The following is a 72,089-nucleotide window of genomic DNA, read 5'->3' as shown; positions in this document are numbered from 1 at the left end:
ATTTTCGTACCAGTCATTTGCATTTGTCTGCTATCATTTGAACTGGCTTTTCATCTCGAATAATTTAATAACAATAGTATAAAAATTGTGAATAAAATAGATAATATTATCAGGCCTTATGTGATGTTATTATTTTTCAAACTGGAACGGCAAAAATATCCTCATCACCCAAAAACATGGCTCTGTCCAAAAATACTCAACTTAATTGATCGAATCACTTTTTTAGCTTTTAAATGAAATTAAAATTCGACTGGCGCAAAAAATATTTCAGCACAATTTTTGAAGAAATTTGAAATGTAAAAAGCGGCAAGTGTAAAGAGACAAATTAATTAAATTCATATAAAGTGCAAAATCATAAAACGATACTTAATCATAAGAAAATAAAATAAAAATAAATAAAAATGTGTAACTGGCATATAAAAGTTAAATGGCAGACTGGTCAGAAATTGATTGGATGTGCCCGAAGTTCGATGCAAGAAATTTAATTCCTCTGAGTGGTGAGGAGCAAAGAGCAACATATTATTATTAAAAACAAATTTGTTATTATAATCAATTTATATAATTATATTTTTATTTATTCATTTTTTTTAATGCACTGTGTGTATGCATTTAAATGTATGTGTGTAGACCTGTGCTTCTTGCCTTCTTTTATTTCTTTGTATTCTAGTTACAAAAATAGAGTTGTTGTTGTTTTAGCAAGAATTTTTGCAATCTGTTATAAAATCATTACAAAATAGAATAGCAATGATAAACAAATAAAAGTTTAAAACGTGTAACTGATGGAAAAACCAACAACATGAGCATCATAAACAGCGTTCTATATATATGTATACATCAAGTGTTGAATGTGAAACACATGCTAACAAATATTTTAAAATGTGTCCACGTGCAACAGTTGAGCGTGTGTTGAATGAATATTTGTGTTACTACGATAAGAAAGTGGCCCTCGTGCCGATTGTAGCCGACAACTGGACTCCATTGAATTATTTCCTCTCTCGCAAACATTTAACCCATACTGCGAACGAACGATAACATTCCACGATATTTTTACGGTGTGTGCTTGTGTGTTTGTTTGTGTGTGTGTGTGTGCTTGTGTGTGTGTGTGTGTTTGTCCGTATAAATACGTAAGTAGTTGTGTGTGTTTGTGTATATGTGTGTGTGTGTCTGTGCGCGTCTCCGTATGAACATGTTTTTAGTTGTGTTTGTCTGTGTTTGCAGGTTTGCAGGTTTGTTATGTAAAAGTCTATATGTGAGCATGTACGTGAATGAATATGTGCGTGATAAAAATATATATGCGTGAATGGGTGAGATCTTGTGAGATCTTGATTTCTCTGTAAGGTCTGAAAAGTATTGTACAAACTGAGAACGCACACAACTTGTCTGTTTTGTGTTTCTCTGTTTTAAAAATCACAGTAGGTTAGTAAATTTTTTATTGTATTTCAAAAATTCTGTTTCATCGCAGCATTCAGAGAATTCTTTCTTTTTAATGATTGGTTTAGTTAGGTTTGGACTAATTCAACCAAAATATGCACACATATCATGAAGGTAAAATTTGTTGCTAATCGTAATTAATGTTTGGAAATCAAATGTAATTGTGTAATCAGCTAAGAAAAATCATTGAATAAACCATTTAATAACGCCGAGCTAGTTGTGCCTATTTAACCGAAGTTCTGTTGAAATAATTTTCCAGCCATTCAACTGTCAGTTAGATCAATCCATAGTTTGGAAGAGTTGAAAAGTTGACGAAGATGATAGAAACATGAAGAGATTGCATAGCACACCAAAGCAGATGAAATTTCGAACTTCATTGTGTTTGCGACGTTAAAAAAAACCAATTGCTGGTTTTCTTTTCTAATATTTTCATTATTTATTGAAAGTACATTTCAGTTGATTCATAAAAAAATAAAACGTAAACATTTTTAATTTCAGAGAGACTTTAAAAGTTGTTGACAGACACGTAATGAGGAAAATTAATTCCTGTCCAAATTTTATTTTCCATCAGAGAATGTATAAAATAAATAAAAAGACAAAAAAAAATGTTTGTCTAACAGGCGAGGGAACGTGATTGATGAAGGCCGCCTTGAGTACTGTAAAGCAATTAAAATTGTTAAAGGTGGGCAGGTTCACTTGTGCGCAAGCATTCAACAGTGTACGTACTATGATGACAGTTCTCTTTGTTTTTCTTTAGTTATTTTAATTACATAGCATCTTTTTATAGTGAGAATGTTTTGAAATTAAAAAGTTTACGTAGATGAAATATTTTGCGATCGAGGTTGTTTTATTATTGTCATTATTGATTTTGTGTTTAATCAAAAAGTGTTTAACATCAATGAAATCATTCCTTAAAAATAATTTATCATTATAAAAAAAGATGTGCAGTATTTTAGTATAAAATTATAATTTTTGATGATTTCAAATTTTGAATTACATTTTCATTTGACATTTTCAGTGTTTTATTAAATATTTTTCAAATTAGCGAAACATTTCCTTTTCAACGAAATATTAATTTCCGTACCAACAAATTATTGAATTTTTTAAAATTCCTGCTACAAAATCTTCTGGTTGAACACGTTATGTTTAAATTATTTTAATTTTTATTTATATAATCTTATAGTTTTTAACTTTTAAAAATTTTCCAAAATAAAATAATATTAAATGTAATTGCTAGCTAACAAATGAATATTTTGTGTTTAACTAAGCTGTTAGAAAAATGACACGTTTTAAAACCTAAAGTAACATTGCTGTTGTTTGTTTGAGAACTTTAAATACTCTCAACCAATCTATAGTCAAGAATGGTGTCACATCACATTGCCCTTAACATGAAAATTCTAAAAGAAATACGGTTTATCCTATCAGCTATAGAACTGTAAAACAGTTGTTCAAAATTGTTGATTCGGTTGCTCCTGACTACCTGCGGCAGGCAATGCATCTTACGAACTGATGAGATTGCATTGTTCTTATGAAAGAATCACTTCCTTTAATTCTGGGCAATAACATTTGTCAATAAAATGTGGTTTATTTTTTGGAAAAAATGTTGTAAATGTTGTTTTAATGGAACATGGCTGAGGTACTACGGCCAGAAAGTCCATTGGTACGACTTGTAAGAATTGTGCCTAGCTTAGTTTTATTACATTAGAAAAATATTCTATTCCCTGTTAACAATTTAGTTTTAAACATTTAATTTGAAAACCAGAATTTGGCAGTAATTTAACAGTTTTTTTATGTGAACAAATCGTTAGTAAATCGTTCGATGATACCTCTTAGTATATTTTAAACAATTCAATACCAGCCACGTTTTTACTAAGCTATCCATTGTATCATTTAACTCAAAAAACACCAAAATGCGTTTGAAAATACGTAACCGTTTTATCCGTTTTATACTAACTCGATTATTAAAAACAAACTTATAATATTCGAAAAATGAAAAACGCAACTTCAAATCTATTCAATAAAACCAAAAAATTGCCAGAACTAACCGATAGGAATAATTATCTTTTCGTAAGGTGACTTGCAGTGGACGAGTAAGGCAATGATGGTAATGTGGACGGCCAGTTGAGTCCAGATGGTTATTGAGTTGGTCATTTCTTCTATACTGTTCACAGAACTTGTTCAATCAGTTGGGATTGTTGTCACTTAGATTTTTTTAAAGTTCTAATTTGTAGTTTTCTCAGTTCTGGACGATGACGTTGTGACTGTTGAGTGACAGAATGACAAACATTTTAATTAACTGATGTTTGATGGAGCTGTTATCACTTAAGGTGTGAGGTAACTTTGTGGAGTCGTCAATGAGTCATCAATTAAAGCGTACCATCATTACTGACAATTCTGACAAGTTATTGTTGTAGTCGACTTCATCAGATTTGTTTTGATTGCTTTGTTGTATCTGTTGTTACTGCAATTTTCATGTTTGTTGATGTTGTTGACATTAATAATATATAAAATAAAATTTAATTATGTTGATGAAACATTACAATAATTATTAAAAGCAAATCAAATTTATAGCGTGAAACAGAGTGAAGAAAGCATTGGCAGGAAGAGAATGCTCGTCACATGAAAAGCAGAACTTGTCCCTACCATAGATGGGCGATGACTAATAAAAATATCGTAATCACATGACCAGCCTCATGGTAACATTGCATTCTAAACGATGCCATAAAATGAGCGCTAAATCAATAAATATGTAACAACCTTTGGTGCAGCAGTCTTCGTGTCGGTCATCATCTTGCTCCATCCGAGACGAGCTCGCAAACGTAATTCATGCTATAACAACGCCGGTAATATTCTTATGACAACAATATACATAAACGTGGGTTAAAATTTTGCATCTATTAGCATATATTTCAATGAATAAATTTAGGCTATTTAGGTGCATGTAGAAATATTTAAGAATATTTTAGTTTATTTACGAGCAAACGTGTTTTACATGAAAAATAATCTTGCTGTCCTCAACATTGCCCAAAATGTTCATTGAAATTTTCATTAAGGAATAAATATGTTGCGTGCACAGATGTGTTGTACACTAAGATGCAAGATGACGTTGAGAGGAGGATGCACGCACGCCATGCACGTTCCTAATTATCTGTTTCCTGCTTTGTAATCAGCATTTTATTTCTATATGGACACATTTGTTTGCGGAATATAAACAATCACTTGAACATTAGTGCATCAATTTTTGCAATTTATATATATTTACATTCTTATGTTTATATGGCTACTACAACCTTTTAACTTTAATCATTCAATTAAAACAAATGAATGTTTGCTTGTGAGTTATTTAATTATTTACCCAACAAACCAATGTACGTATATATATTTGTGTGTGTGTGCGTGTGTGTGGAGCTGAAAAAAATAATAGAATGATGACCAAACATGAATGTCTAAGGACACAGGCGGCACAGACTCATATGGACACGCGTGTTTACTGTGCACATATGCATACACATTTTATACACATCTCGCCATAATATATTCAGTGACATACATATTATTTGCATAGAACTCTCATATAGCGCGAACGCATGCTTACTTAACAGAGCGTATAACGGACCGATATGCCGGCATCCTCTTCCAAGCCCACCATACATTACGTATTACTAATATGCAACGTACAAACATCACATTGAATGCATTAATGCCTATACATCCGAATTATATAGCATACGCACATTTTATATGCTTATATGCGGCATGTGCTTACGGACTTTTGTCATTGTACGTACGTTTGTACGGTTTACGTACGTTCGATTCTGTTCGCGTTTTCAATTACAGTCTTATCTTAACATGATTCAAATCTCGTTCGCTTGGGCCGTCCCAACATTTGTGCTCATATTTTATGTTTGTTCAAACACATATCTATATGATTCCGTAACAAGTTTGATTCCGTTGGAGTGAATTATAAAGGGCTTATTCAGTTGAATTGTTAAAACTTACTCGTCTTTTCCATACAAACATTAAAAGGTTAGGTAGGGCAGTGACACCAGCAAGCTTCTGCTGATACTGACTTACTCCAAACCTATAGAAATAGTAAGTATTACCCTCTTGATGGTAATATAAAATAAATCGCATGCGAACGACATTGCTCAGTGATTCTTCAAGTTAACTGTCTCAATCAGACATTCATAAGCCTCGTGGTATCTATTTATAAATTGTGGCTCACATTTTCTCAATTATAAAGTTTTAAAAGATAGACTGCATTTATTATTTTATTGTATTTTACTATTTATTATATGTTTGTAATTTGAGTTGGACTGAATTATGTGGAGCGCAATATGCACCCCGACATAATAGTGCCAAAATATGACGCCAGAATGTTTTTAGCTCTTTGGATATCTTTGGTATACAAGATGGCACGTCATAGACGTTGATTGTTTTAGTTTTAGTAATAAAATTATAACGGCCGTTGCAAGTTCATCAGCACTCGAAGGCGCGTTAAAAATTAAACATAATATTTGCACGTCATGTTCAAACGAGTTTCTCCATTTTTCTTTATGTTGCTAATAATATTTACTGATAAATTTTTATTCGCTCATTTTTATGGCTTACGGTCACCTTGTAAAGTTGATTAAAAAGTTTTGCTTAAATGGTGTAATAAACAATCTAAAAATATATTTTATATTTGAATGGAAAGCTGGTAAACAAGAGGTTAGAAGAGGCACCGAAAGAAGGAAGATATTATAAAATTTAAACGTTAAACTTGATTAGTATATGGCTTAATTTTTTATCTTATCAGTTTTATAAAATGACGATTGTAAAGGATAGTAATGATGATGCATCTGAAGATGTTCTTCATGATAGTGAGAATGATGATGAAGAGAGCCATGATGCTACTGATAAGGACGTTGCTTTATTTTGAGTTCGAACTCATTTTATTGGCGTCTGATAGTATCGATGTTCGGCTTTCTTCGTGGTGCTTGCTACTCCATATAACCTCCTCCACGCCATATAACCTCCCTCTATCGCACTGCCTTCCTCTGCAGTACCAACATTATTGGCTTCGCACCGGTGACAAGAACTCATTCACATTACTACTACCAATGTTTTTAATTAATAAGAGTGACATTTGTTAAATTATTATTACGTGTCATAAATCCATAATTGAATTAAGACTTGAGAAATAAAAAAGTATATTTAAACAATAGAATTATTAACACTTCATTCACATTTTTGTGCATGACTTACATCTATTAGTTTTAAGTTATACAAACAGTCAATTTGGTGCTTGCATCATATGTTAGAAGTTTTAGACAGCGTTGTATGCCAGAATGAATAATAATGCTGACAGAACTATTTGAAATCGGTTTAAACTCGCAAAATATGCGCAATTGAAATAAAACACTTCCGTCCAAGTTTTTAGATGTATTTTTATTTTATTAAATATTTGAAATCGATCGCTTTGGTTGCCAGGTTGCAGAGACATGAACCGCAACAAAGCAATGTCTACCGGGGACCGTTTGTAGCACATCTTTGGGGCATAACTTTTCAGTTGCTGGTGGAGGAAATGTTTGAATTAGCAATGAAAATGCAGACAATTGTATAATGCAACGATGTCAAACAGACAATCCTATCGGGCTGTTTTTGTTATCAGATAGTTAAGGATCTCTAAAATTCTGTGAGTTCAACAAAGAAAAGTTAAAAAATAATAAAATAATAGAATCTTAATATTGCAATGTTTATAAGTTATTGATCATCGGCTGACTAAATTATTTATTTTTCTTACAGAATCCACTCCAATTTATTTACAAGTAATTTTTCATCAAGCAGTTTACGTTTCTTTATAAGTTACAAAATGTTTACGATGTCTCTCTAAAGTACGCTGTGTGCTTGCTTCGTATTAACTTATTTTTTAAATAATCAAGATGACGGTGCAATTAGCATCTGTTAAAAAATGTTGCAACTTTTCTGTATACGTTATAAAGGTTTAAACATTTTAAACATATAAACATCATGAACGTATAAATGAAATGACATAAACAATACAAAGAAAAAGAATTTAAATTCACTGAACCCAAACAACATTCCCTTCGTAATAATAAATAAACAACGCACTCAAATAAGACATCTTTGCATCGAGGCACATCTTCCAATTTATTCTCAACCAGATAAATTCAACCACCGGCTACTTAGACTCGGCTTTGGCAAATGGAAAAAATAGACATTAAATTTCTTATTATAAACATATATAATATTTAGATGTTTTTTTATGATGTTTGAATTTATTTCTCTTTGCCATTTAACAGCCGTAAAAGTAAAAAAAAAGATTTGAATCATCTAAGGAAACTTAATGCTCTATCGAAAGTGCCCGCCAGTATGCGCAATAAAAAAAACACGGTGCATTCAATTACGTCAAAGAACGAACAACAAAAGCGAACATGGTATTTAAGAATTTCGAAACTTTTACCGAGCAAGTTCTGTCACATGGACTCAGATTTCACTGAAACGAAATACATCGTCAGCATTTTTAACATTCATCTAATTGCAAATTGTCTAAAAATTAATTATTCATATCATATGTAATGTCGTGAGCAGTTTTACCACATTTAATTGTAACGAAATATTATCATTATTGCAATTTTTATAAATAATAACAATATTATTATTCATTATATTATTATTATATTATTATTACCACCATCATCCTCATCATCGTCGTCGTCATCATCATCCTCAAGAAAATCATTATCAATAAAAACATTATTATTATCATTATTATTATTATTGAAATTGTTATTATTATGTTGTCTTGCTGTTGCGGTAGATATTTTCGAGGCAGAAAGGGTCTTATAATGCACCACAGATCCTGTAAAATGTTCAATTCTCGACAAACTTAACATCTTAAAAACTCTGGGACGCAACAACAACAATTACAACAACGAAATAAGAAATCTGAGCAAACAAATTAGATCAACACTTCGTGGGGCGAAGTTGGCAAAGGGTGACGATCAATTAAATATATCTAGTCAACTGTCAAAGAATTTCTGGAGAACATGCAGAAAAACGTTCTCGCCAACCACATCGCTACCTCCATTATTCGACGTCGAAAAGGGTAGTAGCCACTTTGGCAACGTAATGAAGTCGAAGGATAATGAAGAGTTTAATATTCCTGAGTGGATTCCATCCTTGCCAGCTCCGTCCTTCAGTAGTAATGTTAACCCGCCAACTTATGAGGAGATTTCATCTATCATTCGCAAAATTCGATCCAGGGCCTCTCCATGCCCTTTGGATCAGATATCGATAATAATGTTCAAAAGATGTCCTATCCTCAAAACCTATCTCCATAGACTACTCTTAAAATGTTGGGCCTCATCTACGATTCCAAGTTGCTGGAGAAAGGGCCTAACTATCTTGATTTATAAAAAGGGTGACGCCAGCGACCCGGGAAATTTTAGGCCCATAACGTTACAACCCGTTCTATATATAGTCCTAGCTACATTTATAAAAAATAGATTATACCAATTTCTTCAAAAAAATAAATTTATCAACACAAACATCCAAAAAGGATTTTATCCTGAAGTCGATGGCTTGACGGAGCATACACAGATGCTAAATCATTTGTTAAAAGAAGCCAGAAAAAACCAGCGAACGATTATAGTGGCTTTGCTGGATTTGAAAAATGCTTTCGGTGAAGTCAGCCATTTTCTAATCGACTCGATACTATTATTTCACCATGTACCTCAACAATTTAAATCAATTATAATGTCGATATACTCAGATTATGCAATAACCATTTCAATTAACAACAAATTAACATCAACAATACCGTTCGAGAAAGGTGTCCTCCAGGGTGATCCGTGCTCTCCGCTACTCTTCAATTTATGTTTCAATCCGCTAACGAAAATCCTTGAAACCAAAGAGTACACTAACTGTGGTTATTTCTGGGGCCCAACTTCAGGACTGAAAGCCAAATCTTGGCTCCAATTTGCTGACGACTCAGCGATTATCGCCCACAGTTCTGAAGGCGCCCAGAAACTAATCGATTTGAATTACGCGTGGTGCAATTGGTCAAAAATGAAAATGAGAATCGACAAATACAACTCATTTGGCATGAGGAAAAAAGAGGGGACCTACGAACAATTTTCTCCGAGATTGACAATTGATGATGAAGTCATTCCAAACATAGAAATTGGAAGTAGTTTTGTCTACTTAGGTAGATTGTATGATTTTGAAGGTAAGGATACAAGCGCCAAAAAGGAAATTAGCTCAAAATTGACCAAATTGCTGGAGACCACCTCTGGTCTGGACATCAAACCGCAACAGAAACTAAAAATACTACGATACTTCATTCCAACACAAATTCAATTTGAACTCCGCAACTATTATTTCTCGCCAACATGGATATCGTCCAACCTAGATAACCTGATCGTAAGTAAAGTCAGGGAGTGGCTCTCGATGCCGATCAGCGGATGTGTAGCGGAGATGCTTTCACTACCAATGAAACTCGGGGGTAATAACATCATGTCACTAAGACACACTGCAGAAAAAACAAAAGTGAAAGTTCGCAGCTATTTAAAGAACAGCGATAATGAAAAAATTAAATGCTTATGGCACGAAACCTCTTCAAACTTTGTCAAACCTGACAGTTCGCTGAAAGAAACAGGCTCATTAAAGCAGTCTCTCAAACTCCTTGATGAATCCCGAGTGAAGTCATGTCTCAACCACATCATTGAACTTCAATCTCAAGGTACAGTGCTCAGGTCAATTGGCGAACTTATTACTCCGGCACGGATAACTTGTTGGTCGAAAATTGTTGACAACATGTTACATTACAGATTTGTGAGGAAATACATAATTCAACAACTGCCCACAAATTCAAATCTGGCCAAATGGGGCAAAACGACAACTCCCTTGTGCCCACTGTGTAACGTTCGACAAACAAAAAAGCATGTAGTTTCAAACTGTGGTTCAACATCGGCTCTGAAGAGATACACAGATAGACATAATAAAGTACTGGCGTTGATGATGGACGAGCTGAAGTTACAGGTTCCAAACGATTGCTGTTTGTTTGCAGATTTGGAAAGGGAAGGCATTCGTCCAATGTCACTCTTATTCAACACGCTACGACCAGACATTGCCATTTGAGGGGCAACAAGATTGAAATATTGGAACTGACGATATGCCATGAAACTAATCTAATTTCATCGAAACAATATAAACAACAAAAATATAAAAATTTAAATGCATATCTAAATAAAGAATATAAAGATTGTTCTATAATAATTAATACATTTGAATTGTCGCCAATTGGTTTATGTAATAATTTTAATCTATCGATATTTAAATTTACATGGTCAATACCGTTTAACTTTAAATTAATAAACAGTGTTATTAGCTCGTCATATGGAATTTATTGTGGCAGAAACATTGCCTAATGCTATTTTAAATATAACTTACACCCATGCACTTGCCATTGGCAATGAGGATGGGTGGATCGTACATTTGATTATTTTTATTCTATTCATTTTAACATTTTAGTTACAATTTATCATCTTAATATCTTATAGTTTCATTGTGTCGATTGGATAAATAAAATATGTTCACATTGTTGACGTAGTTGTTGCTGTTAATATAGTCCTTCCTTTGTGTGTCAGCACGCAGTTCATCTTCTCCTTTCTAGAGCCCTCAAAATGACCATCATCTGAGTGTTCTTGAAGAAATCAACCTCCATCTCGTACTCAGAATTTGGCACGACGAAGTACTGCTGCGTGAAGTCGTTTGGGTTCTGGTCGTTGAAGTTTTCGATGTTATGATTGGCATACCAGGCCTTGGCGTTGCAACGGAAAATAATTTTTTGAGTTTCAAATAATGAGCTTTCTTTCAAATTTGGATAGATATCATGATAAAAATAACTCCCAATTACTTACTCTGTATTTCTTCTTCTGCATATCTGCGACCTGAATCAGAATTACGGTCGGTTAGTCATATAGAAACGGTTGTATATAGAATATAGTGCATTATATATAGAAACAGATGAATAATTCGTGAGTTTGAGAATGGTTTTTTCAGAAAAAAAAGAAAGGAAAGAAATAAATTTGGATAGGTACTGTCAATCAGACAAACATATTTGTTACTTACCAAAATTTTTAACGGTTAACATAAAATTAAACATAACACATCTCAACAGTGCAAAATATTCGACTGAGTACGTAAAAATATAATTGCAAATTAACATCAATTCATGAAAAGGTAGTGAGTTATTGAAACAAAAATTTGAATAAATAATATAATATTAAAATAGCCACCTTGTCTTTGTGTTTCACGTTCGGAACTTTAACTCCATCAGATGTCTAACAAATTTTAAAATTATTTTGAATGCCGGAAAAATTTTTCTCATCAAACATCAACCAAATTTTGATTGTATAAGTTGAATAAACTTGACACCGAAAAATGTTTTGAAAGTTACAGCGTTGTCTTCCAATTTTACTGGATTTTAATCTATCACAAACTCCAAATAACATTTTATAACAAATAAACTTTTTTTGAACTTTAGAAATGCTACTCGAAACATGACATGAAACAAATCATGTGCAGAAGTTCAACAAATTTTACTCGTGGGGTTGGCTTCTCATTGATCGTAATCGTAGCTAAATCAACCTGTAAAGTTTAAAAAATATTTTCAAAAATACCTGAACATTTTTGCATTTTAACATTGCTAAAAAAAACTATCCGATATTATTTGAAGATCATAGTCAAATTTTGAACTAAAAAATTAAAACCATTTCAATAACAGTTCTTTCAATTATGGTTAAATAACTGCACAGAAGTTGTAAAGAATTTGAGAAAAAATGTCGAAAAATGAAAGCCTCCTGCCTGGTAAGACTTATTTAGAATTATGGTTAGACGTGAAAACTTTGTCACGCCTTTACTTTTGGTTAAAATTTGTCAAACATTTTGGAGTGTCCTACACGTCATTATGGCGTGCTACACTTTTCATTCTAAATTTAGTATCGAACGTGACTCATTCTTATTTGCGATACCTTCTCACATAAGTAGTTTTATATAAAAAAAATATTTATGTGAATGTGTTGTGTAAGCCTTTGTGATTTTGTGGCATAAAATTGTAACGATCGCTATGTCCCAGTCTTTTGAACACGCAAAATGTTCTTCAATTGAAAATGTGACATTTGCGAATAACGCTCGGTCAATTCGGTTGTTTACTTGTTTTTGCAGTCAGTCTAACAAAGGACATTCAACCGTTGTAAATAAATTCAAAATTTAAATAATGCATATATGGATGTTACAAGTGCAACATAGGACAAACAAACATTTGCAGTGGAAAATAAAAAGGAAACCTAGCAACACAACTATAACCCACAATTACCATGTTTACTCTAAAACAAACAAATTTTTTATTCGTACTTTAATAAAAAGAACTATGTAAAAAATTTATCAGAAACCATACAAATCCGAGGCATTTGCATCATAATCATTATTAGCGTTAGTGATTATTATCGAATATTCTATATAATTCGATATATCATTTTATTAGCATTGTTAGTAGTAGCAGTAGTATTAGTTAGTATATACAGAGTGAAGTACTTGCACTGGCTGGTTTCTCGGTCGGCTTACAGCACCAACATAAGCACTTTTTAAAGCACCGACAACAACACTGCGCCATAATCCACAATTTTATTCCAGGCGGTTTAACCCAACAACAGAGACGATTAAATATTAAATTAATTTATTTAAACGCGAGAAAAATACAAAATAAACATACGCTTGGTATAATTCAAATAACACGTCACAAAAAGAAATCAAACAGAACAGCGCCTATTTTTAAGTAAACAATCAAAGTTAATATTATTATCATTTATTGTTTGGTTAACGCCATCAATACAGTTTTAACAAATAGTATTAGTAATATTATTGTTAGTAGTATTGTTAAATCAACTGGATTATTGCACAAAAAATTCCTTCACTAGACAACAAAAACTGACTGAAAGCTTGATGCTCACAAACAAACGATCAATCAATATATATTATGCACGCCGAACCAACAACCTTCTGCAAAAGAAATATCCGAAAATAATTAACATGTAAAATTTGTAAATTTATTAAAAAATAAATATTCGAAAAGTTGCCAAAAATAATAATAACAAAAATTATGAAAAAATTTATAAAAAATAAAAGTGGGATGGTTTTTAGGATGGAATGTTCCTAATCAACGATTTGTGGGAAAAAAAACAAAAAATAGTTTCGTTTGAAAATAAATTCAAAATAATATGAGAACTCTGAGTAAAATTTTATTTAATTTCTAATGTCTATTTTTAAGTAAACAAATTATTTTCAAAAACGAGTAAAGAGCAACAAAATATAACAAAACTGTGCATATTTGAATATAAAAATTTCATATAAATGAAAATTTAAATAAATGTAAATTAAGATTTCATTTGGTGTTGCAGAAGCAGCAATAGACAAAACTACAAATGAGAATAAATAAATACAAATAAATATTAGTAATAATAAACAGCATTAAATACCTGATTTTTAAAATAATAATAACAATAACCACATTAATACTAATACTATTAACAATAATAATAACACAGCTAGCAATATAGTAGTGAATTTTTTAGAGTTTGAAAGTGTAACATTAAAATAAAAATTGCAATTTTTAATAATTTTTGACTGGGGGTGAACATTCCCGCAACCAACCCCCCCATCTGGCTACGGCCTTGAGAGTTGATGGATGAAATATAACAACATATAACCAAATAATGTGAACAGTGAAACCTTTTCAATATGGTCATTTTGAAACAAATTACACAAACATTTTACTTAATAGCAATTATTATTTCAAATAGTTAACTATGGAAATACATAAAATATTTTCAAAAGAATTTGAGAAAAAAAATGAAATGAGATAAACCATAGAAAAATATATATCATCATATGTTTTTCAGGATTGTATGTAATAATCAGTGGATAAATATTGGAATGGACAATGTATATTAGAGATATCAACAAGGAGATAAACGAAATAAGTGTGTTAAATTATGATCATTTAGTAATAAATTATGTTAATCATTTAGTAATAAATTATGTTAATTGACATTAAGAAAAAAAGCAAAACTACTCATCTGGATTGGTAGAGTATGGCATAAGAGTTAATAATATAAATAAAACCAAAATTAATATTTAAAAAAAATTTGAAATTAATTAAAATCAATAATTAAATTTAAAAAAATAATTAAAAAAAATGGAATACATGGTGAATGATTGATTTAATTTGGTGAAACAACTGTCAATCAATGGTTTTGTGTTTGAAAGTGGTTCATCTCGTCAACGGTAGATAACTCAAAATTGTTCAATTGCTTATGCATGCAAGATGTGTACGTGATTGTTACAACTCAATGAATATATTAGTAATAATGAGTTAGTAATGACAAGCATTAAAGGTGTCTGTACTCTTTTTCCAAATAGCATTCATTTATTGATGTTCCAACTGTTTTTTATCAAAACATCTTTCATACTACTGCTGCTGCTGCTGCTGCTGTTTTGTTCGTCATCCAAAGTTGCTGCTAACTATTTGAAAAATATTTAATTTTAGAAGCAAATTTTAAAACAAAATTAGTTGAATTTGAAAAAGATTGAAATTAAGAATTTGCGTGTGGAAATGTTGATGTAGAATTGGGATAAAAATGCAAGTCACCAACCAAATTATATAAACACATCTCTTAAAAAATTTGATTGCTTATAAATTACTTACTTGATAATTTATTCACTAATAAAAATAACACACCAACTGGATAGCTCACTCACATGATTACTTAATAATCAAATAAGTTTATCACACTAAAATAAGGATGCTTCTCATGTTAGATCTTAAAGTCACTATTGCAAGATTAAGAAGGGCTGGTTTTAGTTGCAAGGGAATTTTAATAATATAATAAATAGACATAAAGGTTGAAAAATTGAATTACTGAAAATGGAGTTTCCAGGTGCATAGATTTTAAAAAGTATTTTTTGAATATGGATTCATTCCAATTGAATTTCAGTTTTGATTTTGTTCTTGAGTATTCTAAATCCTGCCAAACTTTTGTGTCTTTGCAATTTAATGTGAAATTTTTTAAAATATTAGGATCTGTTTGTTCTGTGGTTCTGCAAATCTCTCGGCTGAATATAACATTGAACGAATTAGAAGTTAATGAAGCTGAAATCAGAGGTTCTGTGTTGTTTGAGCCATTTAGTGGGCTGGTTTGAGAGTTAAGATGCTGGTTCGCCACTTCAGATGTCTGTTGAATCAATAAGTTATTGTAATACTACTATTATATCATTAATTCCTTTTAATATGAAAAGTTTTGTTCTATTTTTCTATAAAGTAATTAATTAATTAATCTATTAAATTAAAACTCAAACAGTACTACAACAATTTTAAAATGTCAAATAAAAGATTGAAGAATATTAAATTTACTAAATAATTAATTTAATTATAAGAAAAGAAAATTACAAATTAATTGAATTGTCTCAACTGAACTGATGCTGTCTTGGACGAGTTCATGAGGCTCATAATGAAAATGAATGAAAAACTAATGTGACTCAAGATTAATTTTTAAAACTTAATAAAAACTTGCACAATAAATTTTTGCTAGGGAATATCTCTACTAATTTATATCTTCAAGATATTGTTGTTAATATATATTCAAGCTGTTGTCAAAAAAACTTATATTTACAAAATTTTTCTGTAAAAAATTAGAAAATGCTAATAAACCTTCCCTTGAAATTTTTGAAACTCATGCCAATCTTCTGAGTGAGGTTTTTGTTGCTCAGCTGGTGTTGAATTAGAATTGACAACCCTTTTATTATCTTCAAAATTGTTTTTGTCCAGTGTGTCAAACAAATATTTGCTCTCTTTATTATCTTGTGACTTGGCAACCTTATTGAAACAACTCACTAAACTAAAATCATCAATTTTGCCTTCAGAAACAGGAAGTTGATGGGTTTTGGTATCAACAAGTTGCAGTTTTCCATGCAAATCACTGCTGGCTTCTTCTTTATTCACATTCATAATTTTACTCAGAAAAATGGATGGTTCCATGTCATCAAAGATCAAACATTCACATGGCCAAACGTGTTCTGCCAAAATTGTATTTTTATGACTGCTCTTTCATTGATGAAATCATCTTGAAAAAATAATAAGATGTCACATAAAATTTGACCGCTTTGTTGTATGTGTTGTTTGTATGTGTATGTGAGGATCCAAGCAACAACATCATTGAACATTTGTCATGGCACAGGATGGATGTATGGATGGATGGGCTGACGATGACGTTGTTGTTGAATGGAATTGTTTCAAAACATGCAAACGCATTTCGCTGCTGGAAACATTTGAGAAGGTGACGAAAAATGAAGCAGAACAGAATATTCAAACCCGATGGACCACCAGCCAGCATACGACGGTAAACAAAAACAAACAAACCCCTTCAACGTCAGCTTCATGTCTCGTGCTGGCTGAACTTTCATTGCTGATGGGTGAACAAAGCTGCCGAGTGGGAAATTTTTAATTCAGATTCTTTTTTACTTTTTACTTAAAATACACTTAACGTTGAACGCATCAACTTGGAATTCAACAAATTTGATATAATTTCAAATTAGCTACAGAAAAAAATTAAATGTTCACGCTCGACCATCTTGCTCAAATTAGATGCTTCGTGTGTATGTAAATCATCTGCTGTTGTTTCTAGGAAAGTTTGTAAGGGATGGAAAGAATACTTTGAGACAGACAATACCGGTATAAATTAGATGGTATGAAATTCCACAAAAATGAAATCAATTATAGTACGAGATTTAATGTTGACTTGCTTGCGTTATTATATACCTATAAATAATGTGTTGAAGGAGGTGCCCTTTAAAAATATAATGAATGTGGGACGTCAATACTGCTCGTGCTTAAAGAAAGAACAAAATTCATTGTTAAATGCCTTCATAGATATAAATACCCTTATCCTTAATTTTATCCTTAATTTTTCAATCGCAAACGTTTTAAAAATAACGGATTTGAAATAATTGATTGATAAGTTAGCTTGAGGTGGAGCTGGTTTACTTTACACAAAAAAAACATCATGTCCCTATACAAGCTGTTTGTCTGAAGTTGAAGATAAAGGATGCAAAGAACCTTAGTAATATACAATCACAAGTTATGTTTTAGTAAATTGTTGAAATAGGATGAACGATTGACTTGAACAAATTATTGTTTTGTTTTAATATTTTGTTGTTACCTGTCTACGTTGCAACAATTTTATGAGAAAATCACAGCATGTGATAGGTAGAAAACTCGCAAGTTGAACCCAGGAACTGTAAGCCGTCTTTATCATTAAACATCGCCACCAAGTGGCTCAAGTGAATGAATGAAAGGCAATGGCGGACCCATAAGGGGGCGGGCGATCTAATAAAAAAAATAAGAAAAAAAAGAAATAGGAAAAAACTTAAATAAGAAACAAATTTTACTTTAATGAAATGAAATTTAATAGGGAGGGCGATGTGGGCGATTGCTCCCCTACAAAAGTTGGCAAAAAAATTTTTAGAATTTGTAGTTTATTTTTTTCAACTCTTTATTATTATTTCTAAGAAAACATGCAAGTCATCAAAAACTTTCCACTTTTAATGTCATAAAATAATAAAAATAATGATTTGGATCAAACATTAGTCAATGTGGGTTGCCAATAACACCTAAAAATCGCCCCATCCCTCCTTACTGGAACCTGTCAACTTGAAATTATACATTATCAAACTACATTAAATATCAATTGTACACACAACAGACACAATATGACAAAAAAAGGATTAGAAGGCGTTAAAGTACTAAATTTGAAGATCAAAATAGTGTTCTGTGAGTTGAACGTGGTTGTGCTACAAAACGAGCAATAAAGTTTAATTTTATCAATTACATGCACCCAGATATAGTTATTAATTGTGGCTAGGAGGAAGAGTTGAAAATCAGATTCGGCGTGACTCAAAGCAAAAAAATTTAATTGATGATGAAATTGTTTTTGACGCTTTTGTTTATTTTGTTTAAATTAAAGCAAGGAAAATTGTAAATAAATAATGAAATAACAATGTTTGAATTTATTTAGTAGTTAGCTCACTCGAATTTGTTAGATTTATAAATTGATAAATGGAAGACAAGAAAAAATTTCAAGTGAATAAGAAGATAGCGGGAGAAGATGTGGAAAGTAACGATGATGAGGAGGACAAAAACCGCAAAACCCTTGACAATAGCTCTGGATCGTTGTTGTACATGTACGTTCTATCCATTGGCCGTCGTACACTAAGCATTACATCCATCATTGTTGTTTGTGTCTATCAAACCCTTTCTTGCATACGTCTGTTCTATCCAATCGTTTTGAATTCCTACGCTCTTATTCAATCATTGTGGTATCAGCAGCACTTCCTATCCAATCATTGTTGAATCAGTAAATTTGCAATTTTCCATTTGAAGCATCGCATTTGAAACTCTTTTATATTTATGAATGTTAATCATATAACGTTGTATTATATATATATATAACCTTAAATACAAATCTATACAATTCATCATAAAAATCAATGCTATATTATGTTCAATAATTTAAAAAATTGGAAACTTGGAATATTTCAATCGGTAAAAAGTCAGGAGGCTGACAACCTTTTCCATGTGGGAGGGGTACTGTTGAGTGCCAGTTCTGGCGAGTTCAGGCGACATGGCGTGGTTTACTTATGGATAATCTCGTGCACCTCAGCCATTCTGCTTGCCACTTTCATTCTCCACGTCATATCCTTCGGTGTGGCTGACGTGGCTTCAAGCATTCTCAAGTCAGGTCAGTTTGCATAAATTGCGATGAAATGATGAAAAGACGTCATTAATTTTTTTACTCCCACTTAAAATATTTTCTTATTCAGTGTTCAGTAAGGCGACAATATTAAACGGTAAGCGTTTGAAGTAAAAATTGAATCTCGTTTATTTGTTTAATGTTACTTAACATTGCACGCAACTTTATATATTTGATTTGAAGAATGTCCTCCTGGTACAATGATTTTCTGCCGAGAAACTGGACAGTGCCTGGACAGCAAATATCTCTGCGATCGCTATCAAGATTGTCCTGACGATAGTGACGAGTCAAACTGCTGTGAGATTTTATTTCTTCAAATTTTTCTACCACGTTATTGCAATAAGCAGTCGAGCTGATCTGATATCGTTTCACTGTACGGCATGCATGCTAAATAGAAATTTTATATTTGAAATTACGAAAATCGCAATTGTATCAAGTTACTTCATAGGAACCTATATAAAAAAAAATGTCGTCGAACATACAAGATTCAAAACGCATTCAATTTTTAAAAGTTTTACATTTTCGCAAACTTTTTTGAAATTCTAAAATCCTACAAGCCAAAAACTTAAATATTGAGTGTAGCATACTGATTGGACTCCATATTTTTAAAAATCATTGCCGAATAAAATAATGAATAAAATAAAACATTGAAGTCATTAAGGTCAATAAGTATAATGGGGTTTACGAAGAATTTTGTGCAAGAAAAATTTATATAACTTGTTGTGTTGTTAAGTAATATAAACCTGCTTAGCAAATTTAATTTGGCAATGTTTCATATCGTAGTCAACAAACCAAACAAACCCAACCATCTAATTAATCAATCACCCATCAATTAACCCCGCCATCAACCATCCAACTTGGAAACAGCATGCTTGGATAAAGAGTACGCCTGTAGACATGGCAGATGCGTTTCCACGTTGTTTCTTTGCGACAAAATCAACGACTGTCCCCAGAAAGATGATGAAGGAGAGAGAGTGTGCGGTATTTCAATATTTTTCAAATTTTTGTAAAATAAAAATTTATGCAAATTTAAGTTGAGAGTTTCACTTCAAGTACCTTTTCCTTGGCACTTATTTCTCCGTGAATTTGATTATCACAAATAGATTTTTTCAGCTTGAATCATTATCGAAGTTTCATTAGTTTATATTGATATTCAAAAGGTTTAATAAAGTTATAAAACGTAGATGACATTTGACTGCAGGCAAGTGCCAGTACAATGAATACAGGTGTAAGGGCTCAACGCTCAAGTGCATTCCAAACACGCAGGTCTGTGATTCGAAACTGGATTGTAGCTTAGGAGATGACGAAGAATTATGTGGTGATTGAAAATAATTTCTATATTTTCAATGCATTCATCATTATTTTGATATATTAATGAAGCCGAGACAACCGACTGCTCTCTTGACTAATCAGCATAACAATTTTTGTCATCGTCAAATACTCTTGCCTTGAAACACTGAAGATTAAAAGGAGCCCTAAGATGTAAATTCACAATCATTTAGAAATAATAAATGTGATGTTTTAAACTACGCTCGTTATCATATTTCAAATCGTGGTTTGTCGAGTGTTAAAACCAGCAGACACATTTCAAGACTTTTAGAAATTTGTTGATTTAGCGCAATTTCATGAGTTTCAATAAAATTGGATATTAATAATAACATAATATCTCTTATGTAACTATTTGCAATAAAATTCAAAAAGTTGACATTCAGCCTGAAAAAATTAAATTACAGTTTAACACAGGAATTTTTTGATTAAGGGAAAATTTTAGCTGATTCGACGGAAATTTTAAGAATAAATATTTTGATAATTTTTCAATTTTTTAACTTTAAACTCAAACAAACATCTCATTAAAGATTAGAACTTATTCAAGAAATTCTAAACTGTTTTAATGAAACAGTTCATTTCACTGGTAGAGGAGAATTGAAATTGACACTGAGAGGGAAATCCAACTTGAATGTGTGTGCGAGCCACTGGCGATCTGAATGGAATGGAGTGTTCTGCGTAAAGGCCAGATACATGTTGGTTAGCTAGAATTCAATAGTTTCAAATCATTTCCTATCCTACTACTCAATAAATGTTGCGTATGGACAAGTCATTATAATACATTTTAAAACAACTTTTACAATAGTCATAAAGATCTGTGTTATTTTCTGAATTTTAAATGAAAAATGTTTTTAAACTGTCTACAAATAACATCAACTTTTATTTAAAAAAAATTGGTTGTAAATCTTTTTCTGATAGTATCTAATGACCGCCAATCAACTTGAATGTCAACTTAGATCGGCCCATGACAACAAAACGTTACGCAAAATAACCGCCTACAACGCCACAACGTTCCAAGCAAAGTTGATTGACGAAGAAAGCATCGAGATCACCGATATGTAATCCTCTCTAAAGTTTCAATTTATTATTTTTATGAACATTTTAAAATAGAAAAAATTTTTAAGTACAAGTTAAATGAAACGTGGCACAAGTTAACGCATGTTTATATAGATCCAACGAACCATACGACACGACCCACTCGCTTCATTCCCGCCAAATACATATTAGGTCTAAAAGTAACATGGTTAAAGAATTTAGTCATCTAGAAAACAAGTTCATAAATATTTATGTTGCGCAATATTATTTTATAACAAATGCTGATGGTGAGGACTACTCAATGCACATTTAATCATTTGTTAGAATTTTTCAATTACTAAAATTCACATCAACAGTTAATTTCTGTTTTTCAAACAGAAGGTTTCTTTCATCGTGTCCCAAAAATTTGGTAGTCATTTTGAATTGTTTAAGCGAAGGTATTTTGTTCATTACTTCTTGACATCTTCCAAATTTGTAACTTTTGTAAACTTTTGAAATGTAACATTAAGATTGTGGCTCAAGAAAATTGAACACAACGAAGTTTCGAAGCAATTACATCGTGTACGGCACGATGGTGGAGCGGGGGGAGTTTCCTTGGTATGCCAGACTGACATGTGATAACATCCTCTGTGGCGCCAGTATCATCCGACCTTACTGGGTCATCACCGCGGCCCACTGCGTTGTCAAAGATGACGGGTCCAGGTTCGTTTAGGAAGACTTTTTTAGCGGAAACATTTTTTGGATTCAAATTTTTCTGAAATTACTGAGCAACAGATATAAACCAGGCCAGTGCATTGTTGCTGTGGGAGCTGTTTTCAAGCACGACAATGATTGGGTGCTGTACTCATTAGACAAAATCATCGCCCACGACGGTTACAAAGATAAGACAAACGACATCGCTCTAATAAAGTTGAAACGAAAAATAGCAAACACGCCTCACGTGCAACCACTCTGTTTACCGAGGAGGAAGTATCTTTATTCCGATTTCCCAGTTTGTGTCTCCATTGGATTGGGGAAATCTGTGCACGGTTAATAGAAATTGAGTTAAAATAATAATTAGACGTTTAAAATATTTTAATAAATGTTTGCAGTAAGTATTTAAGCCTGAAGGCAAGTAGGTGTCTGTGTATGCAAAATGTTAAGAGTTTGCTGTCAAGGTGAAATGAGTCTGCTTAAATTTAAGTAACTGCCATTCAGATGATTGCATTGAAATTTTGCGATATTTCATTCTTTTACTCTTAAAGCATTAGAGATGTAGAATGTTTTATACGTGCACAACGGATGAGTGTGTTTGTTGTACTTGTTGTTACTGTTATTATATTATACATAATGTTGTGCTCAAGTTTTATATATTTTCTTCACTATTAAACCATATATTAAATTTAACATAACAAAAAATATTTCACATTCAAACAGACCGCACATCGTCCGTTTTAATGCAAGCCAGAATGGTCATTAAAGAGCTTTGTAGTATTCCTTATTTTGACTTTAAACAAAACCTATGCGTCGGCACGTACCATGGTCACAAGCAAACAAACATCTGTGTGGTAAGCTACGTTTAATCTTTTTGTGTATAGAAAACAGTTTTTTTTTCAGAATAATTGAACAATATGTAACTTAATTCCGTTAAATTATTGCTCATTAGATCTCAGTTACATCTTCTAACTTCTTCAAACATCAAACAAATCTTCTAACAAATCAAAATCAATATATTAAGTAAGTCAACGTCATCAGTTTTATTAAAGACGTCCTACCTGTTATGAAGCAGTTATTAACGTAAAAATCAAATGAAAATTATAAAACAATGCAATTTTGAAAAATCTTGAAATAAATTCTATTTTAAATAAATAATTTATGATCTTGGCTTTTGCTCTCTAAGATTATTTTTAAAATCTTTTGCCCCAGGGAGACAGCGGAGGACCAATGATGTGCAAATCAGTGACTGAAGACAAGTGGACACTGCTTGGCATACACAGTTTCGTTTCAGGTTAGAAGATGCTTTCTAACTTGCAGGGTGTAGAAATGATTTGTAATTTATTTTCACGCACCGTGCTGAACAGGTCACCGAGTGTCAACGGGCACATACATGGAGGCAGATTTCTGCCAGGTCAGCGTCGACGTCAACGTACCCTACTATCTCAACTGGATACATACAAATTTAGAATTATATACACCACATTAGATCATTTTATTTTTTCAATTATTTTTATAAATGTTCGACAACGTTTTTTATTTTAATACTATATAAAATATTGATAGGATTGATAAGATTTATTTTTCAACACTATTTACACACTTTCATATCGTTAGTTCTTTAATTTTTTTTATCAAATTAGTTAGGCTTAAAACAAAAAAGTTTGAGACAAAAATCTTGTTCAACTAACATGTTTGAATATTTTTTTATAAATTTTTTCTAGCCAATACAAGCTTGTTTGAAAACAGCTTTTGCATTAAAATTGTTTGTTAAATTCGCTTTCGACGTTAAAATGATTTTTTAAAAATTACAAGAGCAATGATAAAAATATTTATCTAGTTTTGCAAAGAAGTTACTCAATAAACAAATTTAATCCGTCGACAGACTATATTTTTTAAAATCTATATTAATTTTTTCCAAAACGCCAGGATATTATTTACAAAGTTATTAATATATATATTTCACACATAGTTTTTAGAAAAAATCACTGAGAATTAGTTAAACAAAATCACAATGCAAATAAATGTACAAGTAGAATGTAGATATGATTTGCCGTGCAACTAGCTTTTAGGCTTTAAAATGTTTGAATTTTCAGGTTCGGTAATTTTTTTATATTAAAACAACGCTGGCTGTTTCGCAAAAATGTTTTTTTGATGTTTTTAATCTTAGGATTAAAAGTAATTTAATTATTATTTGTCCTTTGACATCTGTTTACATTTTTGCTGGCTGATTTGGTTCTGGAAATTATTTCAACATCTCCAACATACAAATGATTTTATTGAGCCAATAACTTTTATTGCACAAATTATTTAATTACACAAATAAACTTTTTCTAAAGACCAACTTTTTATGGGATCAATCGATAACAGTGGCTCGTTAGATATTTCTGTAGATGAAGAAAAGTTTAATGAAAAAGATAATAAACTAGAGACATTGAGAAAAATAGCTAGGGATGAAGTGTATTCAATGTAAGTTAATGCTTCATAAGGTCTAGTCCGTGTTTTAGTAAAAATTAAATTCAAACGATTGTGAATATTTCTTTATAAATAAAAAATAAACTACACAAGTTCAGAGACGAAGAAGTTAAGTGAGGAACTGAGCAACCGCAAAAATATGGTCATAATGATGCAGGTGTTGGCCGGCACCTCTTCAATATTGTTAGTGACCATCGTCTTACATTTTCTGTCTGACAGTTTGCTGAGTGTGGCGTCAATTATAATAAACAGAGGTCATTTCAACAATGTTTTTTAATCCATCAAACTTTTTTAAATTATAAAATTTAAACTCGTTTTCATGAACGAAATTTTTTGGCTATGCAGTGTTCAGCAGGGCTATGCTTATAAACTGTGATTTTAATTAAACACATCCAACATTAATTGTGTTAGTGGATAACAGTTTTAATTAAACATCCTACATTAATTGTAATAGTGAATTCAATTTTGCAAGATTGTCCACCGGCTACAAAAATTCACTGCAAAATTACGAAACGATATCCGTCTGAGAAGATGCTGTGCGACAGGTATCAGGACTGTCCCGACGATAGCGACGAGTCCAACTGCAGTCAGTCCAATTATCTTCACCCAATTACTTTTTTAATGTTAATCACGCAAAATTTTGGTGAAAAAACAGGAAAATTGTGATTTTTTTTGAACAGCGTGTCTCTTCAAAGAATACGCCTGTCAAAGAGGCTGATGTATTTCAAATTTTTTCCTTTGCGACAAAGTGAACGACTGTCCTGAGAAGGAGAACAGTTGTGCGGTCAGTTGTTGAATGCAGACATCATTTTATGATTGAAATATTTGATTGCAAATGCTAATGCTTTGTTGGTTTTTAACATCGGCTGTCATTAAATGATTTAAAAAAATTTCTTTGAAATAATTTCTTGGTGGAAGGTATGTGTCGGTATAATGAATACCGGTGCAAAGATTTAACGAAGAGGTGCATATTAAAGACGAAGCTGTGTGACAACAGAAGAGACTGCAAGCACGGAGATGACGAAGAACTATGTGGTTAGTTCAACAACGGAAAGTTCAAATAGTAATAATGATAGCAGATGATATGAAATGATATCAGATTAAATAAAAACAGTTTACTCGTCAGGAAACGGCGAATTGAAATTAACTTTGAGCGGGAAAACAAATCTTAACGTCTGTGCAAGTTATTGGCAGGCAGAATGGAACAACGCCTTTTGTATCAAAGCGAAATATGGGTAGGAGGGGTAGGAGGAATTAAAAATCATTAATAATTTTTTTAAACAATTTAAATACATTCAAACTAAACATTCAAATAAAACATTTTAATGCAAGTTAGGTCATTTCTGAGCTACCAAAAACTCCACAAAACCAGCCGCTACAGAGCTGTCAGGTTCAGCGTGAAGATCGTCAATGAAACTCTCAACCTTTACAACCAGTAAATAACTGTTTTTTTTGTTTTTGCTCGTGATCATAAATAGTTGTATGTAAGTTATCAGGATTCTTTTAGGTTCATTTCATATACACACAGTTACTCATTTTTAATTTGATTTGTATGAATTTAGTTAGTAAATTTAAATATAACATTTGTGATGAGATAACTGAATATATATTTAAATGATATTATTTATAAATGTCAGTACAGTCATATCTAAGTGTACTAGGAACATGGTGGTCGTTTTGCACTGTTCCAAAGAAAGTGAGAATCTAAAACCACATTTATATGTCCATATTGTTAACGCATGTTGTATATATATCTATACATATATATATATATATATATGTGTGTGTGTGTGTGTGTGTGTGTGTGTGTGTGTGTGTGCGTGAGTGCTTTGCTTGAGTACGTGCGAGTGTGGCGTGTGTGTTGTGTTCTTACGTGTAAATTATAAATATTTTCACTGACCTAATTGAAACTAAATAAAGATTGTGGCACCAGATTGTTGAACCCATCAAAGCTGGAGAGAAACTACGTGATTCACGGGATGAAGTCAGTAAAGGGAGAATTTCCGTGGCATGCGAAGATAATGTGCCAGAATATTTTGTGTAGTGGCACGGTCATCAGCTCGCGCTGGGTGGTCACGGCTGCTCATTGCGTTGTCAAGAAGGACGAGACTAGGTCTTTTATGTTTTATTTCGACTTTTTTGGTTTATAAATATCCTTAATTTATTTATTAAAATATCTTTATTTAAATATTAAATATCTTATCTAAATATTAAATATCCTTATTTATTTATTTATTATTATATCCTTAATTTATTTATTAACTAATTTATTAAATATTTTTAATATAGCTAATCTAAAACTAAGTTTGTAGGGTTTGTTAATTGTCAATATCTGAAATTTGTTTCATTTGCATTAGCCTGCACTTTCGACCAGCCCTTGAACGTTGAGCCTGGCTTCATTAATTATAATTAGTTATTCAGTAAATAAGATGATGTAACAAAATTTCATAATTAAAATCTTTTGTCTAAAATCATTCATTGCTTTAAGACAGGTCGCAATAATCTTTGTCAAACAAGATGCAACAACCTGATTCGGATTCGGGAAAACATTTCTCGGTATTATCATTTTAATTGTAGTAATTTATTAAATTAATAAAAATATTAATATTATTATTTATTTTTATTGTTATTAATATCAGGAGCGTACTATACACAAGTGTGAAGATCTCTAATTATTTTAACAAAGCAATGACGCAATTTTTTTTCCTAAGCTTGCCGACTTTTTAGATTATTAAATTATTTCAAGTAAAAAAACTTCTTATTAAACCTAGTCAGTGTTCTTTTAAAACAAGAAAAAATTAGCAGTTTCCGACCGGTCGTAAGTTTGATTTTATTTTCTTTCTTGTGGGGGCCCCTGGAAAATAGGCCTGCCTCCTTTTGTTCAAATCTGAGCTCGATTGATATTATTGTGAATATCGTTTTTACTGTTGTTGTTGTTGTTGTTGTTGTTGTTGTTGTTGTTGTTGTTTTGTAACCGATATCTAGTCTGAACTTGTAATGTTCTCTGGGAAATAAATTTTTCGATTCATTTTTTCTAAATTTAAATTAGAATGACATCATTAAAATTTGAAAAAAAAATTTAATTTTTCTTAAAATTTTCGTTAAAAATAAGTGTTTCAAAATTATACTCTGAATAAAAAGATACAAAGCCTACAATGTTGTTGCACCAGAAGATGGTAGTAAGGAAAGGTTGTGAGGAAATAGTGAATAACTTCAACCCAACAGCCAACCTCTGCATCGGGACGGAAGATGGATATGGCCTGCCCAATGTTTGCGCGGTAGAAAAACTATTTCCATTTCATTTTTTTTCCTGCTGTCTAAAGGCACTAAATAACTTTTCATAAAATTAATGTCAGAAGAGCTATCGCTAAAAATTATTTTCAATATGTTTAATCACTTCGCTTCGAAAATTCAGGGAGATAGTGGTGGACCATTGTCTGCAAGTCAGTGGCCGAAGATAGATGGACGCTCTTTGGTATACATAGCTATGTATAAGGTTGGATATATTTTCAATCAACAAATGCTTATCTTGGGAAAGATTTATCTGTTGTTATATTATACAAAATCATGTCGCAAGTTATGTTACATGATTAAAAAAAACATTCTTTTTCTGTAAAATGTTTAATTATGTGTTTTTCAATACTTTTTAAATGATCGTTATAGGAGCCAAAAATTTAAATTTAACAAAAAATTTGAATATAAATTATTTCCAAAAGACTACAAACATAGTTCTAAAAAATAGACAACGTTCTCAATACTTTGATAAATTTTAAACAACAATATAACTGAAAGCAGCAATTTGTGACAAAATATCTACTATGCCTCTTATAAGGTAATAATAAAGGTTAAAAGGTTAAAGGTCTATTACAATTTTCCTGGAATAATTGAATTATCTCATGGTAAGATTATTCAATTGTAACCTAATTGCTCCCTGACGTGCGACCAGGCTATGCAGTTACAAAGGAGAAAAAGATGTCAGAGTTCTGTCAGACGAGTATTGATGTCAGCGTCTACGCCTTCCTCGAATGGATCACCACGAATGTGGAAAAGAATTAAATGATTAATTAATTAATAATTAATTAACTGATTAATTCGTTTATTAACTCAATAATTGAAATATTTCCTAAATAAATTGTCGTCTGTTTTGGATATTTATTACTCTAATGTTTATTAATTAATTATTTAATATATATTAAATCCTTTTATTGAAAAAATTGTGTAGTTGTCGACGTTAACTAATATTTTGTTATTTATATTATTATATTATATTATATTATATTATATTATATTATATTATATTATATTATATTATATTATATTATATTATATTATATTATATTATATTATATTATATTATATTATATTATATTATATTATATTATATTATATTATATTATATTATATTATATTATATTATATTATATTATATTATATTATATTATATTATATTATATTATATTATATTATATTATATTATATTATATTATATTATATTATATTATATTATATTATATTATATTATATTATATTATATTATATTATATTATATTATATTATATTATATTATATTACATTTACATTACATTACATTACTTTACATTACATTACATTACATTATATTACGTTACGTTACATTATATTATATTACATTATATTACTATAATATTTTGACATTGGATGTCAATTAATAAAAACTTCGTAAAAAAAAACACACAGAAAAACATCGAATAAAAAACTGGTATAGAAAATTATAAGGGTTTTTTCTCTGCTGATTCTGCGATCTATTTGAGAAGTTAAGTGAATGTAAAATTAATAAAATTATTTTACATACAATAATATATCTCAGAATTTATATTATCTGACGTAATAAAGATTAATTATAAAAAAATAGAAATGTGTTTTGAAGAATCTAACTTTTATCTGGTTCTTGTCCATTTATTCCTTCTCTTTTTTTTCTTCTCTTTATATATTTTCTTAATGATGTTGTCCGTTATAATTGAAGGAGCCAACTCTTCATAGAAAAATAACTCGACTCGACGCTGAAACAACTTTTTATGTTTTGACGTTGTTGTTTACATTACGGACAGCTAAAGTAGAGTTTAATAATAAACAACAAATTTTTAATTATAAACCATATTTCATTCTGACATCTGCTGAATAAATAGTGACTAAATTTGTTTGATCAGACTATTTTTGCCATTCAAAAGCTGATTTTTAAGTGTATAACGGTTGAAAATTTTTGATAGAGAGATGGCAGACCTTAATGAATCGATTTTTAATATGTGAGTTGTTTTTGTTTCTATGCTGGCCTGTCTGACATGTTTTTACTTCAAATGTGTTATAAGTTGTTTATCGATTTAGCATAATCGTTTTGATTCGTAATATTCGTAAAACTTTCAATGTAGCAGTTTCAAATGGCAAAATGGATAATCAGCGTATATATTTTTCTGTGTTATTTGCAATGGAGGTATTAAACATGAACTCCAAAAACATTTCAGTTTATTGATCTTCTTGCTTAGTATCACGAAAAATAAAAAATACGGTTACATATATTTGAATGTTTTAATTGCAAAATAAATGAACAGATCCTTTGTGACTCACATCTTCAAATCAGGAAGAACCATACAGAGTCCTCTCACGTCCAAGTACTTCATGACCAGGCAGATCACTTTCTACTGGATCTTCATGTCAACATTCAGTATTCTGCTAACCACGGTTGCCCTTCACTACCTGTCTCACAGTTTGATTGACATTTCGTCAAACATATTTTTGAAAAGTTTGTTTCCAATTGATGCATGCATTGTGTAACAAAATGAATTAAACGACTACTTTGATTTTTTTTATTTAGTTTTCGGTAAAGTGACATCGCTCCATGGTTGGTTGTTGATCATTTGATGTCAATAATTAAAAAAATATTTTAATTTGTTGCGATATATTCCGAAAGATTGTCCTCACGGAACGGTAATTTACTGCAAAGAAACAAGACAGTGTCTGAAAAATAGTCTGATCTGTGATCGTTTTCAGGATTGTCCAGATGATAGTGACGAGACCAACTGCAGTTTGCATATTTTTCAAGTTTTGGCTATTTTAAATAATTATGATTAAAAAAATCAAATAACAAGGCAAATATTTGAAATTTTCAAGAAATACAATTTTATGTCTTGACTTAATAATTTAAATCAACAAAATCAACAAAACAAAATGTTTAAAAACTTTAGATAACAATGTTATTGAACAAGTCTAAAAATAAAATGCAAACCAACCCACTTGGAAACAGCATGCTTGGATAAGGAGTATGCGTGCAAGCGAGGAAGGTGTGTTTCCACGTTGTTCCTTTGCGACAAAGTCAACGACTGTCCCCAGAGAGATGATGAGGGCGAGAGAGTGTGCGGTATTTCACACGTTTACATCCTGTTTTGTCTGTCTTTTTAGAATTAAAATTAACGTGTTTCAACTTGGTGCTGTTTGTTCTAACAATAACATATATATGGCAAATACGGTATTTAATTATTTTGTTTAATTAACCTGAGGACATTCTTCTAGAAAACTCCACAGCATTTTAAGATTTTTAAAAATCTTGAAAAATATTTAAATTGTACTTAGAAACTAAACTCCAAAAATGTTTTTCATTTAAATTTTGGAGGTTTTGAAGAATATAACAGCAAATATCTGTACCAAAACATCTGTACCATACTAAACATGAATTTAGCGAATTTTCACCCTAAGCCACCCATGAAACATCAATATAATATGAACATTACTTACTATTAACTTACTAATTAAACAGTACTATCAAAATTCTAAAAACATAATCACGTGGTAGGAACCGCAATTTAATGGTAACTGTAGTAACTACTTCACGTTGTCCAACAAAGTAAGGTCATTTCCATTTACATACTCCAATAGAAGGTTTTCATTTTGTGACAGGCAAGTGCCATTATGACGAATATCGATGCCGTGGCAGGAGACTACGCTGCATACCGAACGTAAAAGTCTGCGACTACACGCCAGATTGTGAACAGGGCGATGACGAACAACAGTGCGGTAAATTATTTATTATTGCTGTAATAGAGCCGAACTTTTGATCAAAAACTGTAAAATGTCATCATAAATGAACAATGATTTCAATCAACAAGCAGGGTAATAAAACCCGTGAAGCTGAGAAATATGAAATAGGTTTACATTTATTTTTCTGTTGACCTCTAAAACAATTTTACGTCGGTACTTGCTTGTGGTTACTCATGAGAGAGTTGTGAAAGTTTTGCACAGCAAGCGATCAAACACTGTTTTGTGCGTGTCGTCTTCATATGTTTACCCGTGCGCACTTTTGACAGCATCACCTGGCTGCTTTCAAACTTTAAACAAATATATCGAAACGCACTTTAACGTCGTTTTAAAACTTAGTCTATATTAAGTTTAAAATTCCCTGTTAACGAAATCGGTTTTGATGTCAACTCTCTCCAATCTGCAGTCAGTTCTGCTACTTTGAATAATCGAATTTATATGTATATATAATCAAATGGTGCAATGGTATTTTAACGATAGTTGTAATGAATTCAAAAGTTAAAAATCCAAACAGTTCACATATCTGGCAAAGGAGAACTGAAACTAACCCTGAAAGGGAAAACATATTTGAATGTTTGTGCAAAGTTCTGGCAACCTCAGTGGAACGACATTTTTTGCAAAAAGGCGAAATTTCCCACATGTAATTTATTTTGTTGTTGATCAATTCAAACCGATTATTATTTACATTTAATAATTTCTTTTGTAGTAAAGTTATTTGAAATTAATATCAAAAATCTAACACATATTCTCACTTACTTTTATTTTACCTTTTTCTTATTTAAGCAAGCAAGCAAATTATTCAAGCTTTGTGAAAAAAATACGTCTCGTACTCTTTTATTCTCTTTTTTCTCTCTCTCTCTCTCTCTCTCTCTCCCTCTCTCTCTCTCTCTCTCTCTCTCTCTCTCTCTCTCTCTCTCTCTCTCTCTCTCTCTCTCTCTCTCTTATGAACTTTGACTTGTTTCTTGTTTAAAACTTAGAAATATTTGATTAATGACCAGCACAGCTATCGGCAACAAAATCATGCGCAAAGTGATTTCGTACAATGCAACTACATTCGACGTAGATATCCTAGAGGAGGAAAATATGAAGATCACCAACATGTTACCATATCCTTCATTGTTTAATATTAATGTCTGGAAACAAAATTAATAGTTATATCTTTAATGTTTAAATATTTACTTTTATAGTTAATTCATTCGGTCAGTTTTTTGAAGTTTAGTTAGAATACTAATAAGAATTTAGCCAATAAATGCGGTAGAATCAATTGAATGGTTTCAATGTGGTTGATATCGGGTAGTGACTGACTGGCCGTGAAGTACTAAGATTGGGTTGTAAATAGTAGTTTGTAATACCGATATTATTTAACAGTAATGCTGATATTAATTAGTTATACTGATTAATTAAATTTTTTCCAAAAAAATAAATCTATATATATATAATTAATTTTATTAATATCGCTAACAGAACTTTCGTGAGATCATGTCAAAATAATCTCGTTATTACTCTACAGTGTTTGAAAGAAAGTTCGTTCATAACGTAATTTGTAAACCACCAACTTTTTCTGATGATATTTAAGATATATTTAATATGTTTAATTGATGGTATTCAAGTCACAAACTTTTTGTTGATCAGTTTGTGGCACAAGATTGCTGAATTCCTCAAGGTTTCAAAATAATTACATTGTCCATGGCAAGAAGGTTGAGAGGGGCGAATTTCCGTGGTATGCCAGATTAACATGTGAAACAATATTGTGTGGTGCAAGCATCATCAAGCAACAATGGTTGGTCACTGCTGGTCATTGCATAGTTCAACTAGATGGACGTAGGTTAATATTTTAATTTTAATAGTTTATTTTTTCATTTGACTCTAGCAAAGAATAAATTTATTGTTAGATTTAGTCCTAGTCAGTGTAGCGTATCAGTGGGAGCCGTTTTCAAAAACGATAGAAACTGGAACATATACAGAATAGAAAAATTTATTGTTCATGATAAGTACAGTAACAAAGGAAACGACATTGCTTTGATAAAGTTGAACCGAAAATTGACATTCTCAGCTTTCGTGCGACCAGTCTGCTTGCCGAGACAAAAATACACTGTATCAGATTTTCCTATTTGTGTGGCCATAGGTCTCGGGAAAACTATCCGAGGTTTTCTTGATGTTTAGTAAAATGCATTTGTAATTATTACTACTAATACTGCTACTGCTACTACTAAAAATTTAAAAAAGTTCGTGTCTGTTTTTAGAAGCTTCCTTCTCAAGTCTTTGCATTTGTTTTCAATTTTAATATTCAACACAATCGATTTGAGCAAAATAAAATATTACCACACTGGCACACACACCTACAAACATATTGCAACAACTCTATTAAATCTCACATTGCCTCACATTCAATTGCAAACACGCAATAAAGACACACGCAATTCTTATATGCGCGAGTATGTATGTGCCAAAGTGTATGAATATGTATCAGCGTACAAGTGCAAACTATCATGCGTTCCTTCAGTTCTGCCACCAAGGTATGATATTAATTAACACTGCAAGATTTGCAGTTATTACCAGACAAATCGCAGTCAGGAGTCGGAGATTCTTGCCGAAGTTGAAATTTTTGAGAGGCAGAGGCGGATTTTTTCATCCGACTCCGGCAAATTTTATTAATTTTAAAAAAATTATATTTTCTAAGATTTCTTTAAGATGTTATTTTATGGAAAATAAATATGTGTAGCGCTATGCAATCATCTATAATACTGAATATATAGGCACGCTAGTAAAGTAATACAATCATATAATTTTTTCAGTTCGTTTTAGACTAGATAATGTTTAGTTCAATTTTATGAATGTTGCACACACGCCTGGATACAATAACAAACTTTAAATATTCCTACACGGATAGTCAAATAAATTATTGAGTTGACTTGCAAACATACGATTTGAAGAATTTAAATTACTCTGTGTAATTGTACAAATTGTTACTATCGTCAATGACTTGAGTGGACCCGCAACCATTTCTGTCACTTTTTTTGATTTTTTTTGTGAAATAGATATGGATGCAGATGTTTTTGTTGCAGCAGTCTCTACTACTCTTCCTTTTTTGCCGAATTCTGTGCTTTAACTTATAAGCTTAGTAAACTGGGGGATGCTGTTCTTATGTATAATAAAGAGCTAAAATTTTTGTTTTTACTTCAACATTTTTATTCAATATACGTATATGTACAAGTACATAAATGAATTTAAACTGTTACAATAATTACTGTAAGATTTTTTTCTACAATTTCAAATTCAATTCAGAAATTTGCTGCACTGCACTAATAACTTCTACACAGTGTCAGAGTGTGTATGAGTAAGATGCAACCTGTACAAATTAATTTTAAAACATGTTAGTGTAAAAACTGTACTGCCAACGAAGGAAAAAGTATTCAGAAAAATTATTTAGACAATTATTATTTACTTAATTTTACATGTTTTAAAAGTTGAAAAAATAAGAACTAGAGAAAACCGAAATTATTTTAATATATGTAAAATGTGGAGCACATTGCCGTGAAGTTTCTATCGCTGTCTTTTTTGAAACCATAAGTCCGACCCATAACGCATGGAGATTATAAACGAGGATTGATTGATTTTTTTGAAACCATGTCCGAAAACATAATGTAATTATCTGATTATTCATATTTGAAATTCAAATTAGTTAGTTCAGCTCTGTTCAGTGCTATATCTAATCTAAATGTTCTTAATGTTTGTAAAAATTATATAAGAATTGCTTTTGGTCATAGTAAATTTGCACATGTGAGTCAATATTGCCATGTAAATAAGTTATTAATGCTTAACCAATTGCACATTTATTATTTATTTATAAATTATTTAAGTTAAGTTATTGTCCACTTCTTTTTCATCAAACTAGTCGTTTCAATGATAATCGTTCAAATGTTCTAAAAAATTCTGATGTTATTTGCCCACACTTCGTACAAATTTTTTCCATAGCTGTTTTCTTAGTTTCGTTCGTCTTTGAGATTTTTGCCAGTGTATGTTAAAAAATCTTCATCCATTGGTATATTTAAAAATCATGTTAGAGGCTGACTATTATATGATTACTTTCTTATGTTACATAGTTACATATGTTTCACGTAATGTAATGTTTTTGTTTAGTTAAATTTAAATTATATTATGGTTCATTTCTTTTTAGGCATTTACATTTTTTCATTTAACGGATTTTGATTAATATCGATTTTTATTGTTCTTGGTGGCCATACAAGCTCCTGGGGTTTCCGCGTCTCCCTGGTTGTTTGCAAAATAAAATCTTTTGAATTTTTTTTATTAGTGGTAAAGGTGAAATTATGATACAAAAGTTGAAAATTCATTTTTCTGGAAGTGGGAACCCGGAATTTTTGAGGGGCCGGAGTCGGATATTTTTCGTCCGGCTCCGGCACAGGTTATTACATGCGCTTGTCAAAAATTAAATATTTTCAGTCAAAGAAATGAATTTAATTATACCAGACGAAACATCCTCTGTTCTAATGCAAGCAAACATGGCAGTTTTAATGAAAGATTGTGAGCGAATAGCAGGCTACAGTGCCTCATCCAACATTTGCATCGGCACACATCGAGGCCATGGCCACAGTAACATTTGCGTGGTAACAAATTCATGTATTAATTATTGAAATTTCAAAATAATATAAAGTAAATGTTAGAAAGTACGGTAGGTATTTTCACTTGTTTAATCAATATTTATAACAGATAATTATTGAAATTTCAAAATAATATAAAGTAAATGTTAGAAAGTACGGTAGGTATTTTCACTTGTTTAATCAATATTTATAACAGATAACACCATTTTATAGTACCTGAAACTATTTTTTCACAAATCTTTCATTTTATTTGTAGGAAAAATTATTTTACACATTTCAAAACATTTTTATAACATGAAAGGGTGACAGTGGCGGACCCTTCATGTGCAAATCCTTGGCAAAAGACAAATGGACAATATTTGGAATACACAGCTTTGTAGCAGGTTATAAACTAGATTGGGGGTGGGCAAACTATGGTCCGTGAAGCCATTTTATGTAGCCTGCAAGGCCTTTCCCACAATTTCAAAAAATTTAAAAATAAAATTAACCAAAAAAGGTCATCAGCCAGATAATATGAGCAAAAAAAGAAAGAACTTGTTACAACGGTCAAAAAAAGTTTGCCCACCCATAAACTAGTTGATAGTTTGCAGCTAAATTCCTTTAGCAGCAGCATTTAAATGTAGACATTTATTTTCCATCGTTCAGGTCACAGAGTTACAACTGACAAGTATGTTGTTTCAGAGTTGTGCCAAGCGAGTGTTGACACAAGTGTATTTTATTATATCAATTTTATAACTGAAACAATTAGCAGCTGAAACCTTTATCTTTTCAGACTAAAAACTTAATACTTCTTAATAGCCTTTTATAAACATTGAAATTCAAACAATAAAAAATTGTTCCAAACATAATGATGATATAAATTTAATAAAATTTTTTCTATTTTTGTCATAAAATGTAATAATTTTTTGATATTTATTATAAACAAATAAATTTATTTATTTGTTTATACATTTAGTGCTATATCTTATCTATATGTTCTTATATTTCATGTGCCAAAAGTCTTGCTACCAAGCCATAACACACACCTACAACTGCCCAAGATACTTAAATTATATTATGTGCTAAAATACACAAAACCAACAAAAACATGAACATAAATTAGTTAGATGCTATTACATTAAGAACTAAGTTGAACTATTAAAAAAATTGCTTTTTAAACTTTAAGTATGAGTTTCAAAGTCCAACAAATGAAAAAAAAGAAACTGTCAATATATGTGAATTTTAAAAAAATCTACAACATGAAAAATCATCAAGATTGATATTTACAATGCTCAGCAATGATCTTTATCAACTGATCAATCTCTTCAACTGTTAATCTTTCTTCACTTTCTTCAACTAATAACTGAATTTCAACTGCTGTTCTTGGCAAAGTATTCACCAGCTAAAAAGTTGTGCATAAACAGACATAGATAAGACAAATTAATTATGATTAAGATAAGAGATAAAAAAATAAGAAAAAAGAAATATTAATAAATAAATGAAAGGTGTGTACAGTGATAACTTTCAACTGCTTAAAAATTAAAAAAAATTAGCATTAATAAAAGAAGGCCAACCTGCAGCTTTTCAGCTTTTGTCAATTTAAATTTTTTAAAGTCGTTCATGAGAGCGTGAACAGTTTCTGAGGTCTGCAAACAACATGGTTCATTCTCAAAATATTTCAAAACTTCGTAAGTTATTGTGGCCAAATTATTCTGATCAACTCCAGGTTTGAACTGACCGTTTTTGCCTTCTTTCACATCTTTTAGGAACGATATGACTTCTAAATTACTTAACAATACTGAATTAGGATTTACAATGTTCATGATTTAAAGTTTAATTAAACAGAACTTTCATTTGCACACCTTTGCTGTTAACATTTAGTAATAAACCGCGTTTGTTAAATTTACATGCTCCAACCGTGGATACATATATATATATAATCCAACATATAAGTATGGAATGTCGAAATAGTTTTGAGTTAAAATGTAAACATAAGAACATTTTCAAAAATCTTCCCGGTCTTGAAAAAAATTTTCAATAAAGTTGTTTAGATCCGCCACTGAAAAAGTGACGCCCACAAAAATAATGTCAAAATCGGCTTCGATACATCAAATTAACAAACGTCAGTCATTTTCCAAACATTCATTCTTTGCCCGTTATGGTAGTTAACTATCGAAGAGCAATGTAAGTTAAAATACTTTTCAAAAAAGTTCAAACGAATATTCCAGTCCATTGGACGCTCATAAATAAGTCACTTGAATGTGCGTTTTTTGATTGAAATTTATTAAAATTTGGTCTTGTTCATTTCGTACATCTACTTAACTATTGTTTTACGTATCCATTTTTACGTTTTACGTATCCAACAAGAATAAAGATGTTAATCGAAATTGAAAATTATCAACGGTTTTGACCGATTCATTTCAGAATTCTCCATAACCTTGTATGTGTAAACTTCCTGTAAACCAACGAAAACTACAAAAAATTCAAATAAGGCTATTAAAAGTTATAACAAATGAACAAGCGAATAAAATTATCAACAATAATTTATTCACGCATCAAAAATATTTTATTTACAAAACTAGATATTTTAATTTAGCTCTCCAGTTTCCTTTTCTTAAATTTACCATCTTGTGAACTAAACTTTTTACGCTTTTTCGCGTTGGACAGTGCACCTACATCTGAAAAAAAGATAATTCAAATGTTTGAACTACAATGATATGAGTTTTACAACTAAACTGATGACAGCTTAAAAATTTTAGAGGCAAAATATTAAAATAAATTTATTCAAGGATCACGAAAATATTTTTACTTAGGTCGACAAAAGGCGGTGTAGAAAATCCAAACGACAATGCAACTTTTTGCAAGTCTAAATTATGAACATCAAATATTGCTTTCTGTGAATGTGCTGCATATGACCGAATGTAAGATTTATATCCTTCTTTTGCCACTTTGTTTAGATAGTAATTTCGTGACACAAGCTGTTCCAGCTATGCAATCATTTATTTAAAAAAATTAAGAAAGATTTTTTAGGTTATAATAAGATAATAATTACCTGGGACTGAATATTATAGACTTTTTTCCAATTCATCTCGTATTCATTCAGTGGAATTTTTGCCTTTTTCAAAAACTGCAAGAAGCCTATTTCATCTGGCATTAAAATCAACATTGCATTTCCAGATGCACCCATACCTCTGGCTGTCCTCCCGACCCTATGTATATATTCCTGTCAAAGATGGGCAGATATGCACACTTTGGTTTCGTTTTACAAACAATTTTTATCCAAAAAATATTTCAAAAACATTTGCAAGATAAAACAACTGAAGTTATTTAATAACCATATAAAAATAGAACACATACGTTAGGATCATCTGGAGGGTCGAACTGAACAATCCAGTCAACCTCTGGAATGTCCAATCCCCTAGCAGCCACATCCGTACACAACAATATGGATTTTTTGCTTTTACAGAATTGAAAAAAAGTTTGCGTCCTTGTGGCTTGCTTTTGTTTTCCCTGTGATGTTCGAAAAAGAAAATTTTTAAACCATCGTTGTATGAGTTTATTAAATATTTATCAGTTGATTTATATTTATTAGAGTTCAATTATTTGACTGTTAAGAAACTTAATTTTGCTTGTAAGAACAATTATACACCTTAACAAAATGTAAGAATATAATTATCATGGCTGCAACATTCGGAGACATCATAGCTTCAAATTGTCTTGTCCTTGACTAATATATCAACATTTTATACTAAACTTTCTTGTCTTATTTTAAAACAATATCTGTCTTGCTCTTTTACTGACTAATCTTAAAGAAAACCATGATAGAAACTGTCTAATAAAAATGTATCACAATTGTTATATCTCAAAGTCGTTGACTTGTGTTTAAAAATACTACTTTGTCTCAGCTATTAGTAATAATCAGTAGAAAATAGAAAACAAAACTCTATAACTAAATGCCACTGACAAAATTTTTTAAATCTGAAATATCAGATAAACATAAAAAACTTACATGTATGCACATAACTGGCAAATCAATGTAGTTCAGGAGATCATTGAAATATTTAACGGCATTGCAGGTACTAAAAAATATCATGATCTTTTTGTCTTTGATTTTTTTCATGAATGTGTACAAGACTAAAAACCGTTTTTCAGGTGGGCAGATGATGTAACCCTGCAGAATATAAAAAAACTCAATGATATAATAATTAGAAAATGTTCATTTGTCGTGTTGATACCTGTTTCAATCCTTCAACTGTGGCTGCAACTTTCTGGTCATCCACACCTACATACATGGGCTCTTTCTTTAGAGATATTTTAGACAAATCTTCTATATTTTTAGTCTGGGTAGCTGAGAACATCATAGTCTGGCGATTTTCTAAATTTGTAAGATAAAAATAAAAAGGTTACCAACATGTTTATGCGAAAAAATTTACTGAAACTTCTTAAGTGGTTACAGACTTGGTAAGATTCTTATGATCTGCTTCATATCCTCCTCAAATCCATCCTGCAAAATTCTGTCAGCCTCATCAATGACAAGTATTTGAAGGTTCTTGTACACAAAATCTGAGGTGTTCTGTAAGTTTATTTAGATGCTAAATTAAACAATGAAACTTCAAGAAATAGTACAAGTAAATTCAAATAAACTGTCAAATCAAAACAAAACCAAACAATTCGGAACATTTTAAATGAAATTAAGGGACAAACTTGCAGATGGTCCAAGAGTCTTCCTGGCGTGGCTACAAGTATGTTGACACCTTTTCCCAATTTTTTGGCTTCTTGCTGCCTGTTGGCACCCCCCATCACCAGTCCAAATGTGTGCTTGTGGAACTGGAGAAGCTCCTTCAAAACTCCATACGTCTGCATGGACAGTTCTCTTGTTGGGGAAATAATTATTGCACCTGTACCTAAGCATGCAAAAATTTAATCTTTGAGTTATAACACTATTTCGAGACAATTCCTTGAGCTGATTTTGTAAAAAGTTTTTCAAACTAAATCATAAAAAAGTAATTTACATTTACCATTTCTAGTCTTGAAAGCAAGGTTGTGGATAAGTTCAACAACTGGAATAAGAAAAGCCAACGTTTTTCCACTGCCAGTCTTTGCAGCACCCATCAAATCCCTATATAAAAAATTGAAAATATTTGCTCTTACAATATATACAAAAAAATAAAACATACAGAAAAAAAATCAGCCAAAATATAGCTCCAGTAATCCTTGATAAATGCTAGTTTTACAACATCCTGTCAGGTTCACGGTTCTGTGCAATTTCACAGCAGGTCATTAATTTACATGCTCATGTTATTTTATTTAATGTCAATGCAGCATTCTTAAATCATCTTACGTGCATCCCACCACATTCTCTTTAACTAGTAACTCAACATGCATTTATCTTTAAAATTATCTGAACAGTTTCCTTCAAACGTAATAAGGAATAAATCCAAACTGACCTGCCCTCAAGAAGGGAAGGTATGCATTGAGCCTGGATGGGAGTCATCTCTTTAAATCCCATCCCTTTAATTGCTTTCAAGCATTCATCTGAAATGTGCCCTTCCAAAACATTGAACGATTTGTCTTTCAAAATTTTAACAGCTAGATCATTTTGAGCACCTATAAATGTTTTAAACAGGGAAGGTTTAAGTAATAATTTGCAATAATGTATTATTAAAAGATTAGATAACTGTGATTTGCATGTAACATCTAAAGTTCACCACAAATATAATATAAAAATATAATTTAAAAAATGTTATTTACGCCTAATAAACAAAACATTAAAATTAAAATATGCAAGCAAGCTAGCTTATCAAGTTGCAGTTAGCTGAAAATATTTTTGTTGATTGTTGCATACTAACATGCGATGCCCAATGACAGTGAAATTTTAAATGTAATTTAAAAATTGAATAAATAAATATATATATATATATATATATATATATATATATATATATATAAACAACTAATGGTTATATATACATATTCACAAGTGTATATGGAACGCCTATGACATATTGATATTGAATTATAACATTATGTTACTAATTTCCATTGATTTAGTTTTAGTACAGTTATTTAGTTAATATAATATAATATAATATTATAAACCAAGTTAAAAAAATTCATTCTAGGGTAATTAAGCAACAAAATAGAGCAAGAAATAATAGCTCAAACAAGAGATAAATTTAAATTTTCTCTAACACTACATCATCATGAATAGAATTTATAATTTATATTTGATGAATTTTTGTAGATTTTAGACAATGCCAGCTCTGTTAATAAAATATTAACTTTTTTAATAAACATTTGCAGTTTGAAAAATTTAGAATATTGAACTTAGTGATTTATATTGATATTCATTTTTGATATAGAATTCACCGAGTCAACTAGTATTGAATAAAAATATTATTATTATAAAAATATAAATAAATAAAATTGCATCTGTTTGTTTGAAGTGTGAATGTGAATTGAAATTGAATTTTAAGGATAAATAACAATTATAAAAGATAGAAGAAACAATTAGAAAAATATACTGAACACACTTGGCACAATCTCCTGCGATTCCGAATTATTCATTTCTCAGACGGGGCCAGTTAGGTCAAAAGAAACTTTTGTCACCACCTCGCGACGATCTTTGATGAACGATATTACAAACTAAAACGCCATAGGTAAAAAACAAATGCTTCATCGTAGTACACATACTTCTATATTCTATAATAAATTCTATATTGAATTTTCTATATTTTATGATGCATAATATTATGCTATATTTTTATACTCTACTAATTTTTAATTTTTTTATTGAAATTTCTTGAATTTAATGTTTCTCCGCAATAAAAGAGATTTTTTAATTGCAACTTGGCATTGCACTTACCCATATATATATAGAATATGTATATGCTCTACATATAACAGCCCTTACCTTAATTATCATGTTCTATAAAATTGACCTATCATAATCTTTTTAAATACTGTTACAAAATAAAATTGATTTTGAAGCAAGAAGTACAACATCGAGGTAACACTATTTTTCTTATTTTAAACAAAAATTCAATAAGTTACAAATAAAGAATAACTAGTTCTGATTTTATAATGACGCAAAACTTTTAAGTTATAACTAATGTTATAGTTCAGTTCCTATTGTATTATTTTATGCATATATATTTAGAATTCATCATGGAATTCGGAATTCATACATTAATTTTGTCAATGTTATTTAAACTTTCCATACACTTGAGTGCCACAATTTTCAACTTTCGTTTACTTTTAATCTGCCTAAGGAAGTTTTGCTCGTCGAATTTCGAGTATTCAACGAAGAAAGTGTTTAAGGAACTGAAAAATTCAGGTTAGGTAATGGTTAAATTTATTAGATTAGTTGATGTGTACGATGTTGGTGTAGCAGCTTCTAGGTACTTTTACCGCCTGCTGATTGATTCGGATTAACAATTAATTAACTTGTGCTTGTGTTTCATCATGAAACATGAAACTTTCATGTAATATTGGGCATTCCCATTCAATTCACTTATCCTGTCATCTGGCATTCCACTCCATGTGGGGTGCATGGGGCGGATCATGCTCATCTCATCCTATGGCTTTTTTTTATGATCATGCATGATGCATGCTAAACTTTGTCTTGATCATTAAATTAATATTAAATGAGTATCAAATATCATACTGTGCTATTGTGGTGTCTCAGTTGTCAGTTATACATTAACTGAATTGCATCACTGCAAAAGAGCTCCAACTTAAAGTCTTAATCTTTAGGACTGGCCGGGTTTTTCAAATAGAAAGAAAAGAATGTTATTTATTAACTTGGTAATTTCAATATTTCAACTATCTATCTACTACCATTCAATATGTATCTGTTTAGTCACTTAATTTATGCGTAAGGTGGGTATTATTATTATTATGTATGTATATTATTATGTATGTTTATAAGTATTGTTCAACAATCAAAGGAAAATGCAACATTAATTTTATTTATTTGTTGATCGTTATATCAATGGAATGATGTTTGGTATTTAATGTAGCACAATCTTCTTTATAATATATACTTCATTGCACAAAACTTGAGAAATTGGGGATAGTGACATGACTTTTAAAAATAGTGACTAATACATTTAAAAAAACCTGCAGTGCCAGCCAGGCTTCATATAGTTAATTAGGTTTGCAAGCAGAAGTATATTGTTTTTATATTAGTTTTGTCAATGAATCATTTGGAAAATGCAGCTTATACATTTTTTATGTAGTTATATAAAATATCTACACATATACGTACACATGTTTGTGTCTGTGTGTGTGTACATGTATGTGTGTCTTAAATTTATTTCAAACTTTTTATAACTGTTAAGTTATTATTGTTATATAAAAATGTTTACATGTATTTCTCACTCAGTAATTTTAAATTATTTAGTGCATTTTGAAGAAAAGAATAGATGAACATCTTAATTGAATTTCGCGGAGGAGCCGAGCTGATGTTCGACCACATGAAACTGCACAACATCACTTTGCCACTGCCAGATGAGGAACAACCCCCATGGACCATGAAGCTGCTGCTTGACTGGATAAAACTGAACATGATCAGGGAAAATGCCGACCTCTTCATACAGGCAGGAACCATCAAACCTGGCATCTTGGTGCTCATCAATGACGAAGACTGGGAACTTTGTGGACAATTAGATTATGAAATTCAAGACAATGATCAAATAGTTTTTATATCTACGCTACATGGCGGATGATGATTTTTATTCATTAGTATTCTAATTTTTTTTGTGCTTCATTTTATTTTCATTTTTATTTAAAAAAAACACATTAAAGTTATGATATTTATTTAATAGCATTTGCAACAAAATAAACCCCATTTCATGAGATAATGTTAGGAAATAAATATAGAGCAGTCAAATTAATTATCAACAACTCAAGTAAAAACCACCTATGTTAATGAGAGATTGTGCATTCATTGATTAAATTAATCATGTTCTTATTGCGTAACAGTTCTTATCGTCATCCAAACCAAACATGGAACATTCAATTTCAAAGAAATGTCGTCAATTCGAAAGCTTCAACTGCAAATATCAAACAACACACAACGTGCTAAAACAAATGAAAATTTTCAATAAAGTGATACGGCGGCCGCCGGACGATAATTCTGCAGTGATATTCAAGTTTATTTTTTAAATTTTCACCGTTTCGTCAAATGTACAACTCCATAGGCCATAAATTATAAAAGTATTATATGTACAAACGTTTGAATAAATAAATTAGAAACATGTTTTATGGCCCTGAAAACAAAACAAAATTTATATCAATTGGTGTCTGCAGTTGACAGCCCACTAAACAACTTAAGAAGTGCTCATTTAAAAAGTGAAAGAAAATTATTGGTAAATCGTTAATTTGAAAAATGATGGCTATCCGTTTGCTCATACGGACCCCAATGCAATTATTTACATGAACATATAGTCAGTGTAATAAAAATCTTTGCTAATTTTTGTATATGAATACTTGTTCGTTTACAAACATTTTGAAATAAATATTCGTGCAAAAAATCGAGAAGAGCGTTTATAGGTGAATAAAATATATTACAATACGTACATGCTTCCAAGATTATAGTAAAATAAAAAATAGAAATATGCTCTGGAAAAGAAATCCAGCAGCTAACTGAATCCAGGTTTTTCATAAGTTACGCATGCATCATCTTTTTCAAATGTTTAGCAAAATAATAAATCTCGTCATTCAGAAACGTGCCCATACATTATTTACTTAGTAGTATAGTACTAGAATTAACAGACTTTGCATGTGTCATATAACAGAAAAAACATGGCTCCCAAGTGCTGCATCACATTACTACGATGTATACTCGGTACTGTCACATCAAGTGTATGCAATTATACATACACGCGTTTGTTTGTCCTCAAATAGGACGACAGCAACATGACACACATTGGCTTAAAATAATGAAGGATGAAAAATTATGAAAATTCCAAAGGTGATGCACTTTCTATTTGATGAGACATGCACCACCCTGGAGACAAACTACGATCACATTCAGTCTGCTCCTGCTTCTGCTACTGCTGCTGCTGCTGCTACTGCTGCTACAAAACTGCAATTCCTAAATAAATCAATTGCAGAAGTTCCTACTATATGTGCATCATTGTTTAAGAATGATAAAATTAATCCTGCTCTCTCTAATTATTATATATATATACATAATTGTAAATGCAAGCAATTAAAAACCTTATTGAAAATTTTATTATTAAATGTATCTATATAGAACCACATACATTGCAAAATGTACATCTTTCTGTGGTCTGTTTTAAGCATACGCTTTACATTACATGTGCATTACATTTGTGTAAATAATTTTTAAATTTTTACTCACAGAGCTGTTGAATTGATAAATGAGTCACCTTGCACACATACATCTAAAAACACACTGAAATAAATTATTTTAATGACGCACATACACTAGTTATATATCGAAATGATGAATATGCTAAGTGTGTATGCGGTGTGTGTGTATTTGTTTGTTTGGTGTATGCGTGCGTGCGTGCGTGCGTGCGTGTGTGTGTGTGTGTGTGTGCATTGTCATCGTACGTTATACAATTAAATGTACAAAGCATTCACGTGCTACTTTTGAATGCACTGCACAAATATGCAGATGATTATCCTGAATTATTCAAAACCAGAGAAGAAAATAATCAAACAAATTGAAATAATGTTGAAATTATAGACAGACACAGCGCTCGATTGGTTAAATGTTTAAATACTGTGCGCTGATGATATGGCTTATTGAAAGTACTCTATAGATTGATTACAAAAAGTATTTTAAGCAAAGTTTGTAGCAACATTTGTCTATAAAACATCGCCGTGCTGCACAAAATGATTGCAGTATTTTGATCACTGATTCTCGAAAATGTTATTATTTACTGTTAAACGTTTGATAAAAATGTTAAGAGGCACTTTAAATGAAAAATATGCTCAGACAAAGTTTAGTTCATAGGTGCACACACACTCACATCCGTTATCAATTTCTATTTTTAATTTTTCGAAAGGATCAGAACGTGAATCTGCTTATTAATTCACCATTGGCCAGCTTAACAGCATTCATAATGATATGAGAAGACATGAAATTGCATGTTAATTAAGACATAAATCTAATGCTGCCCAATTAATAGATTTAATCTTAACCTTTCATTAATATTTCACAATTTCAACATTAACGAGTGCATCAAAAAATTATTGAATCTAAAACAAATTGAAATAAATTTACAATTAAACAAAAAATATGCTAAAAAAATAAACTTCATTTAACCATTTGAATGTCTCGTCTTACCATTGGGAAATAGTTTACAAGTTTTGTTGTTTATGTGATCTGATAAATCCCTTTGCAAATTAAAAATTTCTATTTTATACCTATCAATGACAGATTGGAGATCTGAATTTTCATCTTTCAACAATTTTACTTTATCTTCTAAATTCGCTATCCTTTCAAGTTTTTTTGTTCTGCATTTCCTGGCCGCATTCCTGTTTTTTTCTCGTCTTCTCGCTAAACGGGCAAGCTCTTTCTCCGACTTATCAGAAAGTGAGTTACTAGGTGAGGCTAACTCAGGTATTGGATTACTAACCGATGTCGATATTTTACTGTTGATGCTGTGTAAATGAGTCGGTAGCAATTTTTTTGTGTTTGTTGGTGAAATGATGGGTGAGGGTGTTGAAAATGATGGCGGAGATGCGATCTGTTGAGGCAGTACATTCTTGTTGCTTTCCTCAGAGGAGAGCTGATTTGTATAACGATGAGGTAGGGTTGATTCAAGTGTCTGTTTTTTCAATTTAATATTTTCGCAGCTAGTGTTCCTAAATGAGGTTGAAAGATTAATAGGAGCTGAACATTGAACGTCACCAGTCTCTGTGTACGGTGAAACTGGAGTTAGAGTCACGATGGATGGAATCGGGGTTGCTGTTGGCCAGAGGTTTGCCATTTTGCGTCTTTGCAATTCAATTAACGCATCAACAAAACCTTTTGCGTAAGCTTCTTGATCACAATAATTTGAGTTGGAGTTCGGTAGATAAACTGGAGTTGGAATCGGTGTTAATGGGACAAATATGCGATCATACTCGGGTGAGGCAAGTTTGATTAAATTACCAGTAAATTCTGGAGACGGTAAAATGTTGGTCGTGCTGACGATTGATGAGTTCGAAACCAACCCTGAACATTCGATATCCTTGAGAATGTGCTCCTTGAAGCCAACTCGAGGAACCTTCCTAGACTGACTGAAGTCCAGACTCAGTTTCTTTCGATCCATTTTTATATTAATTTTAAATATTCAAAACGTTATTAATAAGTATGATGATCAAAATGTTAATTTATCAGTCGATTATTATTTAACACGTTTTCAAAACTTTGACAAACTAATAAGTGGTCATAGCCTTTTTTTTTATTCTCGTTACAAGTCGGCAAGAATATGCGACAATATAATAGGATTAAACAAGTTAACAAATTTATGAACGTAACTGCGAAACGTTGGTGAAGAATTTGAGTACAGATTTAAAGTTCAACATTTAGATGCACTTTATTTAAAGTTACAAGGCAAAAAAACGCGGACGTTTCGCCGAGACACGAGCAGAAATAAAATGACTCACATATCTCAGTCTCTCTACTTCAAATGTATGGGGAAACACTACTCTTCAATAATAAATTCGCACAGTCATCCATTAATACTTGTATTTGTATATATTTATGTGTATATAATATGCATTACATAGTGGGTGTATATACATATACAATTATGAATATATATATATATATATATATATATATATTGAATTAATATATATATATATTATATATATATATGTGTGTGTGTGTTTGTGCGTGTGTGTGTGTGTAATAAATGTTAGTGATTTGTCATGTAAAAACCTATCATCAGTTTATGATTATAAGAGTTGAGTAGATGAAAATCAAGTATCACACACACTTATATATAAAACACATACGTAAGTATATATATATATATATATATATATATATATATATATATTTGTCTGTATGTGTGTGTTTATGTAGTGTAATGTGTGTGTGTGTGTATTGATGCTTGTCCTTATGTGCAATAAAACAGTTTATCATTACGGTTTTCAACGTTCGAATCATCAGCGTTTACCATTAATTTAACCACTGAACTGTAAGCCATCATTTGCATTACTGATGTGATGAGCTGGTATTTGCTCGGTTCGGTTCTTTCTTTGTGTGCATGTGTGTGTACTTCTGTTCATGTTTGCTTGTGAATGATGCTCTGACACCGATATATGTATATTTGTTTGTGTGTTTGTTTAGTTGTGTGTGTGTGATATGTGCATGCAGAGTGTTAACCAGATTAGTCCGTAATTTTACGTGAATAAGTAAGGAAAAAGATGAACGTCAGGACATAACTTTCACAGGACCATTTTCATGGGAGTGTGTACGTGCATGTATCATGCGTTTATATAGCGAGTGTTAATGCGCTTATTAATGCTACTTATTATATTATCATAAAAAAGTATGCTTAGAGTGCCCGCACGCACGCACGTACTCACGCACATTATTCCGTGTGTGTATGGAGGACTAATAAATTTATTTGCGAACGAATAACATCAGCACCACGTAAACAGTTACAAAAACTACGTCGATGTATACAGTGACGTAATCGGCTTTACGCCATTGGTGCATCAAGATGCAAGTAGGTTATGACGTCAGAAGAGTAATTTCTGATTGGTCGAATGCAGGTCACAGCTGTTTTTAAAATGTTAGTCATTATGCAGTAACATCTCAACATCATATATTGCACGCATAACTATTGTTTTTTCGTTTTGTTCGCCTGTTTTTCTGATCGATCTGTTGTCGTCGTCGTTGCTTTGATGCGTTGTTGTTGCGTTGTTGTTGCGTTGTTGTTGCGTTGTTGTTGTTTTGTTGTTGTTTTTTTGTTGTTGTTACATTGTTTTTGTTGTGTTGTTGTTTTTGTTGTGTTGTTGTTGTTGTGTTGTTGTTGTGTTGTTGTTGTGTTGTTGTTGTGTTGTTGTTGTGCTGTTGCGTTGTTGTTGTTGCATTGTTGTTGTTTGTTGTTGTGTTGTTTCTATGTAAGATTATTTACCTAGATGTCGCGAGTTACTTTCAACTTAATTCTTAGCAAAGTTGTAATTGGTGATGATGTAGTCGGCTGCAGTAATTTGTTAAGTAGCACAGCGCACTCTTGATAACGCAATGAAATCCTCAAAATTTAAACTCGTCTTTTAACCAGAATAAATAATACTGCACACATGTTTGTTCATCTCTGACTATCTGGTCTGACGAAGCCAATCACATCCGAGTACGTGCAAAACGGTCTGATGAAACTTCTCATTCACATCAACTATATTCGCACCGCAGTAAACAAGGTTTATAGTTCAAAATTCAACACTATTTTTATTTAAAAATGTTCTTTTTTTAATATTAAACAACAACAACAACTTATTCTATATAAAAGTTGACCATGCAATTGTACGAACTGGAAAAATGAAATTTTGTTTCAGGTTTTTCAGAAATTTGGTTTTATAAGCAAAATTGTTCAATAATTTTGCAGCCTCACGCCAAACTTCGTCTAAAAATTACATTGGATTCTGCAAAAAATAAATTTCAAAATTTCTATCTGACTTATTTGACAAGCTCACCGACATGCAGGCTACTTGTGCTAAAAAAGTGGCTAAGAGGTGTCGGTACTTGAAATGTTCACTCAAAACTTCTTTTCAACCTACCCATCCGCACCAACGTTGTTAAATAAAAAATACAAGTTAAGTGTTTGATAATTTCAAATCAACCTCCTTATCCACTTCCAAATACATTAATATCAAATGGTTTTTTTTTCTCAGAAGTTTTGATAAAAGATGTGATAAGGTTTTTTAATTATTACGTTACGAACAAAAACGAAAATTGATGAAAAATTCAATCAACAAATAACGAGCTTCTACACCAGTTGGCACGCACATGTAAGAAGAGCAGCGCTACTATTTCGATCCTCCCTCTACTAATGGTAATTTATGTTATCATAACGTTTCATTGCTAAAAATATAATGACTGACTGCATCTTGTTTCGAAGCAACAACAAAAAAGCATTCAATTTTTTTTAATCAGGAAATTATTTATAGATATAATTTTGGAAAATCTCGCTGGAGATATGGTTGAAGATTGGAGCTAAAAATAAACAGAGTAAAAGAAGGGATAACAAATGGAAGAGCATGTACGTTGCATACTACACCGACGTAATTGCATACATGTGAATGTGTACGTTGTATGCAATGCTTATACACAAACATAGCATACAAACCAAACCAACACGTGTACTTGTACATATTGAATAATAATAATATGCATATATTTATTACATAAATACATAATTGAAAAAAATAAAAATATATTCATTCACGTGTGTATACAGATGTACACAGATTATGTAATTATATTATATATAATTCATATGCATGTGAAACTAAATCACTCACGTACTTGGTACATTTATGCACGCACGTACGCACACAAACACACACACGCATGCATAAACACACATACATACGCACAAAAAAGAGCATGTTATTTTTTCTTAGGTATCTATCTACGTTGCGTGGTATCTTGCAGTTTATTGGTTGTACGCGCAACTTACAAACATTCATTTTTCACTTGCGAACGTATTTGCCGTTTTGTGGAGCAACATTTTACGGAGCTATTTCAGGAATTCAAGAATCAGTTGTTAGTCGTGTATTGCAAAATATTAGTGATAATGTATTAGGAAGTGTGGGTGCCAGTTTATCTCTATAACACCACAAAATATATTATATGTGCATGTACGTGTGTCGGTGTGTGTTTGCATATTAAATATCCTCCTGTGTATCTCTGTCTCTGTATGTGTGTGCGTGCGTGTGTGTATATTAGTTTTTGAACATTTGTATTCATGTGTGCGTATGTACGAGTAAGAGCCGGCTTGTAAGTTTGAGCAAATATTTCGCATGTGTAGAACACCAAGTCAAGCAAGACGCACATAAACAAACTTTTACCCGAAACTCTCATGAATGTATAAATAATAAAAAATGTGTTAGAGCTGGCATTTGCATCAAATTTGTGAACATTCGTTAATAATTTAAGGTTTAAGTGTGAGCGTGTTTGTAAAGATTTGCAGTTGAACGTAGATCAGCAAATTAGTTCTCATTTCGATTGTTTGTTCCATCAAAAAATTTTATTTTATAAATTTTATTTTCGCTATTTGGCGAGATAAGCCCTTTTATTGTTAATCAATAACCAATCGTTGCAAACATGCAAACATCCCAATTAACTTCAATTTTCTATGGACAATGGAAGGCCATAATGTAATATAAATTTTCATAACAAATATCAAGCCGCCCGGATGTATTTGCATACGCATGGTTGCCAGCATTTAGCTTGAAACGTTGCGTACCAAATTCTAAGAAATAGACATATCCACAACTGAAAACTCAGTTTCATCATTGTTTTTCCAAATTGCAAGTTACAATAAATGACGGATCATGAAGCAGCGATGTATTTGCATTTATTTTATACATTTGATGATGAGTTGTATTACTACATATAACCTATTCGATTACGTACGTCGCTGATTACAAATAGTCTCATTTGATGTGTAAACGCTAGTAAGAAGATAAGTCATCGCCGTAACAATAATAGCATCACAGAATATATGCAACTGGTTGGATTCCAAATTCAATGGTGGGTCGCTTATAGAAATATGTCTAATATTTACATTGAAAACTTTATAAGCCCTCTTTGTTTTTACAAAAGGGAGTGATTCAATTAACTTTTATTTATTCTTTTATCTGAGGCACAACAACACGTTAACTGTGTGAACAAGAGCCCGTGAAAGCTTACTCAGCAACCCAGATTGTTGGGTGGTCATTGCTATTCAGTAAGTAAACATCTTCCTGATTGGCTGTATGCATGCATGCATGAGATCTATATGTACGTCTAGATGTATGTGTTTATGTGTATATATCTATGTATGTACGCATACTTGTGTTTACGTTCATATGTTTGTGTATGTGTTGTTGTTTCGTTATTGTTTTGGTTATATAATTTGTTGTTACTTTTTGATAACAACGCTTTGTTATATATAATATCTTGATGGATTGGTTCCGTGATGCTGCTTTCGGGTCGATGTAATTTAGTTTAGTTGAGGTTTCTGTCTACATCCTGCCAATGATGTTGATGTTTCTGTTTATATCTTGCCGATGATGTTGATGTTTCTGTTCATATCTTGCCGATGTTGATAAACTCCATCGTTCAAATTCCAATCCAGAAAATATGCTATCAATTATTACGAAACCTTGAGTCAAACTTGCGTTTACAATTCTAAGTGTAGAATTTTTCATACAAAAATTTGCAGAATTTTTCGCCCCACAAACGGAGCACATTCATCAACGCGAGATTTGTATTTGCATCTAAACATATCTAACAAACATATTTAACATAACTTTTTGATGAAACTGTGAAGCGTTCGACGATTCAAAACTCACTTAACTTCAAAAACTTGACTTAATGTGCACACCACTCAGTGTTTTAATACAATCTTCATGTTTTCGTAGTAAATTTCTTAAATTTTTCAAGCAAGTTCATAGTCAAAAATATAACCAATAAATCAATTTATTTAATTTTTATGATTCTTTCGCATCCATCTCATCCACATTCAAGGCGTCAATGAGTTATCTTCTGCAAAAAAACACTTCTCAAACATCGGTGAATGAACACGCACGTGCATCTCTAGCGTACCGTGCGTGCAGGCGTTTGCATTAATAGACAGGCCAGACACAAGACTGGGCTGGTGTTTCCAGTTTCCAGTTGTCCGTGGTTAGAATGGAAGGAAATTAGAGAGTCTGATCTGATAGTTAATGATGAACAACGCCGTTATCAAACATCTTTTCACTGATGTTATCATATGAAACTATATTAAGCAAGAGTGTTTTTTTATGGTTGTAATTATTCTTGAAAAGTTTTCAACTTCAATCAATTTTCTGTTTATTTATATCTGTCGTACTAGCACATGCACACCATCTAATACGTCTTGATTTGTTATCAAAAGCTCTCAAACAAAATAATTTCACTGAATTCGTGCATATTAAACAAATTCAATCACACAACACATAAACTATTACATAAATTAACTCATGAACCTGAAAATTTTAAGCAGTTTTAAAGATACGAGATATGAACTTATTGGCAACAAATAAGCAAACAGAAAGAATCACATAACATTTCTAGCACTCTGTCAATTTTACTTGTTTCATTTTGCCAGCCATTGTACTGTAATGTTTCATAACATAGCATAATGGTGATACGTTCCACCACACTAGCTGTTTCAAGCTTTAGCAACTCATGCAGCTGTGTTTAGACCAATTTAGTAGGGTGATATAAAAATGTTTGCCATACTAATGTTAATTAACAACTGCTCGCCTGCAACTGCAAGATGCCCGGTATCAACGGATTATATGGAGTCAATATAATTTCTAAAATAGCCATTAAAAACGTGGACTGACAGACTACTGTTATGGTTTAACTAAAATCTTATGTTTTTAATCATAATATCCATATATATTAATTGCACCTGTATGAAGAAGAAAGAGCTGACCAATTTTTATATGAAATGAGTTTATTTGGATCTGCATTTTCCAACTTGGGTTTCAACGTTCTCGCTTTTGAGTTTCATTGATTTGAGGTGATGGAGTTTGTTAAATGAGTTATTGTGAAATTATTAAAAAATATCATAACTTTGTTAACGAAATTAGAATGTCACTGAACCAATTTAATTACCAAATTGTATAGTTCCAATACATATATCGTGATTTCGATCATTCGCTTGAAAGCCAGCAGATCTTAAATGACAATGGACATTTAGACAATCTACACTTACAAAAGAAATGCGCTAAAGTAATCCGCTAAAATAAACATTTTCTTGTAAACCAACTTAACGATCGTTTCATAAGTTTCCTGATAATCACGTGACTCCGAACACTCAACAACATTGTCACGATTGTTAATCATCGCTAATGGATTCGTTATAATGTCGACGATGATGAAGATGAGGATGATGATGGCGGCGTTGAAGTTATTTTTGAAAATTATCGTTGCCGGTGAGTAGTGAACTAAATTTAGAAAATGATTTCGTTGAGTTGACAGAGATTGAGATATCGTTTAAATTTAAACTGAGTTGTTTCTTTTGTTTTGTTGGTGGTTGGGTGGGTGCTTCTTTCTGTCTTCTGTTTGCCTCTCTTTGTCTTCTTTGTTAGTGTTACACTTTCTCATGTTAGGCTGTGTTGAGTGTCATATAATGTTGTGTGTTGTGTTGTGTTATATTGTGTTTTGCTATGTTGTGTGTTGTTGTGTTGTGTCATATAATTGTGTGTATTGTGTAATATAATGATGTTTATTCTGTCATAATGTTCGATAAAATGGTTGCGGATTATCAATAATACTTTATGAAAGCCATCGTCACCTTTACAAACAATTACAACAACTCTTCATACAACTCTCAGTCCGTAATGATGTCAAGTATGCAATTGAAGTAACGATAACAGATTAATCTTAAATTGATCTTCAATACATTTGATAAATATAAAGTAAAGACCTCGTAACTCATTCATACACACTCAATACACAAAGACACGTGAGTTATGCATTCAGAGAAATACCAACAAATACCCAAAAATACCAACAAATATACATAAAATCATTAAAAATTCTTTATGCCAAAGAAATCGAAATGTTAAGAATTGGTTAATTTAGTCAGTGATGACACATAACATTTTAATGTAAACGAGTGAATGTGCTGCTTTGTTGATCACAATTTATGTTATTACAGTTAATTATTATTATTAGTGTCTGATGCATGGCTTAGCTGTATATTTATAAAAAAATATACACACACACACAACACACTCATCCCATGTATAAATATATATGTGTATGTGTATTTATATATAAATGTGTGTGTAGATGTGTGTGTATATATATGTGTGTGTGTTTGTATGTTTGTGTGTGTATGTGTGTGTGCGCGCGCGCGCTTGTGTGTTTAAGAATTTAATTACATTGTTTTAACGAATTAAGTTATATAGTTAGGTTGAAGATACAAATACCATCAGTTGAAATTAATTAATTTACATTTCATATACGGTCATCGGCGCTTTCGTTATAATATCTATTATTATATGTAATAATAATAATTTAATAACATTAATAATAATAATAATTATTATTATTTAAAAATAGTTCCTTCGTTAGTAACGCATAACGATGAGTAATCAATAGTCTTACTTGGGTCTCCCCAATAGAAAAATAGACTGGTTTGGTGAATGGTAAATACGCAAATGCATGTATGTATGTATGTGTCCATGCATGTATGCATGCATGCATGCATGCATGTATGTATGTATGTATGTATGTATGTATGTATGTATGTATGTATGTATGTATGTATGTATGTATGTATGTATGTATGTATGTATGTATGTATGTATGTATGTATGTATGTATGTATGTATGTATGTATGTATGTATGTATGTATGTATGTATGTTAAAACAAAACATGATGAGTGATACTGAACCGTCAAACATCAAGTAACAAATGGATTAACACTTTGATTTGTCGTTAATTGCACATGTCAGACACGCAGGAACCGCTGCAACAAGCACGAAATGTGGTTAGTTGCGAAAAACAGTTCCCTGCTGTCGCCTGATCTGACGCTGATCATTTTGCATATTGCTTCAAGAAATTTAAGGGTGTTGGGGTCCATCGGGCCGAGAACCTCGATACATATTGAGAAGAATTCCATCGAGGGGAGGGCGTTCCCATATTTTTTCATTTTGGATGCGGTTTTGCCCGCTGCCCTGGCAGCGGCAACCGCATTCAAAACTCTGGGTATTCCAGCTAGCGCATGTGGTACCTGAAATAAACTAATCCCGACACCCAACTGAGTTAGGTAGAATTTGGTCTTGAGTTCGACCACGACCAGGGCCAAGGTGCATTTGCCGGCCAACCTCCTCCAAACATTCCTTACCGCAATTGTTCTGACCCCTCCGTCTTTCTTATTTAAAGCTTTTATGTATGTATGTATGTATGTATGTATGTATGTATGTATGTATGTATGTATGTATTTATATATGTAATAAATGTATGTATGGATGTATATGTATGTACATATGTATGTGTCAATGTTTGAATCCTTACACTTTGATAATATCTTGAAAGATATCATCGAGTGTGTACAACTAACTAAGTACCCCAGCAATTAATTGTTATGTGTTTTAACATGTGCATGTGCCGTTATGTGCATGTGCTGTGCATGTGTGTAGGTATGTGTTTGTGTGTGAGATGAATATATGTCTGCGTGTGTGTGTGTTTGCGTGTGTGTGCGTGTGCGTGAGAACGAGTGATGAGTGTGTATGAATGTGTGTACAGTACTGCAACATCAAGAGAGAGCCTGCGACAATTTTCATTTATTTTATGCACTATATAGTAATTATTATATTATAACAATTACAGTAAAGTGAAAGTAAAAGAGCCTAGCTCGTACAACGATAACGTTTTATTAGCGTTGTAGCAGCAGTGTTAATCACGTTGATTATATAAGTATTGTTATTTAGTGGGACCGTGATATAAGCAGTCTCTTCAACTGTGATGTTGAATAGATTAAAAGCTTAACTTAAAAAGTGCTTGAATATTGAAAGTTAAAAACCTAAGACGAGTTCTAGTGAAATAAAAAATCGCTACGCAAACTTAAAATGTTGATAAAAAAAATACTAATACTGTCAATAATGATTTCATCCACCAATATTAAATATTTTGCAAAAACTATGTAAAAATTTTACTCAAAAACTTTCATTTTCACCAATGAAGCTTCTGTTGACAATTTGACTGCCAGCATAGTATATAAATAATAAGAGTAGGTACTTATTATTACGTAAGAACTTAAGATAAATTTATTAGCATCTACTGCAGCTACTTATGAAGACACAGCTTGATTGCGAACATTTCAATTTGATGTAGAATATGAAGCACGAAACGGTGCAAGTGCTGATTTAGTTAACTTAACGGACTATTAGAAATTAGTGTTGTAGCCAAAAATCAGCATTGGGTCTGAAATGTCATCGACTCGTTGAAATATGCAAAGAAGTTTTTAAGTACTTCTAAATAATTAGAGTTATATAATAATTTATCAATGAGATTTATATGTTCTTCTCATAGCAATGTTCAATTAAATAAATAAATAAGAAAAAGAATGAATGAATGAATGAACGAACGAACGAACGAATGAATGAATAAACGATTGAATGAATATAATCGGATGAACAAACGGATGACTAATACTGAATGCAGAGTAAACAATTTTTTCTAAACCCACGAAACCGAAAGCATAAAATTAAGTAGACGATTGATTATAAATAATTATCTTATTTTAGTTAAATAATTATCTTATAATAATAAATAATTAATTCACGAAATACAGAAGAGAAAAATCACATTTAGCAGATCGCCTAAAAAAGATTCTGAACTAGAATTCAATGCTCTGATGAAAACTGAGAGTAATTTTAAAGAGGGAAAAAATGTCAAGTATATGTACGTACGGCGGACATTCAGATGATTGCCACTTGTTCATTGTCACTTGTTATACATTGTGGCTACACATCAAATTTGATACAATTTGATACAATTAGTCAATTTGATAGATGTTATTAATAATAATTATTTAACATAATCAGTACGTAGTATAGGTACGTAGTAGATGACGTTAATTACGTTTCAGAAGCTCAACAATCCTTTACATATCAACTTCGACCGATTTTTCATTCTTACTTATCCTCTTACTCTCTTGTGTTGTAACGTCTGACATTTAGAAACCAACCACCAAACTAAATTTTTTGTACTTGCAACGATGTTGATGGCACTTTTTTTTCGATATTCACCTAGATAAAAAACCTTTCACAGTTTAATTCGGTTTGGTTGATCAGCCAGTCTGCCTGCTTAACGAACGAGTTCATTTGCCGCAAGAATGATTGTTTGAATGGCGCGATGAATTTTAACAACAACATTAGATTTCGTTAATTCGCTAATGTTCATATAAACAATGCAATAAGATTCTCATTTTTAACCGCTGAACTTTCGAATGAACAATATTCAAATGGAATTTATATTGCCTAAATTTGATGATTTGAGAAAATTGGGATGGGATTGGGATGGGATCCCATTCTCAAATCATCCCAATTTTTCAAATTTGGATGATTTGAGAAAATTGAAAAGTAGAAATTATTATTATGATGAATGTAACATACATTGGAAATCGTTCACGCATATACATGAAACGATTTCAGACATAACGAAACTTTGTGTACGGATTAAACGCACTTGAAATCTTCTTTATCGAATACTCTGCTCACACACACGCACGCACACACGCAAAAAAACACACATAGCTCAGCTCACAAATATGCAAACATGATTAAGAGAGAAATGTTTGATTTAATGAATTTTTACTTTCTGATGTATTGAATTTTCGAAAAGATTAAAAAATATAACGAAATATTTAAATTTTTAAATTCATGCACACGAAGATTGAGATTTGGCGTCGAAATACTGGTTTCGCTCGTAATATAACCAACACACTGCCAAAGAACAATGATTCATTCATAACATTTTTTCACATTTCGAAAGAGTTTTCTGTTTATTCAAAAAGTTTACATCAACTGCTAAGAAATGAATGCAAACATACATCCAAGTACCCATTACCTATTTCATTTTATTCACATTCAGCGCCATTTCGGCTCGGCAATTTCTGATAAATCAGTTCATATAAATAAATAATAAAATAAATGAATAATAATGAATAAATAAAAAAAATATTAGTAATAAATGACAATAATATCGATAAAAATGAACGTTAAAAATGAATAAATGATGACTCGTGAGTTTTTATAAATAAACCAAACAAAGAAACATACATATAACTAAACATAGGAATTATGTATATATATATACTACATACTATATATATACTATATATTTATATTTATATATATATAGTAAGTTGAACAGTCTGACCATCAACAGAAAAAAAAAATCAATAGAATAGAATGATGATGCATAATAAAATTTTGCGACGCATAACTCAATGTACCACCATTCAATCATTTTTAGTTCTTACCATGTTTATCTAACTGATTCAACCACTTCTACATAGATTGTTATCAATGTTGTTGCTGTTGCGGTTGTTGGTTGTAGTATAGATATAGATAGGCACTGTATTATAAATATGAAAAAACCAATTAGCCTTTCTGCTAATGTTTTTGTATGGTTTATTCTAGAGAAACCTAATTTTAAACTCGCAAAATTATCTCTAGACAACACGTGCAATCAAGTTGTATGCATGCATGCATGCATATGTGTGTGGGTATGTACGTATATGTTTATATGTTTTTGTATATGTTATGATAGCAATTATTATTCAGCATGGCAATTATATTAATCAGCAGCAAAATTTCACAACTTCTGTGTCATCGTAACTTGCAGGCATTCGCATTCTAATGCACAACAACAGTATCATAATTACTGAACTTGTGAATGTACAATTCTTATTGTTCGTGATGTAGACAGGCGATACCACTATTAGACAATAATTATTATTGTTATTATTATTGTTATTATTATTGTTATTATTATTGTTATTTGCTCTTAGTTAACTAATCCTCATCATGCCTACGTACGTACATAACATAGAACACGTGAGTAATGCAATGCAATTAAATGCATGGGTGCGTAGGTGAAATAATAATAATAATAATAACAACAACAACAACAACAACAACAACAATAATAATAATAATAATAATAATAATAAAGCATTTATCTGCTGCATGCTAGTATTAAACAAATACACAAGTGTATGTGTGTGTGTATTTCTTGTAAATCTACCATAAACTATCAGGAGCATCTTTCGATGGTGCGGTTTATCATCATGAGAGTTTCTTGCGGTGAGATTGTGTTGAGATCATGTGATTAATAATAATGCACAACAAATTTGTGAGAAATTATAAGCATCCTAGTTGTTCTAGAACATGAGCGTATTATTGTTTATTGATGATTCTGAATCTATTTTAGAATGTTTTAAAATATTATTATCGCTCTGCAAAACCACTAGATAGAAAGTTTTTACAAATGTAAAAATATCACTAACAAATGAGAAGATTAATTGATATAGGTAAAAGATCGTGCAGACATGCAGCTATAATTAGTAAGACGATAGCATGCATGCATCGAGGCAGATAGGCAGTCAGAATTCACGATTGGAGCGATCAGGTTTGCTCAATAGCACGCCGCTCGTGTTTACCTCTGTCGATCTGATCGCTCTTTCAAATGAATGAATGAATGCATACCTGTGAGACAGGTACTGAATCATTCGATTGTTTCTCTAAAATTATGAAAACTATTCGCGCTCATGCAAGTCGTCATCGTTTTGTTAGGCCACGAACATTAAAATGCTTCGTAACTACATTGTTTATTCACAGTGTGTGTGTATGTGTGCTTGTTGTATTGTGTGTGTGTGTGTGTATGTGTGCTTGTTGTATTGTGTGTGTGTGTATGTGTGCTTGTTGTATTGTGTGTGTGTGTGTGTGTGTAGTGCGGACTGCATACAGCAGCACTGAGTAACACTATCAGGCATGTATTACTAATCGCTCGTTGATAATAAAATTTCGAATGTGAATTGAAGGCAGTAAACTTTATTAAATTCCTCGCCATTTCGTCATAATGGACTTGTATGGTTGAAGTGACAACTGCTAAAGAATGATGTAATATGCATTTTTAATTTACTAATTTACACACTTTTTTCATAAATGTAATAAGTAGTTTACATTTTTATATTTTTAAAATTGTGTAAAAAGTTCTTTATGTAAAAAAAATCAAAACATTTTTTGAAGTTATGGGTAAATCACAAGTACATAAGACAGACTCATGTTCAAATTGTTATGTGAAATTCAGGCAATGATATTTATTGAATCAATTAGGCTAATCATAAATTCTTGAGTTAAACAATTCAACGAACTTTAAACGTCTGCGACTTACAGAAAATAACAAGCCACAACACATTTCAGAAACACTTTAAAAAATTTTTAGATTAGGTAATCAAACTTACATAACAATCAAAACTTAAGATAAATTATAGTGAAAATTTTAGTTCGAATTTTAAAAGGTTAATATGAAAGAGGTAAAGCAAATAAGAAAATTTAATGTCAAACTTTTTAGATTACAGCTATAAAAACAATTTAGTTCTGTTTAATAAAATTTAAATTTAAATTGTGAACAGCGAACATCCTTAAAGTAAACAAAAGTTATGTTTTTGAAGTGAAGTGACAGCCCATGTTAAATGAACTAGAATTAACGAGAAGAGATGCAAAGTGAAAACCATTGAGATGGGTGAGATCATTCAAACATACATTCAAACTTAATTTATCTGTTAAAAGCTACTCTTGCTTATTTCGATTTATTTTGCGGCGTTTCTTTTAAGAGCAAACCCTGTTTGACTGTTTGTTTGTCCAGACCCAAACACTACACATAGGTAATGTATGATTTGCCACCATATGGTTTTGCTATTTTGTCATATAATTTGTCATATCAGTCACTTCGATGTCATAAGAACGATGAATGACTGAAAATATCCAAAAAATCGTTTTGTTAATCTAAGAGCAAGAAGAGCACAACGAACTTCTGACAATGCTACTGTTCATTTATAACGTGATTTAAACAAAACAAATCAAAATTAATGTTTTGATAGTGGAGTGATACTTAGATTCACATAATTGTTATTATAATTTTATACTGATATTATCCTATCGTATTCTTCCTAATCTAAACTTTACCTTGAAGCAAGAGCGGGGTTGACGTCATACATCCTTCATAACTGAAGCAGGAAATTTCAAGCTACTAAGATCCTCAACAGCTTAAAAATATCATGACACAAACATTTCCACGTCAATGTTTAGAGCAAGCGGTATTATTCAATTCCTATATATGATTCAATGTTGTTCAGTCTAAAGTGTTTGCGTTATTATACGAGCTACCCTATGATCAATGTTCACCTGTCAGTTTGAGGTCTCCGCTTTAAAATGCGGTCGATGTCAACTGTGATCTTGCACCTCTATTTATTCCAGCATTCCAACTAAAAAAATCTAAACTTTGTTTTCTGCCTCCTCCCGGCCGAGAAAAGCAAAGAAACAAAAAAAGCTGCCTAGGTGTTTGCGGGATGAGCTTCAGTCTCATATTTGCGGGCAGGCTGAATAAGGCAATTTCCCGGTAAACGCACGCATTACATTTTAAAATTGGTTAAAAAACCTTACACAGGAACAGTCGATCAGGAAAATGCAGTTATTTCACGTGTTATTTAATAAATTATCAATTTGCAGAATAGGGTATCCAACACTTTTGCATAATGCTATCGAGTAAACTAGAACTTGATACAATCATTTGAAAGCATAGTATTTTATACTGATACCTATAGTAGTCTTCCCTTTATAAGCTTTTCCTGAAGCAGCATTATGCCACACACCTATCATTCGTCAAACAATCGTTTTGTCGGGCCACAGACATTAACAATTGACACACTCGGTACAGATCAACTATCTATCGCATGCTGCTTAGTGTGACGTGACGGAAACGGCCCTTTCTTCGAATTGTCGAACACGGCAAAGCCGATATGAGCAATCGTGTGACTGTAGCAGCTAGAAACCAATTGGCCTCATCAAGAAGCTCTGTCAAGCCCTGCCTTCGCAAAACCAATTTTGAGTCACCAATTATGAGACATGGAGTAATAAATGATACACTACACCTAGCCATAGTGTACAATTTAAATTTACATAGAACCAAGAAATTCAGTTTATCTGAATCGCAAAACATAAAACACGTGAAAATTATTAAAATAATTTATTATCAAATAAATAATTTGAATTGTTGATAATGTTCTGCTGATAGCTGTAGATCCATTTAGTCAAACAATCCTGTAGGTATAATGAAACAATTTGTTAAATAGATGAATATTTCAAAACAAGTTCAATAAGACACTTATAAACGACCCTTAGGACCTGCCACTTTTGTTTGTATTAAAATTCTTTCTATCACAACAATTCTCACTCATTTAGATAATAATTGGAGCTTGCCCAAAAGGACCTGTCAGATAAGTACTTAACTTGCACATTTTAAATATTATTAAGTACTTATTTTGGAATATTGATTTAATTAAATTTCCTTTAATGTTCAAAATTGTCATCAGCCATTTACTAAGCTCCTACCAAAGAATGATGTGAATCTCTACCATTTGTCAAAGTGTTTCATAAATGTTTTAATAACCAGTTTAAATGTGCAGGGTAAAGAGATTGTGCTGCTAGATTTACACATCTATATCTTCGTTTAAATTATGTTATCAAAAATAAAACATAGAAACACATTTTATTAAAAAGTAAAACATAAAAACCTAGTAAAAAGAAGATGCTCGGTTGAATAATAATTGAAAACTGCAGAAAAAGTATTAATCGAACTCAGAGAGCAATTGATGAAAAAAACTATGAACCCAGTAATTAAATAATTTAAAGCCGTCCAAAGTCATGTAACTACTGTAACCTTACTCAACGCACAAAAGTGCATCATGACATATTGTTATTACTATTATTATTATTAAGTTAGAAAAAAAATATCAGAACCAACCAAATCCCATGTCTCCATCATCTTCATCTGATTCTTCCTTCTTCTCCTCCTTCTCTTCCTTCTTCTCAACAGGTGCAGCAGCAGTAGTAGCAGCAGTTGTGGCAGCCACTGATGGGGCAGCAGGTGCAGCACTACCAGCTGATTTCACAAGATCCTTGATGTTAACAGTTTTCAGAGCACTGGCAAATAGTGCTAAACGATGTGGAGGCAGTTATAATAAATGTAATTTCTTATCAAATTTCTTTTGTACTCTATAAAGTTATGAATAGATGTAACTTCAACATATATAATTGGTGCATATATGAGATCATGTGAGTAAAGTAACTTTGCAAAAATGTAACAAAGGTAAGAAATCCAAAAAAATTTCAAAACTCATAAAAAATATTTAGCTGTAAACATTTGAACATGGCTATCATGGTCAAATGCTGTGCTTTGGATGGACAAAATAAAATGATTAGCAGCAAACAAATAGAAATCATTCATCGATTTAAAAAAATATCTAACTTGGCCAAAGAGAGTCGACTGTGACATTGGCAGCTTTGAGTAGTTTCGTAATATGATCAGGCTTTATAATAAAAATTATAATTATTTTTAAATTAATGATTTATGAGCGAAAAAAATAATTTGGCAAGTTGCAAATATAAAAACAAAAGTTTTATATAAAAATATAGTTAACATATATAAATAAATTTCACAATATTTAAAGAATAAGATAAGATCCTACAGCTGGATTGATAAGATCGAGAACTGCACACAAAATTATTCAGGAAATTTATAAAAGTTTAGACATGATGAGAGGCAAAACACATCCATCAACAAAACCAAAAACATTTTATTAAATAGGCTTCAGGTATCTCAAGTCTGAAGTAAATGGGCACCAGAGACAAATGAATTGTAGCCATAGAAAAATTGAAAAGAATTAAAAAAAAATTTAAAAAAAAAAAAAAAAATTTGTTACACACATTTGTTAACATTAACACAGAATAAATTAATAAAAATGTAAAAGTAGAATGAGAAATGGAAAGCTAAAGAAAGAATAATATAAAAAGGTTGAAAAATTGTTATAGAAGACAATCAATCAATTAATCTTCGTTTAGCTTCCAGAGATCCAGTTCCCCGAGGTAGGACATATAGAAGACAATACCAAGAGATGGAAAATGTTTCAAAGAATTTGGAGAACTTTTAACTAAGATCAAGTAGAAAGTCTGACAAATTTTTATAAGGTTCCAGTCAATACTAAGGTCATTATGTTTGATTCAGTTAATTAGGCATTTCATTTTGTATTGCAATAAAGAATTAATTAAATGAAATAGGACTAATGTATCAACAATAATAATAGTATGAACATTATATGGCGCCAATTCGCACAGCTGCTTCAGAGGTGCCTAGAATCGGTGTTGAAAAGATAAGACTTCAGAATTAGATGTTTTTAAAAACACTCAACAAGGAACATAATCTCAACTTGAGAGGTGACTCAATTCTGGGTATATGGAGCTCAGGACGAAAATTACGGTTATCCCGATAGGATTTGGCAATAGGAGTGTTTAAGGAACTCTTCTTAGAGCAGAACGATCTGACCTGTTCGTGGATAGAAACGATATCATAAAGGTAACCTGGGAATTTCAGGGATAATATTTTGAAGGAAAGGACTACAGTTTTGAAAATGTAAAGATAAATGAAGGTAAGCTATCTGTCATTTATCTACAACTTCTGAAAAAAAAACTCTGTTCATCATGGGATCAGTACCAGATTTTCCTACTTTTATTTTAATCTCATATTTTTACCAAAAATTAAATATTATAATTATGATTATCATGTTGTTACTATCTGTTTTTTGTGGTTCTGAGATAAGTGAATCTACTAATCTAATTTGATGAAATACCAAAATGGACAACTGCAGTCCATAACTTTAGCTTAAAATTTTTGTAAATTTAGGTTTATCTATCTATTTTTATTAAATTTATTTATTTATATTTGTGTATTAAATTTAAGAAAATATGAAACCTTAAAGAGAAAACCATGAACTCCCGCAATTTTTAATATTTTTATTTGTTCAACGTACTCGCTACTCAAAAAGTTTTAATTAAACGATAATGGCCGATTTGACTTGACTAAAAAAGGAAAAGGTTTGATTTCAGACAACACAGCAGCACGTGTTAGGATTGCAAATAAAAAAACTCACCGAAACATCAACTCCGCCATCGGCCAGGATGAGTGCCGAATATGCACAAGCTAACTCGTTCACATTAACCATTTTAGATTATTTCAAAAGAGAACGCCTCAAATGATCGAACGCCAACAGTCTTACGTCTTTTATTGACTAACAAAGATCAAAAAGGAAGTTTAGATCTTTCACATTACGTAAACAAGAAGAAAAACCCAAATATTGTTAAGAACTGAAGCTGTATAATTTAGGTTGAATATATATATATAAATCTTAATAAATATTGTATTATAAAAATAATAAAATTTATATATAAATAAAATATTAATAATGTTTAACACGGGAATAATAAAATGAAATACAGTAAAAATTATAATAACAACATTGAACTGGAATTCGTTATGGAGAAATTGTCTAGCTAGAAAAAATGAATGAGAAAGTTTAAAAACCACTAGAATTCGCAAGAATATAAAAATATATTTAACAAACACACAAAAACCAAAAAGCAAAATTGGGCATGGGCATATATATAAAATATAACATTATTATATATTATTATATTTATATTATTATATTATTATTATCACATATAACATCGTATATATTCTATATATATGGACACGGGTTTTGATCACCAGTTTGAAAAAGTATGAGCATGAACATGATTTGGTGTTTATGTTTATAGCACATAAAAAATGGTTAATAACTGTCTCACAGTGCAGAGCTTTTCCAAGAGCAGATATATAAGATTAAATCAATGACTTGTTTTGTTCAATGAAATGATGAAGATAAAAAATAAAGAGAAATGAAAAAACAAATTTGGACGGTTAAGTACAACGCTGAATAAAAGGAAAATTTGGAATAATTAAAAGGGAGATGGAAACTAAATTAGCTACCCCTTGAAACTTGGAGGGAAAAGTGAACAATCTGGAAGCAGCGAATAAAAACTGTAACAACAAACAAAGTAGTATTAAAAAAACGGTGGAGGATAGCCTTCGGAATATGGAAACTTTTATCGAAAAAAATTTTGTCCAAAAATAGAGAATGACAAAATCGAATCAAACAAAAGAAGTTGTTGACAAGAAAAGATGGAAAACCTTGCAATAAGCAATCACATATTTTAGTTTCACGGATGTAAATTTTTTTTAAAAAGGTTTGCCGATTCTGTTTATTTAATGAACGATAATCCATTGAAAAATCATTAATTTTATAAAACATTGATTTGACAATTCTTAGCTTTGTTTCTAGTTTTTACAGAAACAATGGTCCAAAATTTAGATTTTTTTAATTTCTGACAAGGCAACCTCTTGTTCAATATTTTTGTTAAAGAAAATGTTGAATGGTGCAAAGCAAAACAAAACTTATGATTCAATTGGGTTTATTCATGTGTTTGTATCTAAAGAGCAAACCAAAAACGCAAGTTATTTACATTTAAACGTAGACATCTTAAAGTGCATGATAACTGGATGTAGCAGTCCCATATGCAACATATCATCGTGACTTAGCGAGGCAAACTTCTTTCCGTTCAATTTCTGTCTAGAACATTTCTCCAGAGTTGACTGGTTCAACTTGATATATCTCAAAACTTCGAAAAATTGCTGGCTGTTCAACTTGTAAAGATTTCCATCTCCCGGAATTTCAAAATGGGGTTCGCCTGTTAAGGTTTTTGTAGTTATAATATAACAAAGTCTTCCACAATATTCACAATTATGTTCATAATTTATTGATGGAATAACTTTAATGTTCTTTGTATTGTTAATTTTTCAACAATTGCGATACTTTTTTTGTTGTTTTAGTTTCAAATTTGTTTAAATATCTTTTTCTAAGATTTTATGTTAGATATATTAAGTAGGTGTAACTTATTAAATTTTTAACATAACATTGAAATATAATGAAACAACCAAAAAACCAATATACATATTATAGGTTAGGTGTAAAAAATTGTGATAAAATGTTGATAATAATCGAAAACGGTATCATTTCATAAATAATAATAATAATAATGGGAACACTACTTTTATTCAATCAAGTATCATAAAACATACAGAAGAATACAATATTCAATATAATAATAATACTACTACTACTAATGATAATACAAAAGAAATTATTTGAGCCAACCTTCTTTTGACTGCAGACCGGTTGCTGTGCCTATGGAGTCATCGTCCTCTGTTTCAATCCTGCTTGACGAGGCTTCGTTAAAAATAGTTTTTCATCAGTGTTTATTCATTAAACTAAATTTATGCATTTCTATATTATAGTATTATAAAATAATCTTACATGATGTCGGTTTGTTATCGGCAACCTCTTGTGGAATTTCCAATTGAGGTTGTAGCAGTTTTGTCTGTTGCAGTTGTTGTTGCAATTGTTGTTGCGTTTTTATGAGTAACAATTGTTGTTGCTGTAATTCGTTTGATAGTCGTTTATGTTGATCTTGCAGCAGTTGGATCTGTTCAAGTTGAGTTTGTACCTGCTGTGAGTCGTTGATAGTGTTAGTTTTAATTTTGACGTTTGGTTGCAGCTGGGTTGGTTGCTGTGATTGCAGTTGTAGCTGCTGTAATAGCTGCTGCAGTTGATGCTGCTGCAGTTGAAGTTGTTGATCTGACATCTGAGGTTTGACTGGTGGCTGTTGTTGTAGCTGTAGCAAATGCAATAGATTCTCTTGTAGCTCTTGCGATAGTTGCTGTTGTAACTGTGGCGGCGATTGCGACTGCTCAGACGGTTGTTGCGATGATGGTGTTGCTGTCGGTGGCAAGGGGGCTACTCTTTTTTTACTTCGGTGAAGAGCTAAAATGTCATTCTCTTTGAACTACAATTAATTTAAACCACAATATAAGAAATATTGACAGCTAATATAATATTATTTTATGTAATTTATTTAAAAATATAATATTATTTTATGTAAGGTTTTAAAAAATGGTTTTCATTTAAAAAATTTTATAAATTGTGTTTTGAAATGCTTCAATAACATAAAACTTACGAGTGTATCGTTCGAGTTACTGATAAAATACCTGGAATGCACGTTTTTTATATTAAATTATAATTCTCTTTTATGAAAATCCTACATATGTTATAAAAATTCATAAACCAAATTAATTAACTTTAAATTTCAAACTCAAACTATTTTTAGTTCCATTACATTTTACGTGAATAATGTATTAAGAAATAATAAAGTAAAAAACGAAATGATTATATGATTTGAAGTACGCTAACCAATGAGCGAATCTCTCAAAAGCCCTTTGCGGAGGTAGCAGCGAGATGAAAACATCCTTTATCAACACCTCGACGCATCTATCAAACTTCGACAACACTGGTTTTTTACTCTGTGACGGCAGGGAAGATGATGATGATGATGAAGATGATTTTTGTTGCAACGGACTGGAAGTTTTATCCAAGGTTTGTTTCAGCTTCACGTAGATGAGTGTACGCAGCGGGATTCGGAAAGCCGGAGCATCTGGATGTTCGATGCTTGTCAGTACGGACTGTTCCTGGATGGGATTGAGCAGCAGAATGTTCTGATCGAAAGGAAGATTGTCTGAGGACAGCGATGAAGAAGGGAATGAGGGTGTGGATGTGATTGGTCTGTTGATGTCAGGACTTGCTTTTGATATCTGAACTTCCAGATCGCAAAAATTTAAATATTTTGAAAGTTGTTTCATCGTATATTCATCATTCAAATTTAGATTGTCATAACCACTTTGTTCTAGATCGTCACCTTTTTCCTCCATCAGTTCTTTGAATACAGCACTGCATGAACGTGCAATATGAATTCTTGCAACCGTCGCATTATTATTCTTTTTCAACATTGTGATCGAACCACCTCCATCATAATCTCGTTTCATTTTGTCTTCAGTGTTTTCAGCCACTCTAACGACATCACCAACTCTCAAGTTAGGGCTTCCACTCAAATCGGTACTAACAGCTTTAGTCCAACCCCACCAACCAGATGAAACCAAATTGGAAAGTCCACGATAAAACTTGGATTTGACTTTGAAGTACGCTTGGTAAGTCAGCGGGATTGCGTAGTAGTTGAAAGTGGTCATGGGATCATTTGTTGGCGTATTTGAAGGGTTGCCTAAAATAGATCAATTTTATACTTGAAATTTTTTAGAAGCTTTTTCTGAATGCTAGCTGCGATTCAAAACATTAAACAGCTGATGTGAATTGCAATATGCACAACTTTTTGAATTAAGTTTGAATTAATAGATAGCAAAGATGAAAATAAATGAACTGACCAGCTGTGATAGCAAGTACTTTGATGTGCTTGGTCCAACCGTGCAGGACTAGTTGTGTGTCGTTGGTGATGGAATGGTTGTTGAGGACTGTCGTGGCTTCCTGTAGAGTTGTCACAACAACTTTCAAGGGGAAGTTGTTTTTGTTGTTGTTGACAAAAGTGTTCAGAAGTGTTCCTTCGTAAGTCATTTTGTTGCTGGTCAGTTTGTCGTCGGTGAGTTTGTTGACGCTGCTGGTTCAGTTGCCAATGTTATAGTGTTATTGAAAAAATGATAACAGTTTGTTGATGTATTTTACAACCAAATAGAAAAACCCTGCTGCAGCTAAGAATAGTAAGACTCCAACAAGAGCTGCAGAAGATATTTATTTAACTTCTTGACTTTCTGCAAACGCCGAAGGCTCAAAAAGCCAATAATACAATAGCTTAACTTATTATTTATT

General features: G+C 31.5%; 11 protein-coding genes across 11 annotated transcripts; 5 read left to right on the top strand and 6 right to left on the bottom strand.

Annotated features, from left to right (window-relative positions):
- Positions 1 to 15,371: 15,371 nt before the first annotated feature.
- HELRODRAFT_170253 (hypothetical protein) lies at positions 15,372 to 16,531 on the bottom strand (the record flags this gene model as incomplete). The annotated part of the gene is made up of 2 exons (XM_009016075.1): positions 15,372 to 15,728; positions 16,205 to 16,531. The coding sequence occupies 2 exons, from the start codon at positions 16,529 to 16,531 to the stop codon at positions 15,372 to 15,374; spliced, it is 684 nt and encodes a 227-aa protein (XP_009014323.1).
- A 3,639-nt stretch (positions 16,532 to 20,170) lies between these two features.
- HELRODRAFT_75751 (hypothetical protein) lies at positions 20,171 to 31,915 on the top strand (the record flags this gene model as incomplete). The annotated part of the gene is made up of 4 exons (XM_009016074.1): positions 20,171 to 20,282; positions 20,503 to 20,619; positions 31,108 to 31,221; positions 31,758 to 31,915. Coding segments are annotated over 4 exons (501 nt in total), but the record flags the coding sequence as incomplete, so codon positions are not given.
- Positions 31,916 to 32,885: 970 nt separating this feature from the next.
- Positions 32,886 to 34,058, top strand: HELRODRAFT_170248 (hypothetical protein; the record flags this gene model as incomplete). Its single annotated transcript, XM_009016073.1, has 4 exons — positions 32,886 to 32,995; positions 33,360 to 33,418; positions 33,528 to 33,716; positions 33,766 to 34,058. The coding sequence occupies 4 exons, from the start codon at positions 32,886 to 32,888 to the stop codon at positions 34,056 to 34,058; spliced, it is 651 nt and encodes a 216-aa protein (XP_009014321.1).
- A 2,357-nt stretch (positions 34,059 to 36,415) lies between these two features.
- Positions 36,416 to 37,269, top strand: HELRODRAFT_170247 (hypothetical protein; the record flags this gene model as incomplete). The annotated part of the gene is made up of 3 exons (XM_009016072.1): positions 36,416 to 36,520; positions 36,816 to 36,930; positions 37,160 to 37,269. 3 exons carry the CDS (start codon positions 36,416 to 36,418, stop codon positions 37,267 to 37,269), a joined length of 330 nt encoding a protein of 109 aa, XP_009014320.1.
- Positions 37,270 to 37,784: 515 nt separating this feature from the next.
- HELRODRAFT_146448 (hypothetical protein) lies at positions 37,785 to 38,316 on the bottom strand (the record flags this gene model as incomplete). Its single annotated transcript, XM_009016071.1, has 2 exons — positions 37,785 to 37,895; positions 38,068 to 38,316. Coding segments are annotated over 2 exons (360 nt in total), but the record flags the coding sequence as incomplete, so codon positions are not given.
- Positions 38,317 to 39,085: 769 nt separating this feature from the next.
- Positions 39,086 to 43,060, bottom strand: HELRODRAFT_170245 (hypothetical protein; the record flags this gene model as incomplete). The annotated part of the gene is made up of 11 exons (XM_009016070.1): positions 39,086 to 39,171; positions 39,303 to 39,480; positions 39,546 to 39,716; positions 39,851 to 40,003; positions 40,503 to 40,664; positions 40,729 to 40,868; positions 40,952 to 41,066; positions 41,198 to 41,397; positions 41,512 to 41,612; positions 41,941 to 42,100; positions 43,027 to 43,060. The coding sequence occupies 11 exons, from the start codon at positions 43,058 to 43,060 to the stop codon at positions 39,086 to 39,088; spliced, it is 1,500 nt and encodes a 499-aa protein (XP_009014318.1).
- Positions 43,061 to 43,783: 723 nt separating this feature from the next.
- On the top strand, positions 43,784 to 46,029 carry HELRODRAFT_98446 (hypothetical protein). The gene is made up of 2 exons (XM_009016069.1): positions 43,784 to 43,823; positions 44,896 to 46,029. The coding sequence occupies exon 2, from the start codon at positions 44,920 to 44,922 to the stop codon at positions 45,220 to 45,222; it is 303 nt and encodes a 100-aa protein (XP_009014317.1). The 5' UTR covers positions 43,784 to 43,823; positions 44,896 to 44,919; the 3' UTR covers positions 45,223 to 46,029.
- Positions 46,030 to 47,790: 1,761 nt separating this feature from the next.
- On the bottom strand, positions 47,791 to 48,786 carry HELRODRAFT_170243 (hypothetical protein; the record flags this gene model as incomplete). The annotated part of the gene is made up of 1 exon (XM_009016068.1): positions 47,791 to 48,786. One exon carries the CDS (start codon positions 48,784 to 48,786, stop codon positions 47,791 to 47,793), a length of 996 nt encoding a protein of 331 aa, XP_009014316.1.
- A 6,189-nt stretch (positions 48,787 to 54,975) lies between these two features.
- Positions 54,976 to 57,453, top strand: HELRODRAFT_170242 (hypothetical protein; the record flags this gene model as incomplete). Its single annotated transcript, XM_009016067.1, has 2 exons — positions 54,976 to 55,035; positions 57,172 to 57,453. 2 exons carry the CDS (start codon positions 54,976 to 54,978, stop codon positions 57,451 to 57,453), a joined length of 342 nt encoding a protein of 113 aa, XP_009014315.1.
- A 7,004-nt stretch (positions 57,454 to 64,457) lies between these two features.
- HELRODRAFT_191019 (hypothetical protein) lies at positions 64,458 to 67,568 on the bottom strand. The gene is made up of 5 exons (XM_009016066.1): positions 67,434 to 67,568; positions 66,689 to 66,829; positions 65,756 to 65,816; positions 65,252 to 65,443; positions 64,458 to 64,548 (listed from the first exon to the last, which is right to left on the bottom strand). The coding sequence occupies exons 1-5, from the start codon at positions 67,503 to 67,505 to the stop codon at positions 64,535 to 64,537; spliced, it is 480 nt and encodes a 159-aa protein (XP_009014314.1). The 5' UTR covers positions 67,506 to 67,568; the 3' UTR covers positions 64,458 to 64,534.
- Positions 67,569 to 68,727: 1,159 nt separating this feature from the next.
- On the bottom strand, positions 68,728 to 71,837 carry HELRODRAFT_191018 (hypothetical protein; the record flags this gene model as incomplete). Its single annotated transcript, XM_009016065.1, has 6 exons — positions 68,728 to 69,069; positions 69,537 to 69,608; positions 69,696 to 69,864; positions 70,396 to 70,426; positions 70,629 to 71,490; positions 71,651 to 71,837. The coding sequence occupies 6 exons, from the start codon at positions 71,835 to 71,837 to the stop codon at positions 68,837 to 68,839; spliced, it is 1,554 nt and encodes a 517-aa protein (XP_009014313.1). The 3' UTR covers positions 68,728 to 68,836.
- Between the last annotated feature and the right edge of the window lie 252 nt (positions 71,838 to 72,089).

Source organism: Helobdella robusta (assembly GCF_000326865.2).
Source record: "Helobdella robusta unplaced genomic scaffold HELROscaffold_17, whole genome shotgun sequence".
NCBI lineage: Eukaryota > Metazoa > Annelida > Clitellata > Rhynchobdellida > Glossiphoniidae > Helobdella > Helobdella robusta.
The sequence above is the reverse complement of the archived record's forward strand: the minus strand, read 5'-3'. Positions and strand labels throughout refer to the sequence as shown.

Bases quoted from the DNA above. Each gene is read 5' to 3' on its own strand.
- HELRODRAFT_98446 (XM_009016069.1), top strand. From the start codon at position 44,920: ATGAACATCTTAATTGAATTTCGCGGAGGAGCCGAGCTGATGTTCGAC.
- HELRODRAFT_191019 (XM_009016066.1), bottom strand. From the start codon at position 67,505: ATGGTTAATGTGAACGAGTTAGCTTGTGCATATTCGGCACTCATCCTG. The intron at 65,817-66,688 runs GTTTTTAAAAAC...TTTATTATAAAG, and splicing joins GATTATGTTCCTTGTTGAGT to CCTGATCATATTACGAAACT. The intron at 65,444-65,755 runs GTTAGATATTTT...CACATCGTTTAG, and splicing joins AGTCGACTCTCTTTGGCCAA to CACTATTTGCCAGTGCTCTG.